General features: G+C 44.6%; 1 protein-coding gene across 3 annotated transcripts; it reads right to left on the reverse strand.

Moving 5' to 3' along the window:
• Positions 1-33261: 33261 nt before the first annotated feature.
• On the reverse strand, positions 33262-49836 carry csnk2a2b (casein kinase 2, alpha prime polypeptide b). 3 transcript variants are annotated; one of them, XM_075470808.1, is made up of 13 exons: positions 49606-49835; positions 48475-48655; positions 48118-48229; positions 44963-45064; positions 42477-42527; positions 42288-42347; positions 42120-42203; positions 40769-40879; positions 40542-40643; positions 40195-40295; positions 37960-38108; positions 37802-37881; positions 33262-33789 (listed from the first exon to the last, which is right to left on the reverse strand). In XM_075470808.1, the coding sequence occupies exons 2-12, from the start codon at positions 48576-48578 to the stop codon at positions 37805-37807; spliced, it is 1053 nt and encodes a 350-aa protein (XP_075326923.1). In that variant the 5' UTR covers positions 48579-48655; positions 49606-49835; the 3' UTR covers positions 33262-33789; positions 37802-37804. The 3 variants fall into 3 exon arrangements, with proteins under 3 accessions (XP_075326923.1, XP_075326921.1, XP_075326922.1); XM_075470806.1 differs by having other exon boundaries at positions 48892-49835; XM_075470807.1 differs by lacking the exon at positions 42477-42527 and having other exon boundaries at positions 48892-49836.
• Between the last annotated feature and the right edge of the window lie 2826 nt (positions 49837-52662).

Here is a 52662-nt window from a genome sequence, read left to right on the forward strand (position 1 = left end):
ACTGCAGAGCTTTGACCCTCCCGTCTTATAGCAACTTCTCTTTGCCTCCTCAGGCCTGTATCACTGGGAAACCTTCAAAATATGAAGAAGAAACAAAAAACAGCAAGAGACAATGAGAGAGAGTACCAGTCCCCGCTGTAATAACGTTACTTAGGATGACATAATATTATATATGGTAGAATAACCAAAGTTATGGTTCAATCTTCCTTGTGAAAGGTAATCCCACGCCATCTGGTATCAATACTGCGCCGGTTATTGCAACCATAAGCTGCACTAAATATGAACATAGCAGCTCGCTCTCCGTCGAATCCAATTGATTCTGGTGCGAGCCCAGAGTGAGGAGACCCAGCCAATATGGCGGCGACGCTGTTACGTTCCAGCACGCCACGATGCGTCTACGTATTTTATGTCTATGAGAATAACGACATATACACTTTTAAAACTTTCCTTTCTGATAAAGCTTATAGTTAGGGATGGCTCAGGTGATCCTGAAACATCCCATAGTTAAGCTGCTATAGGCCCAGACTGCTGGGGGGCCTCATCTGTCACACCTTTCCTCACTTTACTCTCTTTATGTATATGTGATATTATTGTGGTCATTAACTCGTGTTTCCCTGTTCCAACAGATATCCTTTGAATGGTGTTACAGTGTTTGTTGTCCCCCCCTTTCTGTCCTCTCAAACCCCAGCTGGTCGAGGCGGATGGCCACCCTTCCTGAGTCTGGTTCTGCCAGAGGTTTCTTCCTGTTCAAAGGGAGTCGTTTCTCTCCACAGTCGCCTCAGGCACGCTCAGGCCGGGAGATTGGACCGAAAAAGAAAAAGTTTTCAGTGCAATCTGTTGGTTTTCTTAGCTAGGAAATTGTTTTTGAATTGGCTCTATATGAACGAATTGGATTATTTTATGAATTATGATTATTATTAATTAATTGAATTCCAATTGGCTTGAATTGGACTTACTATCTAAGTGCCTTGAGATGACATTTGTTGTATTTGGTGCTATATAAATAAAAATGAATTGAATTGAATTGCTTTAATTCAATAAAAAAAAACATTGAAATGTGGTTTTCTTTTCAAAAATGTGCATTTGTGTGTGTGAAATTTAGCTTTGATAATTAATAAATGAATAAAGAAAACCTTGGGATTCATTTTGCCACTTAGTTGAAGCCCAAACAGGAAGCTTGCTGATATTTTTGAATCAACAAAATTACAAAAATGTTGCCAGAAATCTTTCCAATGAGGACACAACCAGAACAAATGAGTAATGGCCTCAGGGCAAAGGTCACAGAAGGTACGGTTCACATTAATGTTAGAGTTGAACTTCTTTAGGTGGTCTTCAGCAGGGCAGATCCTGTGAATGAGTTTAAAGGACACTTCCTTTACCTTGTTAGTGAGAAGAAAGGGATTTGGGAGCAACCGGGTAAATTTCCAAGAAATATTAATCCGAAAGCGATTCCAAAAAGGCCCGACAGCACGAGGTGTTCGACGTATATTATGGCCGTTTCTTAATGTTTTTAAACTTTATTAACAATTATATACAAAACAAAACTGTTTAGCCAGGGGAATAAAATATATATATATAAAAGTATAAATGTACAAAGAAACGTATAGAAACATCATGCAAATAAACTGCATCACTGTAGAGAAAAAGATATTATTTAAATAAAACTTTTTCCAAAATAAAATGAGTTTTTAACGCCTTGGGCGTTTCTAAACCATTGATGTCGGTGCTGCAGTGTGGTAAGACAGAAATGAAATAAATGAATCCTTTAGTTTTAAAATGAATCTTTTTCTAAGTCTCTCATTTTTTCCACCATGAGGAGTTCTGTCTGAGCAAAGGTAGAACACACTGTGTAAAAGTGGATATAAAATGTCAGCTAAACAAAAGGAAGCTATATTTTTGTTTACTTGTTTGTGTGCTTTTTAATTATTCATGGGGTATTGAAAATTCTAACTGTAACTTAGCAACAGTAAGTGGGCGGGGCTTATAGAACATGATAGGAATGACATCACATGGCAATGCTCACATCCTCTTCTGTGGGCGGGGCTTATAGAACATGATGTCATTGGCTGATGTCTTTGATGTCTGATGTTTTGTGATGTCATATCCTCTATACAGAAGTTAGTTTAGCTCTGTCTTCATTTAGTTAAACAGTTCCCAACTTCTCCAGCGCGCCAACACTCGTGTTCGTGAAAACTCAACCAAGTGACGAAAGGAATATTTACCCAAAGATCCCAACGGCACAGAAACAACAACTACCATGGAAGGAACAAGCACCTCACAGACTGAACAGGACCCGGAGGTTAATTCTGCGTCCGCAGTCCAGCCGCTGGTTGAATCCTGCTTTGGCAGGATGACACGGAACCAGTGGTTGGATCTGATGTCCGGTAACCCCGACGAAGAGACCAGAAACATCGTAAAAGATCTGATTTACCAAATGGTATTACTCATTTCAAAGAGGGTCGGGGAGAGACTCGGAGGCCAGCACAACGTTTCAAAAGAAGAAGTGTCGGCCACCGTACGCGAGTCTATTCCACAGACTTTAGCGGAGGCCATGGACCTTAACGATGACGGCCAACTCCTGGATGCCGGGTCTCTGACGAACTTATTTGTCAAAGAGGTAACGGACGGGTTTCAATCCGGCAGCATCACTGGAGAGTCTGCTTCTCCTGTCGAAAACAGTGAGGAGATGAAAGGCAAAACACGCATGCTGCTCAGGAAACTCTTGTGCACATCACATACACGTGTGAGGCAAAGCAGCGGAGAGGATCTCCTGCTGTCGGACCAGGAAAACCTGGACAAGGACCCAGAGGAAACCACTGACCAGGAAAGCAAAGAAGCCAAAGAATATGATGGAACATCAGCTACAGAGACTGAGCCGGGACCTGTGGCGTCTCTGCAGACTGAAGAGGCTGCAGATGTTACAGGTCTGGGAGAACCAGCTGTTCCCCTCACTGAAGACCAAAAGATCAAAAGAAGCAGGAGGGGCACGAGGGTGTTTCCATGTTGCAGGGACGTTTCCAATGTGGAGTCTCCAATAAAGAAGGACTCTTTGGCTGAGGTGGACTTTGTCTCAGAAGAACAAACATCACAGCTCGCTCCTGTGGAGTCCATCATCATCGAGTTGAAATCGGCTGATTTGGAGCCCGGTTTGAGAGCCGATGAGAAACGTAAACGGGACCAACAAGAAAAAGAAGAACGGTGTAAAATACTGGTGGAAACATTTGTGGAGGATCTAATTCTTCACATTTTCAGAGAGGCACAGATGGCGTGCCCCCACCAAGACATTCAAGATCTGAAACACCGGCTGTTTGAGACCATCTGGCCCCAGGTCGAGAAATTAGACTTTAACATCCCCAAAGAAAAGTTTGAAAATCTTGAAAAGGCAGTTTACAGAGACCTTTGCAGAAGCGTGTCCTTCCCACAACTCATCGCTGAGCTATGTATGAGCTCAAAGATACCGTATGCAGATGGAGTAATCGCCTACTCGTTCAAGAAACACGTCACTGAGAAACCTTCCTTCTTCCAACGATTCTCGTGTAAAAACGCCCCAAAGTTCAGCAAATGCCTTTGCGTGCCTCAGCGGATATCATCCCAAACGTCCACGTTCAGTCAGCTGATGCCTCACAACCAAAGATCTCAGGACCGGGTTTCAGAATCGGTTGTTCAGAGCTCAGAGTTCACCAGCAGCTCAAAGGCTTCCTTAGGATCCCACGAGAAATACGTGCGGATTCGAAGAGCCAGAGAAGAAAGATGCAGACTGTCCATCGAGTTACTTCTGAACACGGTGGTTCTGCATCTCTTCAGAAAAGTAAACATACGGTACAACCCAGAGAGCTTTGAAGCGATCGTCCAGCGGCTGCAGGAAAGAATGATGGCCGAAGCCGAGAAAAAGGACTTTGACATCCCCCCGGAGACCTTTAGACACCTGGATGGTACCATCTGTAAGGAGCTGTGTGAACGCACTGCCTGTCCACACCTGATCACACTGATGTTCCTGGACAAAGAAAAACTACTGTGTGACAAGATCATCATCGACTGTTTCAAAGAGCAAATATCTAAAGGAGCCGCGGCCCGGAGAGGATTCCTCTGGTCTCTGGGCAGCGCCATCATGAAGCCCTTCAGACGTCACAAAGTTCACATTCTGTAGCTCCAACTCTTTCCTGTCACGTACACATTTCTTTCTGTCTTAGAAGTTGTTTTCTCTGGGTTCTCCAGTTCCCCGCAACATTCTTTCGGATTATTTTCACATGTTCAAAATATTTCAATCTGGGAGGACTTCCGGTGGCGCTGAACCTAATGGCTGCCTGAAAATCTCGCTCCCACCCGGTGTGATATAATCCCCTTAGAAAAGCCTCACTGATAAAAAACAACGTACTGATATTAACTATGGAAGGGGAGAAGCAAAAAAACACTAAACTTAAACCAAGCTCAAAACGTGACACAACGGCGACATCCGACGAAACATATGAAGACGAAGACGGCAATGAGGACAATGGCGGCGCTGATAAAGAAGTAGCTAACCCGAACATGCAGGCCATCTGCAACGAGATTCGGGCACTCAGGTCAGATCTAAAAAGTGAAATGAGTGAATTCCGACGCTCTTTTCGCAACGACATGAAGAAGGAGCTGAACGAGTTTAAAGGAGAACTCAACCAGAAACTTGAAGAAGCTACGAGCGAGCTACAGGCTACTGTAGCCAGAGTTGCGGAGGCAGAACAACGTATATCTGATGTTGAAGAAAGGGATGAAGCTGCGAGGGAGGCTCTCATCCAGGCATTAGAGACCCGAGAGGCTTTACAGGCTAAATTAACTGAATTAGAAGCACGCGCACGCCGAAACAACCTTCGTATACACGGAATACGGGAGGAGTCTGAGGGGCCCGATCTGTTAGCGTTCGTGTCCAAGCTAATGAAATCAGTCGGCATGCCGGTAGCGGACATGGACCTCGGCATACAGCGCTGCCACCGGGCACTGGCTCCAAAACCTCCCCAAGCCGCACCGCCAAGATCACTGGTGATGTGCTTCCTCGAGTTCAGAGTGAAAGAGCAGGTGCTGCACACAGCATGGAAGGAAAAAGTCGTTCAATATGAGGGGAAAAGGATCTACTTCGACCAAGATTACCCCCCCGAGATCTTGAAAAAGAGAAAGGCGTATGCGGGAATGCTGAGAGAGCTCAAAGCCAAGGGCATCCGCCTCCAAACGCCACATCAGCTAAGCTGAAGGTGTTTTTTGACAGCGGCACCCGGATCTACGAGAGCGCGGCGGAGGCTGCGAAGGACCTAAAGAAGAGAGGAATAACTCTGGAAAATGAGACGGAGCCAGACCCTACCGTGGAGAAACAACGGAGATTATCAACGTGGGAGAAGGCGGGTGTAAAACGGTCCGGACGGGTGGTGGATCGCGGACGGATAAAGGAGAAACTACGGAGCTTTCAGCGCGCCTCTCCGGGAACATCTGACGCTGCAGAGTGAAGCGTCTGTGGGTGAGCTACTGAGACGCTGACTATCGTTTCTCGAAGAGCTGGACAGGTTAGAACTTTTTACCGATTGTTGGGAGCGGTTTTAAATGTTACCAGTGCAGAGTACCATCTCTGACACAGAGAGGATTTCCTCTCATTTTGAAGCTTTATTTGAACTTCGGACTTGGAAGTCTTTGGTTTCTGCTTTTATAGTTCGTTGTTCACTGTTTGTTGTTCTTGTTGTCATGGGTAATGTCACACAAGTTTACACAGTTTGGAAAAAGATATGCATCGTCAGGAGTATAAAGTAGTCACACTAAACGTCAGTGGGCCGCATAATCCGATAAAAAGGAGTAAAATTATTGCAAAAATGAAGCGAGAAAAGCCGCAGATAATACACTGGCAGGAGACACATCTCTCTTCTTCTGAACATGAAAAATTAAAGAAGCTTGGGTTCCAAAATACCTATTATTCATTTCATAAATCAGGCCGGAGGAGAGGTGTGGCCATACTGATCCCCAATGCAGTAAATTTTGAGTTCATTTCTCAGGTGAAAGATAATGAAGGGAGATTTGTCTTAGTAAAAGGCAAATTAGATAATGAAGCAGTAACTTTATTTAATGCCCCCCCGGGGAGTAACTAATCCTTTTTTAAGAAAATATTCGAATTGATGGTAAAGGAAACACAGGGAATCCTGATTCTTGTTGGTGACTTTAACATCCAACTTCAACCAAAATTAGATACATCTAACCAACGCCAAAAGAAAAGCCCAAATGCCACCTTGGTTCAGCGAACGCTTACAGAACTGGGCCTTATTGATGTGTGGAGAGAGTCCCGTCCCATAGAAAAACAATTTACATATTACTCCCCTTGTCACTCTGTTTCCTCGCGGATTGATTACTTATTTATGTATAAATCAGACTGGCATAGGGTCAGAGATTGTGAGATAGGGATTAGAGACTTATCTGATCATTCAGGCGTATATTTGACCTTATATCTAAACAACCAACGGAAAAATACACTTTGGAGGCTTAATACAAGCATTTTAAATGACTAAGCAGTACGGAAACAGATCCAGCAGGAATTTGAAACACACCTACAGTATAATGATAATGGAGAAGTGTCTCCTAATACTTTGTGGGATGCAGCAAAGGCTGTAATTCGAGGTAAGATAATTGCCCTTACGGCCTCACGTAAAAAAGAAAATCAGAGAAGACTTAACAAACTACAAGAGGAACTTAAGTCACTAGAGATTAGACATACAGGACAAAAAGATCATCAAATATTAATTAGAATAAATAAAATCAAACAAGATATATGATGAAGAAATTGAAAAACAACTTAAATTTACCAAACAAAAGTACTATGAGACAGGATCGAGGGCTATGAAACTCCTTTCTTGGAGGATCCGAAAACAACAGGATAAAAATACAATATATAAAATTAGGAACCCTGTGACAAAAAATATGAGCGGCAATCTAGAAGACATCCAACGCTCGTTTGAACTATACTATAAGGACTTGTATACTCAACCAACCAGAGCCGATACCACAATAATAGAGAAGTTTCTAAGTTCGCTGGACCTACCATCCATAGGAGAAAAACAGAACAAAGAAATTATGGCTGAGATAAAGCTAGAAGAATTGAATAAAGCCATCTCAAGATTGAAAGCTAATAAAGCTCCTGGGGCAGATGGATATTCGTCTGAACTGTACAAAACGTTTAGAACACAAATAACACCCATGCTGCTTACCTGCTTTAACCACACTTTGAGAACAGGAGAAGCCCCGCAGTCATGGAAGGAAGCAGTCATTTCTGTCGTCCCAAAAGAAGGGAAAGATAAAAATGAATGCAGCTCATATAGACCAATATCAGTTCTCAATGTAGACTATAAACTGTTTGCCTCAGTCCTATCTAAAAGGCTGGAAGCTATTATCCCGGAGCTAATAGATTTGGACCAAACAGGCTTTGTACTAAATAGACAGACACAGGATAATTTAAGGAGAACATTACAAGTGATGAGTCATGTTACTTCGACCAAAATTGGTGCAGTGTTGGTCAGTCTAGATGCCGAAAAGGCCTTTGGCTCAGTAGGCTGGGAATATTTGTATAGGGTACTTGCAAGATTTGGCTTTAAGGACTGCTTCATTACATGTATTAAATCGTTATACTCCTCTCCAACAGCCAGGATGAGGATAAATGGACACCTGTCACAAACTATTCACCTAGAAAGAGGGACACGCCAGGGATGTCCCCTGAGTCCGACCTTGTTTGCCTTATTTATTGAACCTTTGGCCCAAGCAATTAGAGAGGACCCTGAGATAAAGGGGACAACTATTAGAGGAGAGGAACATAAAGTTTGTATGTTTGCAGATGATGTCCTGCTCTTTATCACAACCCCTGACTCGAGCATCCCCAGATTGATGAGTCTATTAAAGACTTACAACTCATACTCTGGATACAAGCTAAATATTCAAAAAACTCAAACCCTTACATTTAATTATACTCCCCATCCAGATATAAAAAAGAAGTACAACTTTAAATGGGACTCTCCCACAATAAAATATTTAGGAATAAATCTACCAAAAGATATGTCGAAGCTTTCTGAAATTAATTATGGCCCCATCAACAAAGCGGTAAAATCAGACAGATGGACGATGCTCCCGCTGGATATCAGCAATAGAATAGAAATAATCAAAATGAATCTGTTGCCACGATTTCTTTATCTCTATTATGAAAAGAATGTGCATTTCTGGTGTTGGTGTGAAGATCTGGAATAAACTCCCCAAAGAGCTGAAGCAAAGTCCAAGCATGAGCTATTTTAAGAAAGGTCTCAAAATGCTTATTATTCAAAGGTATAAGGAAGAACAAGGGGGATGATCCTGGCTGGGAATTAAAACTCTATGTATGATTTCAGCAAGTGTGTGCAGGTCTGTGCATGTGTGGGTAAATGTATATAGGTCTGTAAATAGTTGTGTATTATTTTCGTATATAAGCAGACGGGTGTGTATATGGGTGTATAGGTGAACATGTACATATGTATATGTGTGTATGTAGTACTTTCATCTTCTGAGAAACTATAATTATTATTTCATGTTATCAGAAAGGATATTGGAAACTGAAAATAATGTGATAAATTACTACTGGAAAAGGGGTATGATTATATAAGTTATACTTCATCATACTCCTTTTCAGACTCATAATCACCGATGTGATGTGTCTTAAAGAAATTTATTTATAATTTATTATGTACTTTGTGTTTACTTGGCACTGATTGGTGAAATGTTTTGTCTGAAATAAATTACTATCATCATCATCTTCCAGTCCTTACCCCTGGAGATACCACCCAAACAATTGGATGAATGGGACGGGTGGATTTCAAGGTTTATTTGGAACGGTAAAAGGCCGAGGGTACGGTTCATGACACTGCAATTGAAGAAGGAGAGGGGAGGAAGAGCTCTACCATGCTTACAGGACTATTATCATGCTGCACAACTGAAACCCTTAGTATACTGGTGTACACCAAATTATGAATCTAAATGGAAGTCTTTGGAAATTACACAGACAGATACTCCAATACAATCAATATAGGAAACAAAAGCCAAGCAGAAAAGAATTATAACAGCTTGAATCAATGGACCCTATTCTCGGTTAAACTGTGGTTTAAGGTGTTGAGGAAATTGCAGCTAGAGAAACAGGCCAGGGTCTTGAATTGGGTAGCATATGATCCAGAATTTGAACCTGCAAGACTGGACGGGAGCTTTAAACAGTGGATTAGGAGAGGCATCACATCCTTTTGTTCACTCACTTCAAACAGTAAATTTCAGAGTTACAAGGCAATTTCTGACTCATTTGGATTGGAAAAATGCGATTTTTTTAGATACCTACAAGCCAGAGACTACTTTAATAAAATATCACAAATCAAAACGGGGAAAGAATATAACCTGATCTCTATATTCCATGAAGCATATGAAAAAAACAACATTAAAAAACTGATCTCACAAATATATGAAAGTATGCAAACCTCCAAAAATCACTCTACATTATCCATCAAACCAAAATGGGAAAAGGAGAAATATCAGATGAGTCTTGGATGGAGATATGTGAGACACAAGCAACCACTGCAAACTCAAGGTCATTAAGAGAGTTTGGTTGGAAGAATGTTGTGAGGTTTTTTATCACTCCTAAAATAACAGCTTTGCAATCAGGCTCTCAGAGTCCGGGGCTTTGTTGGAGACAATGTGGAGTCGCTATGGCTAATCATTTTCATGTCTTTTGGGCTTGTCAAAGAATTCAACCATATTGGAGGGAAGTAACTAATGAAATATGTAAGATAATGGGAATGGAAATAGACTACTCTTTTACTACTTTGTATCTAGGTAAAATACCAGAATCTGTCCCTCACAAATGCAAATATCTGCTAAAGATTCTCTTGGCATGTGGTAGAAAGGCTATAACCCGAAAATGGCTCCGGACTGACCCCCCAGCATTGCACCAGTGGAGGGAAATAGTGAAAGAAGTTTATTTTATGGAGAGACTGACTTATATTTTAAGATTGGAATTGGAGAAATGTGTTGAATGTTGGGAAAATGGATCATGTATGCACTGTACCTGGAATAGTGTGACACTGTACTTCGATGTATTGAGAAGAATGTGACCCTATACTGTTACACCCATGAGTATGTTGTATGTTTGTTTTTTTCCTTTATTTCTTTCTGTACAAAATCCAAAATAAAAAGTTTACAAAAAAAAAAAAAAATTTCAATCTGCTTTAAGAATTCTAGACTTCAGATTTCAGAGCTTCAGATTTCAGAGCTACAGATTTTAGAGCTACAGATTTCAGAGTTTCAGATTTCAGAACTTCAGATTTGAGAGCTTCAGATTTTAGAATTTTACAAGTTTCATTCAAATTTTACATTTCAATACTTTTACATAAATTTTTAGCATTTTTTTTCTTACATAAATGTTAAATTCGTATTCAAAACATTCTGCAACCTTCATGAAATTTAAATAAAAATACAAAAACTTATCCTTCCCATGAGCTGTCACCTTATCGTGGTGGGGGGGTTTGCGTGCCCCAATGAGTCTGGGAGCTATGTTGTCTGGGGCTTTAAGCCCCTGGTAGGGTCACCCATGGCAAAGAGATCCTAGATGAGGGACCAGACAAAGAACAGCTCATAAAAACCCCTATGATGATGAAGAAAAATGGACACCGTGTTCCTTCGCCCGGACGCGGGTCACCGGGGGCCTCCCCCTGGAGCCAGGCCCAGGGGTGGGGCCCGCCGGCGAGCGCCTGGTGGCCGGGTCTGTGCCCGTGGGGCTCGGTCGGGCACAGCCCGAAGAAATGACACGGGTCCCCCTTCCTACGAGCTCACCACCCGTGGGAGGGGCCATGGGGGTCGGGTGCAGTGTGAGCTGGGCGGCAGCCGAAGGCGGGGACCTTGGCGGTCTGATCCTCGGCTACTGAAGCTGGCTCTTGGGACGTGGAACGTCACCTCTCTGCTGGGGAAGGAGCCTGAGCTGGTGCGCGAGGCTGAGCGGTTCCGGCTAGATACAGTCGTGATTGGGAGGAACGGCCCCCCCGATCTGAATCAGAGTGGTGTTTTGTTGTTGGACTTCTGTGCTCGTCACGGACTGTCCATAACGAACACCATGTTCAGGCATAAGGGTGTCCATATGTGCACCTGGCACCAGGACACCCTGGGCCGCAGCTCGATGATCGACTTTGTGGTCGTATCGTCGGACTTGCGGCCGTATGTCCTGGACACTCGGGTGAAGAGAGGGGCGGAGCTGTCAACTGATCACCACCTGGTGGTGAGTTGGCTCCGCTGGTGGGGGAGGAAGCCGGTCAGACCTGGCAGGCCCAAACGTATTGTGAGGGTCTGTTGGGAACGGCTGGCGGAATCCCCTGAAAGGAGGAATTTCAACTCCCACCTCCGGCAGAGCTTCAACCATGTCCCGGGGGAGGTGGGGGACATTGAGCCCGAATGGGCCATGTTGCCTCCATTGTTGAGGCAGCCGACCGGAGCTGTGGCCGTAAGGTGGTCGGTGCCTGTCGTGGCGGCAATCCCCGAACCCGCTGTTGGACCCCAGTGGTGAGGGAGGCCGTCAAGCTGAAGAAGAAGTCCTATCGGGCCTTTTTGGCCAGTGGGACTCTGGAAGCAGCTGATGGTACCGACAGGCCAAGTGGAACGCAGCCTCGGCGGTTGCTGAGGCAAAAACTCGGGCTTGGGAGGAGTTCGGGGAGGCCATGGAGAACGACTTCCGGACGGCCTCGAGGAGATTCTGGTCCACCATCCGGTGGCTCGGGGGGGGAAGCTGTGCACCGTCAACACCGTGTATGGTGAGGGCGGGGCTCTGCTGACTTCTACTAGGAAGCCTACCGACACGCCTTCCGATGACGAAGCAGAGTTGGGGAGCTCGGACGTGGGGCCTCCCATTTCTGGGGAGACCATGGTCTTCGGCCGGAAAAGAGTGGAATGCCCTCTCCGGGTCGGGAATGAGATCCTTCCCCAAGTGGACGAGTTCAAGTATCTCGGGGTCTTGTTCACGAGTGAGGGACGAATGGAGCAGGAGATGTTGAGGAGAAAAGGAGTCGAATCCGCGTCGGTCAGCCTTTCATTGGGGAAGTTTATTTGAACAAGCCGTCACAGCAAATGTGCGTACAGGATGTTCGGAAATCTCCACCGACCTCATTTTGTGACCTGGCTTTATACTGGTCCTGGATCATAACAAGCGTACGTGGCCAGGCCCCAATCTTCTTTGGAGGCGCCTAGCTTTCGCCATTATCATAAACAAGCTCATTCTAACTATCAACAATATTCATATGAACCGAACAACAAAGCACACGATGTAATCAGGCCATGTCATGACATTTCTCTCCCACATAATCCCCCCTGAAATCACTTAATAACTTAATAAAGAAATAATCTAAAATGAAAGAAAATCATCCCACATAATTAACATAACTAATTAATTAATAATTAATTAACATAATCAACACTAAATTATTCTAATAATTCTACATTCTAAGTCAAAGGGAACATATTGAATAAATGAAAAGGAATATATTTGTACCCGAATCACATTAAATGATACTGAATTCAACAACACTACAAATTTTAACATTGCCATCACACCTGTCCACTGTTCGCAGTGCATAGGAGCGAAAAACCCACCGGCTGCTACTTTCGTAACTCATGTTCTTATCTTGGGAAAACTCTCCTACGGCCCCCCCCACTGGCGACCGACCACTTTACCAAAGGTCGCACTCCGAACAGTTGACTGACACAACTGGCAATGGACATATCAGTGATCAGTTTTGATTGATAATACACATAGAATGAATACACTACCATAATCAAATCAATTAATCACAGTTTTGTACCAAGTACAATACATAAAATTATGGATTATCACACAACAATAGTAATAAAATGCAACGTAATGCAGCTCTTCCAGTCCTGCCATCTCCTGTGCTCTGGTGTCGTCTGCTTCTGGGCGAACATCCGTCCGGCTGGGTCTGGAACTGCTAAGCTAACTCTGGGAGGAGAGGTCGCCAGTACGTCACTCCCAATCAAAGAGATCTTCAGTATCTCTTCTCCCTATCAGAACCTTGGTTCCACCCTCGAGGAAAGAAACTTGTGAACCACCCGTTGGTAACCTTCATTCGTTGACCAGCTCTCCCATGCGTTGGTCCTCAGACCTGGTCTCGCATGGTCATCTGTCTCCAGATTCCTTCCGCTGTTTGTTTGAACATCACTTGCAGCAAACACCTTCTCAGAATGGGTATAATGCAACACACCAATAGGGAAACCATCCTCACTATCAACAATATTGCTATTCCCGCTTTAACTGCTATCGCTCCCCCTTCTCCCAAAATCCCAAACAGACCAGTCCACCACCGTTCACCTCCACCAGCATCACACGCCAGCTCCTCTCTCCGTTCTCTGAACTCCTTCACGGCCGTTGTAAACGTTCTATCAGCTGCAGTGTTCCCGGGTATAAATGTACAACATTTTCCCCAACCATCTGGCACACACCATTTTCCCTTCTAATATCCATTCTAAAACTTGTCTGTTCTACCAAGCCATCATACTCGTCTCATGTAGTTGTTCTCCAAAGCCTGCAAGCCCTTCACTCGTGTAGCTAAGAATTCCCTGTTGGTTGTAGTATATGTAATTAATCCATTCCCCATTTTGTTAATTGTGATCCACGGCAAAATAGACTCAAATCCAGCTGCAATCTCCCTGCGTGCTTTGAACTCAAAAGGAATCCCTCTCGGCTGTCATATTGCATCCAAGTAAACGTGCTTATCCCTGATGTAGTCACACTAGATCTTTAACTCTCCCTTTTTCCACATCCAAACCTCGCATCTCGTTTACCTTGTCATACACTACCACAACCGATGGCTTCCTCCTCAACAGTGCCCAAAGACCTATCCACCTGTTGGGTAACACATTTAACAAAACATCATCTCCACCCATCCAGTAACTCTCAGCTACCGTTTGTGTCTGATCCCCAAAAAGATGTAGCGTTAAAATGATAATTTCTATATTTTCACATTATTGGTCCAAATAAATAAATCCTGATAAATATTGGTTTCATATTTGCGTGTGGAAACCAAGATAAAACCCCTGTGACATTACATTTAACAGTAGTGTTACCTACGTGAGTTCCACTGACATTATTAAATCCCTCACTTATAAAGTATTCAAACTCACCATCGTAATCTGCTCTATAATCAGTGGGAGGCCCATCCTGTGATGCATTATGATTAAATTCCGCACAAGAAGACTCCAATTTGTGGCCCTTCCCTATTTTGAAAACAATTATGTAATTTATTTGGCCCAAACATCAATCTGCACTTAATACCACACATAGGAAACAATAACCATTTATCCTCTTCCGATGTGAACCTACCTTCTCTGCATTCCCGTTGCTGGACCACCGCACAGTCCCTGAAGGTGTGTGGCTCTGGAACAACAACAGGCAATGCTCCTGGAGCGTCTGCGCATATGAGACACTCCGTCGCTGTCAGTCCTCTCGTAGTGTACCATGCCCATCTATACCACATATCCTGTGCTGCCTTAACCCATCTTCCACAGTTACACTGTTTTCCTGTCTCCACCTGTGCATGTACACTCCGTCTGTTCTTGGGTTAACATGATTATTCTGTCCTGTAGTGCTAATGGTATCAAATCCCCCTAGCCTTCCCCAAAAAATGTTTCTATTCTTACAACCATTGTGAACAACTTCTTCTGACCCAATCTGACATGATCTTACCAGATTGCCCCTTTGTTGTGGCGTCCAGAGGCGGTGATTTGGTCGTCTCCTCCACCGGACCCATGATCCACACCTCCTCAAATCCTTTATTCCCACGTACTTAAATTCAAGCTTAACCGATACCTCTTCCCGACCAGCTCTAGTGTGTATTGCTGGCAAAGTTTGTGGCGTGGCATGGTCTGAGTGGGTGTGTATTGTTGCATCATACTCATCTGACCCAGGCTGGCTACTTCCCTGCGGGGTGGCTCCATCACGGGACCCTTCCAGCCTCTCCTGTCTGCGGGATCCCGTCCAACATCTCCAGGCTTCGTTCTCCTGAGCCCATGCTGTCGGCCAACACCCACACCTGGATGCTCACAGTGTCAGAAATCTTAACCTCTTCCTTTTGTTAATCCTTTCCCTCGGACTCAACTCCGTCTGTGTCTTTAGCTCGAACCTTAGTGCAGTGATTCAAATGGTACCATGTGTTGCTACCTTCCACTTGAACTGCTGTTGACGTTGCTCGCACCATTGTGTACGGTCCTTTCCGTCTTGGCTCAAGCCACTTCCTCCGGAACACTTCGATGTGCACCTGGTCGCCTGGCACCACTGGTCTTTCAACCAGCTGTTCGAGACTCAAGTCTCTGAACTCCTCCTGTAGATAGATTGTTCTGTGGATTGCAGTTAATTGCTTCATGTAAGCTGTCCACTCTGTTTGCAGCTGCTCGAGTGGGGGCCCTTTAAAGGGACCTCTCGACTGAGGTGCCGGCATGGGTCGACCCGTTAGCATTTTATGCGGTGTTAGTGCGTGACTCTATGAGTCTGCATACGAAAGCTCATTAGTGCAAGCAGCAAAGCATCTAGTTAGTTTAGTTGAAGCACAGATTCAATTCAATTTCACTTTCCAGGTTCCTTTGATCCTCTCAACCATCCCTTGACTCTGTGGATGATAAACGGCCCCACAGCGCTGCTTGATTCGCAGCTGCTGCAGAATGCCTCTTGCACTTTTCTAAACAAACACTTAACCATTATTTGAGCTAATCTCTGATGGAATGATAAACAGATGAATCACTTCTCTTATCAAAAATTTTACGACTGTCCATCCAATATGTATGACCAATACCCTTGTGGTGGCGCGACCTCTGGCTCCAGTGACACCATTGGTGCCAAAACAGCAAGCTGGCCTCTTGATGCTACTTTCGCTGCTTCATCTGCCGCATTATTACCTTTACCGACCATTTCGTTACCTTTACGATTATTTGACACTTTATCACTGCCAATTTCGCGAGGAGCATCATGGCTGCAATCAGCTCCTTCATTTGGATCTCATGTCGCACTGGACTTCCGCCTGACCTCCTGAACCCTCTCTGCTTCCAAACTGCTTCAAATTAGGGATGTTAACCGATGACCGTATGACCGATCGTTGACCGAATCAACGTCGTCCGGTTAGAATTTTTCTGCCTTTGGTTTAAAAAAAAAAAAAAAAAACTCACTATATCTTTAGAAATGTTATGTGAGCATGAGCCATCCCACGATGGAAGAACAACCGCAGCAGAGCGCACGTAGCGCCCTCCTCAGAGGTCCTCTCTTACACCGGTTGCAACTTGTGCGCCGTACATGACGGGTCCGTCTGCGCAGTTAAAAAAAAATCGCCACTATTAACCTAAATAAAGCCAATGTGGCTGCGTGGGGACTACGACATAATGATAATTGTAACATTGTAATGGTAAAAGACACAAGACTAACTTAGCCTACTTGTTGTGATATATTCATATGTACTTAAATAGCATGACGACAGGAACTTATTGCAAAGGATTTTGTGCAGCATAGGCTACGCCACAGAGGCTGTTGGCATTCGGTAAGTTTTTTTTTTTTAACGAAGTCATTGGTTAACCTACTTTCCTGTAACACCGCCAAATGCACCGTTCTCTGTTTGTGACTTTGTAACGGGGGCTTTTAACAGCCCGAGTTCGGTGCCGTATTTGATTCGTGTTTAAAAAGTACCGTGACTGGAAGGGCGCCATTGGGGTAATGTGTGGCTGTGCGTGTCTGCGCAGGCACAGCAATTATTTTTCTACCCAAAACCCTTATTCCTCTACAAGTACGCCTGGAACTAGTGGTCAATGATTGGGGAAAATGTATCATACCAAGGGCACGAACTAACATTGATTGTGTGATGGGAGCCTAACCAGTCTAAAATGGGGGCATAACTGGTTCCACGCGGCAGAGAAAGACGCGCGACAGGACACGGATATCATAAATGGCACTTAAAGAATTTTCGGTGACCGACTTTAATCGACTAATGAGACTCAGTGGTCGGTTAAGACTTTTTTTTTATTTCGACATTCCTACTTCAAACAAATAGCCAGGGCTCTCAAGTTTTCAAGTTTGCTTGGAGTGAGATTCGGGCGGGGCAGGGGCCGGCCGTGTGCACGGGGGGTTTCTTTCGGGTTTTTTTGGTGGGGGGGGGGTCCCTTGCAGTATCCCATCGCCATAAACTAGCTACTTAAAGAACAAAGAAATTGTTTTATTTATACCAAAATCACAAATCTTCACTTTACACTAAATTCTGCTATATTTTAAAATAAACTGTTTTAGGTATGCAAAGTCTTAACAAACAAAAAACAGACAAATTAAATTAAGAAAAACAAACATAACCCCGAATGGGCCCCTTGAGCAGTCCCTCTCTGTGTGTGTTTGTTTATGAGTGTTGTTGTAAGTGTTTGTGGCAGATGTTGATGCTTGATGACTGATATTGGGGGCTCCCATTTAAAGCACTGTGGCTCAATGTCAGCCATTTTCAGTCATGATGGATGACAGAGTTCCATTCAGAGCCAAAGTGTTCCTGGTCTTGGTTTTATTGAGCCCCACCATGGAAAAAACCCTCTCTGCATCAGCATTTCAGTGTGGCAGAACTAATACCAGTTTGGCAATTGTAGATAGCCTTATTGGGAATCTGTTCATACCAGTCACCTTTGAAAAAAATGAACCACGGAAGCCTAATTACACTCCTACATATTTTTCATTTTTCATTAAGTTGCTCATGTCAAAGGGTGTGTGCTGAATATTTAGGTCTACTACTCCAACATAAGTGACATCAGCCTGCACCAGTGGAGTTGCTCCTAAGTCAGGTCTCAGTTTAATGTATCTCACAGCTTCTGCCACACGCTCATGTGGTTCTCCTTCAAACTCACGTGGAATGACATCTGCAGGATCCGATGTAGTACACTTCTGTATTCTCACATCTGGACGTGTCAAAAGATGCACAACCTGCAAACATCCTGTCCGAGTCACAACATACCTACTCTGATTTATTAGTTCTGAAATCTTATGGTGTCGATTGGAGACATATAAGAAAAATGGCTTCTCATAGACTAATGTTGCCCGTTTTGGATGACTTTTGCAAATTTTGTTTCAAACTTCCAAAGGCTAACTTAGCCTCTCCAGTTGTGCTTTCAACCTTTGACCTTTGGATTTTTCATGATTCCTTCCAGAGGAAGCGCATTTTATTGCATAATCCTCCCAAAAAAGATCATACTTGTTTTATTTTTAATTTTATTTATTTATACATTTATTTATTTTGGACATGGAGCTTTTCTTACTCCCTCCACGTGGGATGGAGAGATATCAGTAATTCCCTGTGGGCTAAATAGATACTCTAATTTAGGCTAACAATGCTAAAATTGATATTCAGTTAACTTCCTACAAACGTAGCCGACCTTTGTGGCGGTTTAATTCTCTCTTACTGGCAGATGAGGAATTTTGTGACTTTATTTCTAATGCCATTGATGAGTTTCTGGTGTTTAATAAGAATGACTCCACTTCTCATTCGTTGTTATGGGAGACAGTTAAGGCCTATCTCAGAGGACAAATAATTTACTATACATCTCGCTCTAATAAAATACATAACTCAAGGCTTACTGCATTGGCAACAACCTTTGCTAAGCTTGATCAAAAATATGCCATAAGTCCCTCACCAGAATTATTTAAAGAGTGTATGGGTATTCAATCAGAGATTGATTTAATTTCTACCAAAGAAGCTGAACGCTTACTTTTACATAGTAAAGGTTCATATTATGAATACGGCGACAAAGCTGGTCGTTTATTGGCACATCAGTTACGGCGTCAGGTCAACTCTCGTATAATACCTTGTATTCAAAATACCCAACGGGTAGTTACGACGGACCCCACCGAAATTAATGACACTTTTAAATTATTTTATTCTTCTTTATATTCATCAGAATTTCCCACAGACAATGATAAAATGGAAGAATTTCTTCAAAGTCTTTTCATTCCTACTATTGATATGGATACGGTCAGAAGCATGGATTCTTCACTCAGTCTTGTGGAAGTGATAAATTCAATAAAAGCGCTGCAGCCTAACAAAGCTCCTGGCCCTGATGGGTTTCCCATCGAATTCTATAAAAAGTTTATAGTAAAATTGGCACCACTATTATTGGCCATGTTTAACGAATCTTTAGAATGTAAGACTTTACCTCCAACATTGACACAGGCTACTATAGTTTTACTTCACAAAAAGGACAAAGACCCGACCTCATGCGGTTCTTACAGACCGCTGTCCTTGTTAAATGCAGATGCAAAGGTGCTAGCCAAGGTGGTTGCTATTCGTTTGGAGAAAGCCCTCCCCTTGGTTATATCTGAGGAGCTAAATGGCTTTGTCAAGGGACGTCACTTATTCTTTAATACGCGCACCCTCTTTAATATAATCTATTCAAAGCATTCTTCTGATATACCCGAAATGGTCACTTCCCTTGACGCTGAAAAAGCATTTGACAGGGTGGAGTGGGATGACCTGTTTGCGGTTTTGAAGAAGTTTGGTTTCGGTGATACATTTGTTTCTTGGATTCGTCTCCTCTATGCATCTCCCAAAGCCAGTGTCCATACTGATGATATATACTCAGATTATTTCTCTCTTGGGCGGGGAACACGTCAAGGCTGCCCGTTGTCGCCTTTGCTTTTCACCATTGCAATTGAGCCTTTGTCTATCGCCTTGCGCGCTTCCCCCTCATTTACAGGGATTTCTCGAAATGGGACAGAGTATAAAGTGTCCTTATATGCGGACGACCTGTTGTTATATGTATCTAAGCCCGCTACTTCTGTCCCCACTGTCTTGCATATCTTAAACAACTTCAGCTCCTTTTCAGGCCACAAATTGAATTTGGAAAAGAGTGAATGCTTTCCTACAAACACTACTGCTTGCAGTCTTCAACATTCAGACTTTCCATTCAAACTCAGTCTCACAGGATTTAAATACCTTGGTATAAATGGGACGCGTTCTTTATCTGGCCTTGCTTCTGCTAACTTTTCGCCTCTTGTTACAAAAACTACATCTGACTTCCAGAGTTGGCGTAATCTTCCTCTCTGCCTTTTGGGTCGGATCAATGTTGTCAAGATGAATATCTTACCTAAATTCCTTTTTTTTTTCAGTCTATTGCTCTGGGGCATCTGGTTAGGATGCCTCCTGGGGCATCTGGTTAGGATGCCTCCTGGGGCATCTGGTTAGGATGCCTCCTGGGGCATCTGGTTAGGATGCTCCTGGGGCATCTGGTTAGGATGCCTCCTGGGGCATCTGGTTAGGATGCCTCCTGGGGCATCTGGTTAGGACGCCTCCTGGGGCATCTGGTTAGGACGCCTCCTGGGGCATCTGGTTAGGACGCCTCCTGGGGCATCTGGTTGGGATGCCTCCTGGGGCATTTGGTTAGGATGCCTCCTGGGGCATCTGGTTAGGATGCCTCCTGGGGCATCTGGTTGGGATGCCTCCTGGGGCATTTGGTTAGGATGCCTCCTGGGGCATCTGGTTAGGATGCCTCCTGGGGCATCTGGTTAGGATGCCTCCTGGGGCATCTGGTTAGGACGCCTCCTGGGGCATCTGGTTAGGACGCCTCCTGGGGCATCTGGTTAGGATGCCTCCTGGGGCATCTGGTTAGGATGCCTCCTGGGGCATCTGGTTGGGATGCTTCCTGGGGCATCTGGTTAGGATGCCTCCTGGACGCCTCCCCGGTGAGGTGTTCCGGGCCCGTCCCACTGGGAGGAGGCCCCGGGGGAGACCCAGGACACGTTGGAGAGACTATGTTTCTCGGCTGGCCTGGGAACGCCTCGGGGTCCCCCCAGAAGAGCTGGAGGAAGTGGCCGGGGACAGGGACGTCTGGGTCTCTTTGCTCAAGCTGCTGCCCCGCGACCCGACCCCCGGACCAGCGGAAGATGATGGATGGATGGATGGACAAAAACTTATATTTGAATGTCCGTTTCAGTCATTTGTTGTTTCACTTCATGGAAATGTGAAATGTCATCTTAATTATTTTAAATACTGTGTTATTATACAGCTCTTATTTATCTTAAAATGTCTAAAGATGGTTTAATCACTCAGCTGAATCATTTTATTCTTTGTCCCGTATCGTGGTTTTATTTGTAAAAAGTTCCTCTAATAAAGAATAAATGGCTGTCGTCACACAGTACCGAATCTTTGGGTTATTGGGTTTATGCGCCACACTAAATACAAGGCTCACGCTTTCACACACACACTGTAAGAATCACCTTTAAAGACACGGTTCACTTCGTGTCTTCTCAACATAACTATGTGATCAACTTATTTTTGTGCTGCAAGTTTAAAATAAAAAGGTTTCTCCAAAGTTTCAGTTTAAACCAAAGCTGTGTCCCGCTCTCTCTGTGTTAACATTACTAATCAGCATGTTTCAGATAAAGCTGCAGGTCAATGTAAGTGCAGTTATTTCATAAGATTAATGTTTTAACCTGTAATAAATGCTACGCACACATTAGAACTTCTCCAAGGGGGGTCAGGCTGTGCTGAAGGATAAAGCTGCTCAGACTTTCAAACTTTTTAGAGGTGTACAAACTCTGTATTTGCCTTATATTCTGCGTTTACATTTATATCTGCCTGTTACAAGCATTCAAAGTACCTGCTTCCTTTACTCTCTGGTAATATATAAAGAAATGACGAGTGTCTCAAGACTATTACACAGTTGTGTAAACTAGAAATAAAACTAGAATACCATCAGTTCTATTTAGCTGTGCATATGACACCTGACAGTATTTTATCTGCACTCTTCACTTTTAAATAAATCAATTAATGATTATTTTTAATGTTTTTTTTTATTTTTTAAAATTTTTATTATTATTTTCTTTTTTTTTCTTTTTTTTTCTTTTTAATGATTTTATTGCCTTCTTGTGATTTTATGTCGCTGTGAAGCACTTTGAGTTGCCTTGTGGACGAATTGTGCTCAAAAATAAAATTGCCTCTCCTTGCCATTTAAAAATGTTTAAAAAAAAAGCTTCACCAAAAATATTCCACAACACACCAAACAAGTAGAGTGAGGTTTCAGAAAGTTATTTTGGCTGATTTTCAGGGTTTTACTCTGTAGCTGTTTACGTGCTTTCATGTTCTCACCGAGGTCAAAAACTCAGCTCAGCTTTGACTCTATGATACTTTGCAAACAAAAATGCAACTCAAAGTGCTTTTTAGAGCAAAACTAACATTTAACAAAAGAACAACTCATCGAATCAAGTGAAAAAAGTGGTAAGATATCGAGATAAATGTCAATAAAAGTGAAAGAATTCAAACAAAATGCTTAAGTGTGAAGTGAGTAAATAGAAGTCGGTAATAAGAAGACATCCAGAGCTGGTTCTGAACTAAAATAAATAAAACGAGTCATTCAGGGTCCTGAATCCAATGAGAAGGATTTCTAAATCTATCTGAAACCTTCTCAGGAGCCGTCTGGGCCCCCGGCTGAAAGGGCTTCGCTGGAGTCCAGCTCGATGTTCTGAAAACACGAGTTGTTCAGCGTCTGACAGAGACGGGATTCTTCTTATTTCACCGAATGAACGAAGGTTCCTCTCGTAGTTTAACACGTGAACTGAGAGATAAACGGACTCCAGGGTCCCTCATAGTGCCACTGGAAGCCAATTAAATGCCCAGTAAAATGAGATTATTCTTATTTCTTATTTCAACAGGAAGTGGCTCTATCAGCAACAGCTGGAATGGGTACAGCGCCTCCTATCACACCGGGGTATGACACGCTTTGTGCCTCCGATCCCATTCATTCACCGCCACATATCCGAGGTTAATTACCCTCGTTCAGCTCCGTCTGATTGTAATTTAGCCAATAATCTGATCCGTTCAGGCCATGTGACCCCACCCGCTGATCACATATCTCATTATCTCACTTCCCGTCAGCAGCATTGTGCTGAGTGACGGTCCGGTGCGTCGCTTTGTTCCGGCGACAGATCTGAAGTCAACTATCAATCTTCAGATTGTTTCCTAAACTGTCTTTGTTTCATAAATTGTCTTCCCATGTGTCTCAGCACCTAACTTACTGTTCTTACTCTGCACTGGTTCTGCTCTGAGCTGTTTGGTTTTGGAAGGAAATGCACTTCTGGTTTCTTGTCAGCTGAAGTTCTTTTGCCTCCCGATGTGGAACGCACTTATTGTGAGTCGCTTTGGATAAAAGCATCTGCAGAATGCCCGTAATGTGATGTCTCTTCTCTCCTTCTTCGGTCGGCCATCGCTCCAGTTTTGCCCTTCCTCCACCTTTTCCTCTCCTCATCTCGCCGCCCTGTTTGTTCCCGTTCTTCTCAGAATTACAGCTGCTTCTAAATATACCGGCTCAACAATAGAGAGCTGGATAGCAGAGCTGGATAACAGGCCGTGTGGGTGTCGGTGTAACCTGAATCCGCAGGTGTGGGCGGAGGAACAGCAGTTTCTGAGGAGCGGTTGGTCCACCTCAGAGCGTATATAAGGGTCACAGGCCACCCGGTGGGGAGGACTTCCTCCCAGAACAGCACCGACACTGATCCATGGCCACCGTCGTCCCTGTGAGTATCTGAGTGTGTTTCTGAGTGTCAGAGCCGACAGGATGTGTGTTCAGCTTCATGCTGAAGCGTTTAAATAAACCGTCTCCGTCCTTCAAACTGGATCCTTTTTCTGCTTAAATGTGACACAAACTGGAACGGATCTAAAAGTGTGGGTGAAGCAGGGAGGGTGTGATCGGGTATCAGCTGAGCGTGTCAGAACAGCAGCTCGTGCACTAATTAAAAGGCTGAATGGCAGTTAACACTTTTACCCATGATGCATCAGTTGTAAAATTATGTTTTTAGTAGGGCTGGGCAACGATTAACATGTTTAATCTGATTAATCACATGATTTCCCTGATTAATCACGATTAATCGCATTTGTACGCAGAATCCAAAAATGAATCCAAAAGTAGCGTATAGCTTTTAGCATTTAGCTTTATTTTAAATGTGCTGCCATATGAATGAAAGTGCCATAACATTTGTTGTGCAAACACACTTTTAACATCAGCATCTTTCTGTAGTTTTTATGTAGAAGCCTCGCTCCACTGTCTGTTTCCTTGAATGACTTGCTGCTATCAGTTGTGTGTTTTGCCTTTAAGTGATATTTTAGACTGGAACTACTACGCTGAGAAGACAATTCAACTTGGCAGTGTTTACAGATGACTTTGGTTCTGTCGACTCCGCCGTCTGGAAGAACTTTAACATGAAAATGGCCGAGTAAAAGTTCCGTACCCTTCTCCATGTTTGGTGGATCCGCCGATTACTTTCTTTTCCTGTTCCACAGCAGACAGCAACAGACTTTTACAAAATAAAAGCCTGTGAGCAACAGAAAAAAAAATTGTTTTAATTAAAAAAAAAACAAATTTGAAAAAACCCTGTGTTAATGATAAAATATTTATCGGCGTTAAATATTTAACGAGTTAACTCGCCCAGCCCTAGTTTTTAAGTGTTTTCAGAGTGTAAAATATTTACATTTTCACAGTAAAACAAAAACAAAGCAGAATATTTTTTATATGAGACGATCCTTCAGGTAAAAACACTGAGATACCGTCTCAGATTTCAGTGTTTGTGTCCCAGAATGATGAGATGTGACGTCAGAAATGAAAATCATTCAAATCTGAGTCACCAAGAGAGAATTTTAAGATGCTTTCTGATTACTTTCACAGTCAGAACGCTCGCTATGATCCCTTTAACGCTGTGTACAGGCAAACTTTTTAAACTTTCTCATTTTCTGAAGCTTTAAGTCAAAAATTGAACCCCCCCCCCCCCCAAAAAAAAAATCTGAATTTTGAGATTCTAATTGATCATTTTTAGATGTGATTGTTTTAGGTTTTAGGTTTAGGTTATTTTTCCTTTAAGGAAACTCATTACGGTGCGTTTTATTCTAAATCACTAATTTACTGCTATAACAAACTAAATTGAGGTGTGGAATATAGAGGGGTTTATAGGGCTCACAGTGCTGTTGGTAAACTGGTTTAAAAAGATAAAACTGGTTTTATAAAGGTTACTTTATGGTAGAAATAAGTCACCAACAGCTCCCCGTCTCCCAGTTTGCTTCCTGCTATGCCAGCGCTCCGCCCCTGCAGCTGTTCGGGAGGGGACCCGGAGGGGGCAACTACTACCTGTCGCTCATCGCATACCGCGGCCCTCGATGCGTCCCCCGGCCCCGCCTGGCGTGCCACGCACCCAAGATGACCCTGAGACAGATCTGTCGCATGCTGAAGGTGATGAAACAGGTCAGGAACCGAGAAGCTGCGGCTGCAGCCAGGTGAGCAACGGTCAATATAACCTTCATGTAGTCATACTCAGAAAGTCTTCAGCCAACCCTCATTTCTGTATATATCTGCAGGAAAATAGGAAAAATTCATTTAAACATGTTCCAACATGAACATAAACCCAGAATCTGAGTCAGAACCAGAGTCAGTTCAGTTCTGAGCAGCTTTAAGGTGAATATCTGCAGATGTTTCCATGGTAACAGCTGCAGAGATTCACTGAAACATGTTCCAACATGAACATAAACCCAGAATCTGAGTCAGAAGCAGAGTTAGTTCAGTTCTGAGCAGCTTTAAAGTGAATATCTGCAGATGTTTCCATGGTAACAGTTGGCTCCGCTGGTGGGGGAGGAAGCCGGTCAGACCTGGCAGGCCCAAACGTATTGTGAGGGTCTGTTGGGAACGGCTGGCGGAATCCCCTGTAAGGAGGAGTTTCAACTCCCACCTCCGGCAGAGCTTCAACCATGTCCCGGGGGAGGTGGGGGACATTGAGCCCGAATGGGCCATGTTCCGTGCCTCCATTGTTGAGGCGGCCGACCGGAGCTGTGGCCGTAAGGTGGTCGGTGCCTGTCGTGGCGGCAATCCCCGAACCCGCTGGTGGACCCCAGTGGTGAGGGAAGCCGTCAAGCTGAAGAAGGAGTCCTATCGGGCCTTTTTGGCCAGTGGGACTCTGGAAGCAGCTGATGGGTACCGACAGGCCAAGCGGAACGCAGCCTCGGCGGTTGCTGAGGCAAAAACTCGGGCTTGGGAGGAGTTCGGGGAGGCCATGGAGAACGACTTCCGGACGGCCTCGAGGAGATTCTGGTCCGCCATCTGGCGGCTCAGGGGGGGGAGCGGTGCACCGTCAACACCGTGTATGGTGAGGGCGGGGCTCTGCTGACCTCAACTAGGAACGTCGTGAGTCGGTGGGGGGAATACTTCGAGGGCCTCCTCAATCCTACCGACACGCCTTCCGATGAGGAAGCAGAGTTGGGGGGCTCGGACGTGGGACCTCCCATTTCTGGGGCTGAGGTTGCCGAGGTGGTCAAAAAACTCCTCGGTGGCCCCGGGGGTGGATGAGGTCCGTCCTGAGTTCCTCAAGGCTCTGGATGTTGTGGGGCTGTCTTGGTTGACACGCCTCTGCAGCATCGCGTGGACATCGGGGGCAGTTGGACTGGCAGATCGGGGTGGTGGTCCCCCTCTTTAAAAAGGGGGACCGGAGGGTGTGTTCCAACTATAGGGGGATCACACTCCTCAGCCTCCCTGGTAAGGTCTTTTCGGGGGTACTGGAGAGGAGGATCCGCCGGATAGTCGAATCTCGGATTCAGGAGGTGCAGTGTGGTTTTCGTCCTGGCCGTGGAACAGTGGACCAGCTCTATACCCTCCGCAGGATCCTGGAGGGAGCATGGGAGTTCGCCCAACCGGTCTACATGTGTTTTGTGGACTTGGAGAAGGCGTTCGACCGTGTCCCTCGGGGACTCTTGTGGGGGGTGCTCCGGGAGTATGGAGTGCTGGACTCCTTGATATGGGCTGTTCGGTCCCTGTATGACCTGTGTCAGAGTTTGGTCCGCATTGCCGGCAGTAAGTCGGACATGTTTCCTGTGAGGGTTGGACTCCGTCAGGGCTGCCCTTTGTCACCGATTCTGTTCATAATTTTTATGGACAGAGTTTCTAGGCGCAGCCAGGGCGTTGAGGGGGTCCGGTTTGGCGACCTCAGAATCGGGTCTCTGCTCTTTGCGGATGATGCGGTTCTGAACTCAGAACCCTGACCCTGTGATCACTGCAGAGCGGCTAACCGCAGCAGCTCTGCCGTTAATAATTCAGCCGCCGTGTCCCGGCCACAACAAGCCCTCGCTTCCTCCTCTCATTTCTCTGGCCGTGTCCGCTTTCTCTGCACAGGAAGCAGGGCCCCGTGGGGCCCGCGGCTCCGGCCCCGGTGTCGCCCGGCATCAAGCCGGACAGGAAATGCACCCCGAGCTGCCTGAGGCACAGGCGCAATATAAAACGCATCAGCTGACCCACAAGCTGAGCGCAGCCAGCGGAAAGGCGTCCATCACCGGCCAGGAGGGTTGGAGCAACGTGGGGTCATCTTCATCTTAATCATCATCATCATCATCATCATCATGGAATGATGCAAATATAAATGGAAGAACTTGTGAAACATTTTTGGTTTTCAAATGGATGGTTTCTAAAGCAATGTTTCAGGGCTACAAGTATTTATAATTAGTGAAGGATTTTGTGTTTATTTATGGTTTTTGCTTCATTATTCTTCTATTTTTTGTCTTCTCTCTTTTTACTATTATTTTTCTTCTTACTTTAGTATTTGTAAGAATATAGGTTGATGGGAAGCTTCATTTTGTTAAATATAAGCATTACGCTTCAGCCTTTCAGGCACTTACAAAATGCTGTGATTGTACTGAACACGTTTGTTGTTTACTGTGTGACTGAATAAAACAAACAAACAATCATCAGTCAGATGGATTTGATTTGGGCAGTGAGCTGTGTGACCGAGGATGTTGGGGGGGGGGTTCCATCCCTCTGCGAGGCTGCAGCGCCTCCACCTGTTTCTGTGTTTCATAGATTATCAGTCAATTAAAAAAATACATTTATTTGCTTATCGGAGGCAAAATGATGAAAAAGATCCCCGTTTGGCCCGTGTTCCTTCATCATTCCCCATCAACTCTGACCCGCCTGTGCTTTGCATGCAGTGCTGTGTTTGTGCAATAAAGCTTTAAGGAATGAGACTGAGTCTGTGCGTCCATCTGTGTCCAAATCAAACTGCACACATGCTGCACCTCTTCAGTCTGAAAGCTTTGAAACTTTCTTTTTACAGTAAATAAATCAAATCACATTTATTTATATAGCACATTTCATGTACAAAACAGTTCAAAGTGCTTCACATAAAATAAAAGCATGGCAGCAGGGAGTGGAAGAAGCATTAAAAATACATAAAAGAATATAAAGAGAAACAAATAAAATCATTTAAATGAATTTAAAAACCAGCAACAGTCCAGATAAGTTCAAAGATATCGTGCAGATTTCATGCATAGACACATGAGAACAGAAATGTTTTTAACCTGGATTTAAAAATGTCTCCATTTGGTGAAAGTTTAATCTCCACTGGCAGTTTGTTCCACAGTCTTTATGGGGACGTACCGGGGGGGTTTGGTGAGGTTTCTGCAAGAAAAGGCAGGCTACAAGAGAAGTTATAGCCTGGAAATCTTCAGACAACTTGTTCCCTTATGGACTCCGAAAGCATTTCATTCTCACGTCGGCCATCAAAAAGATAAACGTGTTAAATCACATGAGTCTGCTTTTCACGTCTTTCATCACATGTACAGGCTGAAGTGATGCTGCCGCTGTAACACGCTCAGAAACATTAAAGGGACATTCCCTTTGTGGGGGTGGGACGGTCGACCTCTGACCTGCAGCCAGAGCGCCAGCATCAAGGCAAAGGTTTGTTAGGGTGAGGAAGGCGTTTATTCAGCCCAACCACACCGGGGGTGTTGGGGGGCACAGGGCTCGATTTACAAATCCCCAATGCAGATGGATCTCACAAAAAAATAAATAAATAAATAAAACGTAAAAAATAAAATAAATAAAAATACATAAATTTTAAAAATAAATATATTTAAAAATAAAAATACATAAATTAAAAAAATAAAATCAATTTTTTAAAAAAGATTTAAAAAAAAAAAAGGTTATATTACATGTCAAAATATCCACTGTGATGTCACAAATGCTCCCACTTTTTTTTCATGTGTACGTTCACCTCAGTCGTGCCACATTGTGACTTTAGGGTCACCTAACCCTAACCCCAACCCACCCTAACCCTAACCCTAACCCTACTCTAACCCATACCCACCCTAACTCCAACCCACACTGTAAACCCGGAATTTGTTTTCAATTAAACGTTTTAGTGTTCATTACTTATTCTATTATGTTTTGTAAAAATCTATGTAATTACTAAATCAAATTAGTTCTTTGGATTAGAAATGTGAAAATATACACTGCAATGATCATGTTAAGCAGAGATTACATATAAAGTTATGTTCTGTGAGGGAGGGGCGGAGCCTATTTGAAGTTCAACTGAGAGTCAAGACCTGTCCTGTGTGAGAGCGTGACCTGCTCGATTTTTGGAGAAAACTGAATTGTGTATTTAAAAATAAACTGTGGATGTTTTAAAGTAGTTTTAACGGCACTAAGTAGACGGAAGAGTGTGTAAAGCAATTATTAAGATCGGTCTGGTTGCTAAACGTTTGCTAAAGGTTAGCTTAGGACTGCACCAGTCTTAATTCATTATTGCTGCAGTGAATTATTTGTGTTAATTTTTATTTGTTAATTTCAGTGTTTTCTGAAATAAAATAACTTGAACAATTTAAAAGTATTTTTTAATTTCTTCCTTCCCATTCAAATTTCTTTTTAAACAATATATTGTGGCGTGCTTTGGGTGTGTTGCCGCATTGCATTATGGGTGCTCTCTGTTCCCCGTTTATGTGCTGTATTTAGTGCTGTGGTAGAGTTTGTATGGGTTTATGTTTATGTTCTGTACGCAGTGACGGTGTAGTACAAGGTTTTTGTTCGTGTTGCATTTGAACTAAATCTGCACCATAACTGAAAGTGGTGAGATAGAAAGTTACCACCACTTGTTCGAATACATGTGGGTTGGTTGAAATTCACTATTGTTCCTGTGAATTGTCTGTCAAGATAAAAGTGCTTACTGCAGGTGGAAGTCTGGACTAAGCCTTTTCTTGCCTCCACCTCTACCATTGCTACAATGGTATATACAAACTCTAAATCAAAACAGTATAAGTCATTAATTAAAATTTGAAGACAATACATTACTTATATCAACAAATGATGTTAAGTAATGCTTTTATATATATTTATGTGCATTTGACCTAAAATGGTTGGCTAGACCTCAGAAAAGAGATGAGTTATGTGAACTAATGGTTTTGAGTAAAGATTACTAATGTAAACTTGAATATGTCTAAGTTATCTATGCCAATACAACTTAAAAGGTTTAGTTTCATGTTTTGTAAAAACTTAAACGGGATAAGGCAACGGGTTTCCACGCGATTTTCTAGTAAACTCAACTAGTTCGGGTTAAGAGTGCACCCTAACCCTAACTCCAACCCTAACCCCAACCCCAACCCTAACTCCAACCCTAACCCTAACCCCAACCCACCCCAACCCTAACCCACCCTAACCCCAACTCCAACCCTAAGCCCAACTCCAACCCCAACCCTAACCCACACCCACCCTAACCCCAACCCACCCTAACTCCAACCCCAACCCACCCTAACCCTAACTCCAACCCTAACCCCAACCCACCCTAACTCCAACCCCAACCCACCCTAACCCTAACTCCAACCCTAACCCCAACCCACCCTAACCCCAACCCTAACTCCAACCCCAACCCACCCTAACCCCAACCCACCCTAACCCTAACTCCAACCCTAACCCCAACCCACCCTAACCCCAACCCTAACTCCAACCCCAACCCACCCTAACTCCAACTCCAACCCTAACCCTAACTCCAACCCCAACCCACCCTAACCCTAACTCCAACCCCAACCCCAACCCCAACCCACCCTAACCCTAACTCCAACCCTAACCCCAACCCACCCTAACCCCAACCCCAACCCTAACTCCAACCCTAACCCACCCTAACCCCAACCCACCCTAACCCTAACCCACCCTAACCCCAACCCCAACCCTAACCCACACCCACCCTAACCCCAACCAACCCTAACCCCAACCCTAACCCACCCTAAACCCAACCCTAACCCACCCTAACTCCAACCCCAACCCACCCTAACCCTAACCCCAACCCACCCTAACTCTAAGTTTGAAGAAATGGAAACCATCTGGATCTTTTCATGCTGTAAAAACATTTCCAGCCCTTCAGTCTCATGTCTTTGACCCCACTCTGATTTTATTATCAGTTCCAATCTGTACTTTATTAGGAGTTCACTGATTTTAAGCTGCTGCAGGATAAAAACTGTGAACACGGCATCATAGAGCTTAATTGTCCCTCGTTAATTTACTATTTTTTTGCAACTTTTCCATCCTAACGAAGTCCTGAAAGCTTAAAGGCTGACTTAATGTTAATAAAGATATAAATCCTGTTAGTTTCAGAGCTAATATGTTGGGGTTTACAGGTGTTTTATGGCTGATTAAGAACTCCTCTTAGGTTAATCATGGACTCCTTTTACATCTTTAAATGAGGTCAGACTCTCTGGTTACGGATGCTGTGCGTTGGGTTTGTATCGGTCGCTCTGCGAGCCGTCAACAGCCTCCGGTGGGTTTCAGCTTTCAGGAGGGCGGCGGGACATTCAGTCTGAAGGTTACAGGGTTCAGCAGTGGAAGGTTTTCCTTCAGTGACTGTTGGAACCCACAGGGAGCAACTCGTGCTTTACACCATGTTTTAATCTTTTTTTTTTTAGTTTATTTCTTTCATCATTTCCAGAAAAGAAATTCTTTCCACTGATCAACTTCAGTGTATTTAGAGAACAAAGCTCCCACACTCTGTGTAAAGCCGGAGTTACAGTTCCCGCGTCTGTCACGGCGGCATCGCACCGTGACGTCAAAATGGCGTTTCAGGCCTGGCGCTTCCCTTGAAAAGACGGCGCAGCGCGTTGTCGTGCACCAGTCAATTTTTGTAACTTGGCGGCGCCGAGCACAACGAACCGGATGGACCGATGTGAGACCGGCTCAGTGAGGAGGTGCGTTTGTCCAGGCAGCTGTACGAAACTGCAGTGAAACAGCACAGGGAGCACGTAAACTCCCCAAACTGGTGCACAGAGATGGGCAGAACTTTGGGGAAAGAGGGAGAGTTCTGTAAGAATGTGTGGAAGAAGCTACGGGACAGATACGTGAAGGCAAAGAAGAGGGCAGAGACTCTGTTGATGCCGGGGGCTTCAGACCTTCACCTCTATTAACTGAATTAAAATGATCCGAAAACTGCAGCAGTATCATTAATTACAGTATTCTTGCTCTTGCTCAGCGGCATTGTTTTCTTCTCCACTTTCGTGGTTGTAGAGTAGCGGTAACCTTCACGTAGCAGCGCCACCTCTGTGACGGAGAAAATTGCAACTACTGGCGCGCAACGACTTGCGCCACTATATAGGGTCCTATGGCGGGCACGAACTCATGACGTCATCAACACCGCTCGTGCTAGCAGACGCGGCAACCAGGCTAGAGGCTTAAGTCCTGCAGAATCATCCTGCAGAATCAGGCCTGGTTCTCCTCTTCATGAAGCTCCAACATGTTCAGGAGGAGGCAGATGTGGGCAGATGTGGGCAGATGTGGACAGATGTGGGCAGATGTGGGCAGCCTGGATGCTCTTTCCTGGCAGTTTGTCCCAGAAGCAGCTGAAAGGTGGACTCATGTGCCCACAGAACACGTGTCCACTGTCTTTGTGTCCATCTGAGACCAGCTGGTGTCCAGAGAACTGGGCCGTGTTCCAGAAACTCAAAGAAAACTCCAGAAACTTTTGCTGATTTTCTTTCCTGATCTCTTCCTGAGAAACCTTTGCTGAACTTACTGATGCTTCTCTGATGGAGTTTGGCCCAAAGCGGTGAGCCCCGACCCGTCCGTGTTGGAGAGGCTGAACCTTTGGTGGAAGCTGCTGTTACACCCGATCCTGGCAGCAGGTAACCTGCTGGCTGGAGCAGCTTCCAGAACGCTGTTCCTGCAGATTCTGGAAACTTTCTGTCTTCCTGGGACTCTCCCAACTTCTCTTTCTTTAGTTTTTTGCCTAAAACCTAAAACTTGCTTCTGTAAGTTGGTGAAGACATTTCTGTTTACTTCCGTCTCTTAGATAAAAAAAAAGTCAAACTTAGTAACAGATTACCAAAGTTTTTACAGCAACTTTCCCGGCTTCTCTGTAAACCCAGAACAATCCCACATGAGATGCAGCTGAAAGGTAAAATAAATCCAGTCACACGGCGGACGTTCATCTAAATAAAAATCATTTATTTCTCATTGATATTATAATTATCATCATCATTCTATCTAGAGAGTCCACCATGCCACTTTCAGGTCTGGAGTGGTGCTAAGATGCCTGTTATCTGATGGGGTGGGAGGGGGGGGTCGGGGGTCGTACAGGCTCACACTCCTGTTCATTCTCCATGCTGATGCAACCAAGGGGGGGGGGGGGCAGATATAAAGGTTTGTCTTCGTTGGGGGGGCAGAGACCAGTCGAGAGGGGCAGGGGGGAGCAGCTTCAAGCTCACTGGTCAGGCTGTTGGACAGGGAACCAGAACGAGCCAATCACAGAGGAGGAGTGTGTGTGTGTGTGTGTGTGTGTGTGTGTGTGTGTGTGTGTGTGTGTGTGTGCACGTATCTGTGAGTGTGTAACTGGTCACTTTGATCCATTGTCACTGTACACTTGTCAGAGTTACTGTCACAACTGGGTACAAAGTTGAGGTAACAAACATCCTTCTTCTTCTTCTTCTTCTTCTTCTTCTTCTTCGTCGTCTTCTGTGAAAACAGAGAAGAGACCCGAGTTAGATCCCAGCAGGAGGTCTGGTGCTACCACATGTTCCCCAGCGTTTTATTAAAGGCCTCCGTATGCTGCTCCGTAGCCATCGGCCGATCCGACTCCGTGGTCACGCAGAGGCCGTTAACCCTCCCAGAGACGCTCTCCGTCAATGGCATGCGCCAGCCAAAGTTCCTAACTATCCGTCAAAGTTCCTAACTGTCCGCCAAAGTTCCTATCTGTCCGTCAAAGTTCCTAACTGTCCGCCAAAGTTCCTAACTGTCCGCCAAAGTTCCTATCTGTCCGTCAAAGTTCCTAACTGTCCGCCAAAGTTCCTATCTGTCCGTCAAAGTTCCTAACTGTCCGCCAAAGTTCCTATCTGTCCGTCAAAGTTCCTAACTGTCCGCCAAAGTTCCTATCTGTCCGCCAAAGTTCCTAACTGTCCGCCAAAGTTCCTATCTGTCCGTCAAAGTTCCTAACTGTCCGCCAAAGTTCCTAACTGTCCGCCAAAGTTCCTAACTGTCCGCCAAAGTTCCTAACTATCCGTCAAAGTTCCTATCTATCCGCCAAAGTTCCTAACTATCCGTCAAAGTTCCTAACTATCCGTCAAAGTTCCTAACTATCCGTCAAAGTTCCTAACTATCCGTCAAAGTTCCTATCTATCCGCCAAAGTTCCTAACTATCCGTCAAAGTTCCTATCTATCCGTCAAAGTTCCTAACTATCCGTCAAAGTTCCTATCTATCCGCCAAAGTTCCTATCTATCCGTCAAAGTTCCTAACTATCCGTCAAAGTTCCTATCTATCCGTCAAAGTTCCTATCTGTCCGTCAAAGTTCCTATCTGTCCGTCAAAGTTCCCATCTATCCGCCAAAGTTCCCAACTATCCGCCAAAGTTCCTATCTATCCGCCAAAGTTCCTAACTATCCGTCAAAGTTCCTAACTATCCGTCAAAGTTCCTATCTATCCGCCAAAGTTCCTAACTATCCGTCAAAGTTCCTATCTATCCGTCAAAGTTCCTATCTATCCGTCAAAGTTCCTAACTATCCGTCAAAGTTCCTATCTATCCGCCAAAGTTCCTAACTATCCGTCAAAGTTCCTATCTATCCGTCAAAGTTCCTAACTATCCGCCAAAGTTCCTAACTGTCCGCCAAAGTTCCTAACTATCCGTCAAAGTTCCTATCTATCCGTCAAAGTTCCTAACTATCCGCCAAAGTTCCTATCTATCCGTCAAAGTTCCTAACTATCCGCCAAAGTTCCTATCTATCCGTCAAAGTTCCTATCTATCCGCCAAAGTTCCTATCTATCCGTCAAAGTTCCTAACTATCCGTCAAAGTTCCTATCTATCCGCCAAAGTTCCTAACTATCCGTCAAAGTTCCTATCTATCCGTCAAAGTTCCTAACTATCCGTCAAAGTTCCTATCTATCCGTCAAAGTTCCTAACTATCCGTCAAAGTTCCTATCTATCCGTCAAAGTTCCTAACTATCCGCCAAAGTTCCTAACTATCCGTCAAAGTTCCTAACTATCCGTCAAAGTTCCTATCTATCCGCCAAAGTTCCTAACTATCCGTCAAAGTTCCTTACTATCCGTCAAAGTTCCTAACTATCCGTCAAAGTTCCTATCTATCCGCCAAAGTTCCTAACTATCCGTCAAAGTTCCTATCTATCCGTCAAAGTTCCTAACTATCCGCCAAAGTTCCTAACTATCCGTCAAAGTTCCTAACTATCCGTCAAAGTTCCTATCTATCCGCCAAAGTTCCTAACTATCCGTCAAAGTTCCTAACTATCCGTCAAATTTCCCATCTATCCGCCAAAGTTCCTAACTATCCGTCAAAGTTCCTATCTATCCCCCAAAGTTCCTAACTATCCGTCAAAGTTCCTAACTATCCGTCAAAGTTCCTAACTATCCGTCAAAGTTCCTATCTATCCGCCAAAGTTCCTAACTATCCGTCAAAGTTCCTAACTATCCGTCAAATTTCCCATCTATCCGCCAAAGTTCCTAACTATCCGTCAAAGTTCCTATCTATCCCCCAAAGTTCCTAACTATCCGTCAAAGTTCCTAACTATCCGTCAAAGTTCCTAACTATCCGTCAAAGTTCCTATCTATCCCCCAAAGTTCCTATCTATCCGTCAAAGTTCCTAACTATCCGTCAAAGTTCCTATCTATCTGCCAAAGTTCCTATCTATCCGCCAAAGTTCCTATCTATCCGTCAAAGTTCCTAACTATCCGCCAAAGTTCCTAACTATCCGTCAAAGTTCCTAACTATCCGTCAAAGTTCCTATCTATCCGTCAAAGTTCCTATCTATCCGCCAAAGTTCCTAACTATCCGTCAAAGTTCCTAACTATCCGTCAAAGTTCCTATCTATCCGCCAAAGTTCCTAACTATCCGTCAAAGTTCCTAACTATCCGTCAAATTTCCTATCTATCCGCCAAAGTTCCTAACTATCCGTCAAAGTTCCTATCTATCCGCCAAAGTTCCTAACTATCCGTCAAAGTTCCTATCTATCCGTCAAAGTTCCTAACTATCCGCCAAAGTTCCTAACTATCCGTCAAAGTTCCTAACTATCCGTCAAAGTTCCTAACTATCCGTCAAATTTCCTATCTATCCGCCAAAGTTCCTATCTATCCGTCAAAGTTCCTAACTATCCGTCAAAGTTCCTAACTATCCGTCAAAGTTCCTATCTATCCGCCAAAGTTCCTATCTATCCGCCAAAGTTCCTAACTATCCGTCAAAGTTCCTATCTATCCGTCAAAGTTCCTAACTATCCGTCAAAGTTCCTAACTATCCGCCAAAGTTCCTAACTATCCGCCAAAGTTCCTAACTATCCGCCAAAGTTCCTATCTATCCGTCAAAGTTCCTAACTATCCGTCAAAGTTCCTAACTATCCGCCAAAGTTCCTATCTATCCGTCAAAGTTCCTAACTATCCGCCAAAGTTCCTATCTATCCGTCAAAGTTCCTATCTATCCGTCAAAGTTCCTAACTATCCGTCAAAGTTCCTAACTATCCGCCAAAGTTCCTAACTATCCGTCAAAGTTCCTATCTATCCGTCAAAGTTCCTTATCTATCCGTCAAAGTTCCTAACTATCCGCCAAAGTTCCTAACTATCCGTCAAAGTTCCTAACTATCCGTCAAAGTTCCTAACTATCCGCCAAAGTTCCTAACTATCCGCCAAAGTTCCTAACTGTCCGCCAAAGTTCCTAACTATCCGTCAAAGTGCAAAGGAGCAAATCGAGGAATGACGCTATGTGACGCTCAAATGAACAACAATTCTTGGTGAGAGATTGGCCGGAAGGTGACCAATCAATCAACGACTTTCACCATAGACGTGGCTAGATTGGGTCGTCTAACGTAGCGCCGCCTGCTGATCGGGAGGTGAACTGCCTTGGGTATCCGACAGCCCGACGGAGAACTTCCAAAGGTTTAAAGCCTCTGCGTGACCACGGAGTCGGATTGGCCGACAGCGACGGAGAAGCATACCGAGGCCTTAATCAGGCTTCACCCTGTTCAAAGGGACAAAACCAGCAGAGCTTTCAGAGCGTTGAAGAACGAAGCTGCAGACCGAGGAGGCGGAGCCACGACCGGTAACTGCCCTGGACTCCCAGCTGACAGGAAGAACTCAGACCCGCTTCGCTTTTTCATTCCCTCAAAAACCTTTAAGCTCCAACTTCTTTTATGTTACTTCCCTCCAACCGAGCCGAGCGGGGATGAACCGGGGTTCACCGCACCGCGGTTGGGGGGAACCTTCCCAAAGGAAGCGGACCATCGGAGGAGTCCAACTCTGGTCCGTTCAAAGCGGATGGAACAGCTCTGGAGTTAAAGCGACCTTAAACTAAAACCACTCGAGTCCAGAAAGGATTTTAAAACACGCATGTCTTCGGTTTTTAAATGATTTTTTAAAAAAGTTGATAAAAGGTCAAATAAAACTAAAAGCTGTCTTTTCCCTGCTGATGATGTTGGAGTTGTTACGATAATGGAAACCAGTTCCTGAAGGATGGAGGGAGCCTTGAGTCGTTACCTTTCACCGCGCTGTGGTGTTGCCGCTGGAAACCATGTTATTGTCAGAGTTGGACAGAGACTGCTCCTTCACCACGGGGTCTGCGGGGTGGAGAAGACCACATTAAGGCTTCTGTTTCAGCCTCCTGACCGTGGTGTGCTGCAGTGTGTGCTGCTTACAGAAGTAGGGGTGCTCCATGGCCTCCGTGGCCGTCAGCCTCTGTTGGTGGTCGTAGCGCAGCAGCTTGTCCAGCAGGTCCAGAGCTTCGGGACTCACCAGGTGCTGGTTCTCCGTCTGCACAAACTGCTCCCAGCGCTTCCTGCTCTGCCTGCAGAGACGGAAACAGTTTCACATCTAAACCCAACGGATCCCAAACAGTTTCACATCTAAACCCAACGGATCCCAAACAGTTTCACATCTAAACCCAACGGATCCGAAACAGTTTCACATCTAAACCCAACGGATCCCAAACAGTTTCACATCTAAACCCAACGGATCCGAAACAGTTTCACATCTAAACCCAACGGATCCCAAACAGTTTCACATCTAAACCCAACGGATCCCAAACAGTTTCACATCGAAACCCAACGGATCCGAAACAGTTTCACATCTAAACCCAACGGATCCCAAACAGTTTCACATCTAAACCCAACGGATCCCAAACAGTGTCACATCTAAACCCAACGGATCCCAAACAGTTTCACATCTAAACCCAACGGATCCCAAACAGTTTCACATCTAAACCCAACGGATCCCAAACAGTTTCGCATCTAAACCCAACGGATCCCAAACAGTTTCGCATCTAAACCCAACGGATCCCAAACAGTTTCGCATCTAAACCCAACGGATCCCAAACAGTTTCGCATCTAAACCCAACGGATCCCAAACAGTTTCGCATCTAAACCCAACGGATCCGAAACAGTTTCACATCTAAACCCAACGGATCCAAAACAGTTTCACATCTAAACCCAACGGATCCCAAACAGTTTCACATCTAAACCCAACGGATCCCAAACAGTTTCACATCTAAACCCAACGGATCCCAAACAGTTTCGCATCTAAACCCAACGGATCCAAAACAGTTTCACATCTAAACCCAACGGATCCAAAACAGTTTCACATCTAAACCCAACGGATCCCAAACAGTTTCACATCTAAACCCAACGGATCCCAAACAGTTTCGCATCTAAACCCAACGGATCCCAAACAGTTTCGCATCTAAACCCAACGGATCCCAAACAGTTTCGCATCTAAACCCAACGGATCCCAAACAGTTTCGCATCTAAACCCAACAGATCTCAAACAGTTTCACATCTAAACCCAACGGATCCCAAACAGTTTCGCATCTAAACCCAACGGATCCCAAACAGTTTCACATCTAAACCCAACGGATCCCAAACAGTTTCACATCTAAACCCAACGGATCCCAAACAGTTTCGCATCTAAACCCAACGGATCCCAAACAGTTTCACATCTAAACCCAACGGATCCCAAACAGTTTCACATCTAAACCCAACGGATCCCAAACAGTTTCGCATCTAAACCCAACGGATCCCAAACAGTTTCGCATCTAAACCCAACGGATCCCAAACAGTTTCACATCTAAACCCAACGGATCCCAAACAGTTTCACATCTAAACCCAACGGACCCAAAACAGTTTCACATCTAAACCCAACGGATCCGAAACAGTTTCACATCTAAACCCAACGGACCCAAAACAGTTTCACATCTAAACCCAACGGATCCGAAACAGTTTCGCATCTAAACCCAACGGATCCCAAACAGTTTCACATCTAAACCCAACGGATCCGAAACAGTTTCACATCTAAACCCAACGGACCCAAAACAGTTTCACATCTAAACCCAACGGATCCGAAACAGTTTCACATCTAAACCCAACGGATCCGAAACAGTTTCACATCTAAACCCAACGGATCCCAAACAGTTTCGCATCTAAACCCAACGGACCCAAAACAGTTTCACATCTAATAGGAGCTTTTACTTTCAGAAGCTGACGGATTATTCCAGCTGTGGGTCCGTTTCATCTCCTCTGACCTGCTGTGCTTCCAGGAAGTCGACATTTACTCAAAATACGTCCAGGAAAGACATTTCTGTGAGGTTTTAAGTGTTTTTATTTGTCCCTGAAAGTTTCTATAAGCTGATAGTTTTTGTGTTTTTACCAAAACAGGAGCTCACATGGACATCACAGGACTGGGAGCTAAAAAACACAGAAACCATCAGCCTATGATGAGTTTATGGAAGAAACCAACAATATTACAGAACTATTTAAGGTTTGACCCGAGTCTGATGTTCTATTTATCACAGCTTCTGTCCTCATGTTGAACAGCTACAGAAACAAGCCGAGGTATTCCTGACTCTGACCTGACTCAGAGCCGGGTCAGAGGTCACTTACTGTCCGAGCAGGTCTTTGAAACGTGGGTCCAGCTCGATGTGATATTTCCGCAGGTACCCAAACAGCTCGTCTGTCCCCAGGACTTTGGCAATTCTCACCAGCTGGAAAACAACAAGCTTTAATTCAGACCAGCAGAAACTGTTAAAACTGTTAAAAGTGTTAACAGTTTTAATAGTTTTAACACTTTTAACCGTTTCCAGCAGAAACTGAAGCATCTGGTTCTGGTTTGGGACTCTGTGTCAAACAGAGAAACGAGATGCTGCCAGCAGCTCTGCGTGGCGTTCAGAACGCATTAATCAGCAATCAATAAGCTTTATTGATCGGCCCGGTCTGACAGAAACAGGTACCTGGTCGTAGTTGTCCTGTCCGTGGAAGAAGGGCTCCTTCTGAAAGATCATGCTGGCCAGCATGCAGCCCAGGCTCCACATGTCCAGGCTGTAATCGTACATCTGCAACACAAAGTCATCAAACAGCGCTGCCGATGATGAGAACAGAGGCGCCGTAATTACCCACGGGTGGCAACAGTCGGGGGGGTAATGAGGTGAAAGTGCCTGGGTTCAGGTGAGTGTTTTACCTGGTAGTCCACCAGCAGCTCGGGGCCTTTGAAGTACCGCGAGGCCACTCTGACGTTGTACTCCTGGGACGGGTGGTAGAACTCTGCCAGACCCCAGTCTATAAGGCGTAGCTATGGAAACACACAGAGAGTCCATCATGTGACCACTGCACCCCATCAGACTCTTCTTTCTGGGACATCTGCAGCGCTCCCAGGTCGCCTGTGTTCACCTGCTGCCCCCTGCTGGACAAACTGTGTAACTGCCTCAGTAGATTTTCACCTCTTCTCTGATTTTATTTAACGATTTATGCGTTTAAGATCAGATTTTTCCACATGGGTGGGAGGAATAAGGGCACGATCAGACGTCTGATAATGAAAAAGTTTGGATATGCAGACGAGGCGTGAAAATGGAAAAGTCACTTCCAGGAGTTGTTTCTTTTAAAATAAACTCAAACAAAGACGAATCATTTTTATGGTGTTAAAACTAATTATTAAACAACCCAGTTTATGGTATTTATCCGGAGAAATTCATCTACATAATCCAACATCTGTGGCATGTTTTGGAGACGAGCTTTCTGTCCTTTCTTTAAGGAGTCTTCAGGAACAGTTCCAGTCTTAAAACATGAACATAAACCCAGAATCTGAGGCAGAACCAGAGTTAGTTCAGTTCTGAGCAGCTTTAAAGTGAATATCTGCAGATGTTTCCATGGTAACAGCTGCAGAGATTCACTGAAACATGTTCCAACATGAACATAAACCCAGAATCTGAGGCAGAACCAGAGTTAGTTCAGTTCTGAGCAGCTTTAAAGTGAATATCTGCAGATGTTTCCATGGTAACAGCTGCAGAGATTCACTGAAACATGTTCCAACATGAACATAAACCCAGAATCTGAGGCAGAACCAGAGTTAGTTCAGTTCTGAGCAGCTTTAAAGTGAATATCTGCAGATGTTTCCATGGTAACAGCTGCAGAGATTCACTGAAACATGTTCCAACATGAACATAAACCCAGAATCTGAGGCAGAACCAGAGTTAGTTCAGTTCTGAGCAGCTTTAAAGTGAATATCACTTTTTTACTCTCACTCAAGTAATTATTTGGATGAATACTTTTTACTTTTACTTGAGTCATATTATTCTGAAGTAACAGTACTTTTACTCGAGTACAGTTTCTGGCTGCTCTGCCCACCTCTGATGCACTCACATGAGAACAAAGCGTGGATAAAAGCTGATGCAACACCAGCTCCTTTTCAAAATGGGAATAAAATCCAGAGAGAAAATCAGCAGTGAGACGAGGGGGGCTGAAACAGCACGATGAGATGTTCAGTGTGTGGGTGTGCGAGAGCAACAAAGACGACTAAATACGGCGCCGCCTACCTTTCTTAACTGGTGGTCGATCATCACATTGTGAGGCTTGACGTCACGGTGCATGATTCCCATACTGTGACAGTAGTCCAGAGCCTGGCGCACAAACACAGCATCACAAATATCAGCCTGGAGCTCCCAGGAAATCAGCCCGAGGAGCGTAACGGAGGCGGCTCTCACCTTCAGTAGTTCATACATGTAGAAACGGATGTCGTAATCTGTCAACTTCTGGTACAACTCCTGCAGAGGTGAAAGAAATCTGCATCAGAGCCCTTCCTGCGTCCCACTGAGCGCAGCCGGAGCAGAAAGAGTAAAGAGGAAGGGGGGGCGGCAGCAGCAATCATGCAGAGGAGAGGCGGCGATTTGTACCTTAAAGTCTGTGTTATTGATGCATTCAAAGACGAGCGCTGGAGTTCTGGACTGCGCAGCCACCACAGAGACACAGAGAGTCAGAATCAAGTCAGGAAAAACAAATCAAAGCGGCTCCTTTCACATTCAAGCAGTTGACTGACGGCGCCGCTGCGAGGTCATAACCTTTGACCTCACCGAGTCACGACTCAGACAGGCAAAGTGTCCAAAAGCTGTGACAGCGCTGACACATATCTGCCCCCCCGCAGCGTCTGAAGAACGCCCAACTCTCACGGGACAGGCATTTCATGTGGCGTCGAGATTCCTCACGAGCTCTCCAGGACAAAAATCTGGACCCAGACAGCTCGGAGGCCGCGGGAGCCCGAAGCCTGCGAGCCAAAGTAATCCCAAACTGCCTGAAGTGAAGCTGCGAACGAGAGAAATCAGGACGGATTCACTCCATCCTGACGGGGGGAAGACTTCAGCCCCACAAACACCTGATGGGGCGGTTAAACATCTTTATTATCCCTTCTGCCGTAACATCCACTTTATTCATCCCAATAATCTAAATAATGTTCACCGTCTTCCAAATGAAGCTGTTTCTGTTCATTTCCCCCAAAATCACCAACACGGCTGACAGAGAACGCGTTTCTTTTAGGGCTGGGCAACAATTAACATGTTTAATCTAATTAATCACATGATTTCCCTGATTAATCACGATTAATCGCATTTGTACGCAGAATCCAACACCGATCCGACACCGATCCGACACCGATCCGACACCGATCCGACACCGATCCAACACCGATCCGACACCGATCCAACACCGATCCAACACCTGATCCGACACCGATCCAACACCGATCCAACACCTGATCCGACACCTGATCCGACACCTGATCCGACACCGATCCGACACCGATCCAACACCGATCCAACACCGATCCAACACCGATCCAACACCTGATCCAACACCGATCCGACACCGATCCAACACCTGATCCGACACCGATCCGACACCGATCCAACACCGATCCAACACCGATCCAACACCTGATCCAACACTGATCCAACACTGATCCGACACCGATCCGACACCGATCCAACACCGATCCGACACCGATCCAACACTGATCCAACACTGATCCAACACTGATCCAACACCGATCCAACACCTGATCCGACACCTGATCCGACACCGATCCGACACCGATCCAACACCGATCCAACACCGATCCAACACCTGATCCAACACTGATCCAACACTGATCCGACACCGATCCGACACCGATCCAACACCGATCCGACACCGATCCAACACCGATCCAACATTGATCCAACACAGATCCAACATTTACCGGCACCAGAACATTTCCTAAAGCCACATGCGACCCGTCAATCTAACATCGATGAAAATCAGAAGGTAGAAGCTTTAGAAGCCACAACCGACCTCTGGAGAATCAAAGTGGCTCATTAACGTGTTTAAATAAAGTTCATTTGGTTCCACATAACAGAACTTTGAATGAACTAATAATGAAAATAAAAAGCATCCCAACTGGATGCCTGCTGGTACGGTTTGGTAGTTACTCATAAAACATGCCGTCTGCACCACGCTCTGCAGGAGCTCCATCATGGAAGCACATATCTGGGCATCTAAAGTCCTTTCAGACCAACAAGCTGAAAACACAACCCTGGCATTTGGTTTCTGGGCCACATATATCTGAAAATGTGTCATTCAGTGAGCCGTTCTTAAAACTATTTTATTAATCTTATAATTAGTATTAAAGTTCACTAAACTGAAGAAGTAAATGATGCTAATGATGCTCTACCAGAGCTTTGTTTAATGTTTAATACAGAATTAATCACAATTGTAAAATAAAGTAATTTTAAATACATCAAACACCCCATTAAACGTGTTCCAGTTCCTCCTGGAATATTCAAGGCATTCCCAGGAAAAGTAGGTAAGATGGAGTCCCTCTTCATCGAGGTCTCCTCCCAAGTGAAGTTTCGGAGGAGGAGCATCTCTGGAAGCTCACCACCGTGGTTGAGTATTCAGAATCAGAATAACTTTATTAATCCCTTGCGGGAAATTCTTATGTTGCAGTGCTCTCATTACAGGAAAAGAAGATTAATAAGAATAAGATAGGGAAAAAATAAAAATAAAAATAAGAATATCAATATGTACAAAAATACAATAAACAGTATTTACAATGCTACTCAGTAGCTAATTAGATCTGTAGATCAATTTGTAACTCAAAAACGTTTTGCCCTGTGGTTGATGAGCAACAATCGACCAGATCCCGGATCAAACGCCCTCACATGGCTCTCAGACACGTCCCGACTCATTCTGCAGCTCTGAGGGGATTCTACGCATTAAACAAGGTTTCAGTTCAGGTTCAGGTGTTAGAATCACACCAGGAGTCATTACGGCGCCACTAAAACACCGAGAAACGGGTCGTTTTTCACCAGAGAAACAGATGAATAAGATGAATAAAGAACAAGCCTACCACCGGGTCTTTGACCGTGTCCACCAGTCGGATTATGTTGGTCCCTCCTCGCAGGTTTTCCAGAATCTTGATTTCTCGCTTGATCTTCTTCTTCTTCACCGGCTTCGAAAACAAAGCGACACAAGCACAGAAAGATTTAACAGCGAGCTCTCAAATTAGAGGCCAAGAAGAAGAAAACAAATTTTACGAAGACGCTAAGCTGATCCTGATGATTCGAGCCGCCGCACCCCTCAGCCTCAGCTGCGACACCTCGATTCCTCTCAGGTTCGGCTTGAACCAGGAACCTTCTGGCTGTGAGGGAACACCAGTTTCTCTACGTATGTGGAGAGAAATTAGGGCTGCAACGAATGATTATTTCCATTATTGATGTGAATATTGATCATCTGACTGCCCTCTGCTTCATTTCACCGCTGGGATTTATGGTTTCTGATGCCTGATTCGTACTCTTTGTTCTCAGCCTTCTGACATAAAATAGCTTAAACACAAAGAACAATTTGGGTTCTCACCGTCATGTGAGAAAAAAGTAAAAACCGCTCCGAAACCTTCCTTTGTGTTCAGAAGATTAATCAATAAACGTCTGATCAGCCTTGGGCTGTGTTCCAAACCGCATCCTTCTCCTACTACTCATACTAACTTTCTGAGTTAGTATGCGAGAAGTTCCCAGATGCATACTAGATTCTCTGAAATGTTGGGTATGCATCATGAGGTTACTACTCATACTCAAACTACCCAAGATGCAACGTAACGTGACGTCGCCGATCGTCATTTCTAAACGACTACTTTCTCGCCTGAAAATGTTTCAAATGTTGCTAAAGTTTACAGAGTTTAGAGCTTAAGAGAAAACAGCTTCAGGCCGGCTGATTTCGGAGTATGCGGTATGTAGTATGTAATATGAAAGTATGTAGTATGTAATATGAAAGTATGTAGTATGTAATATGAAAGTATGTAGAATGCGGTATGTAGTATGTAATATGAAAGTATGTAGTATGTAATATGAAAGTATGTAGTATGTAATATGAAAGTATGTAGAATGCGGTATGTAGTATGTAATATGAAAGTATGTAGTATGTAATATGAAAGTATGTAGTATGTAATATGAAAGTATGTAGTATGTAATATGAAAGTATGTAGTATGTAATATGAAAGTATGTAGTATGTAATATGAAAGTATGTAGAATGCGGTATGTAGTATGTAATATGAAAGTATGTAGTATGCGGTATGCAGTATGTAGTATGCAGTATGTAATATGAAAGTATGTAGTATGTAATATGCAGTATGCAGTATGCGGTATGTAGTATGCGGTATGTGGTATGCGGTATGCAGTATGCGGTATGTAGTATGCGGTATGCGGTATGCAGTATGCAGTATATAGTATGCGGTATGTAGTATGCAGTATGCAGTATGCGGTATGCAGTATGCAGTATGTAGTATGCGGTATGTAGTATGAAGTATGCAGTATGCGGTATGCAGTATGCAGTATGTAGTATGCGGTATGTAGTATGAAGTATGCAGTATGTAGTATGTAATATGAAAGTATGTAGTATGCGGTATGTAATATGAAAGTATGTAGTATGCGGTATGCAGTATGCGGTATGCGGTATGCAGTATGCGGTATGTAGTATGCGGTATGTAGTATGCGGTATGCGGTATGCAGTATGCGGTATGTAGTATGCGGTATGTAGTATGCGGTATGCGGTATGCAGTATGCGGTATGTAGTATGCAGTATGCGGTATGCAGTATGTAGTATGCGGTATGTAGTATGAAGTATGCAGTATGCGGTATGCAGTATGCAGTATGTAGTATGCGGTATGTAGTATGAAGTATGCAGTATGTAGTATGTAATATGAAAGTATGTAGTATGCGGTATGTAATATGAAAGTATGTAGTATGCGGTATGCAGTATGCAGTATGTAGTATGCGGTATGTAGTATGCAGTATGTAGTATGCGGTATGTAGTATGTAATATGAAAGTATGCAGTATGCGGTATGTAGTATGCGGTATGTAGTATGCGGTATGCGGTATGCAGTATGCGGTATGTAGTATGCGGTATGCGGTATGCAGTATGCAGTATATAGTATGCGGTATGTAGTATGCAGTATGCAGTATGCGGTATGCAGTATGCAGTATGTAGTATGCGGTATGTAGTATGAAGTATGCAGTATGTAGTATGTAATATGAAAGTATGTAGTATGCGGTATGTAATATGAAAGTATGTAGTATGCGGTATGCAGTATGCAGTATGTAGTATGCGGTATGCAGTATGCAGTATGTAGTATGCGGTATGTAGTATGTAATATGAAAGTATGTAGTATGCGGTATGTAATATGAAAGTATGTAGTATGCGGTATGTAATATGAAAGTATGCAGTATGTAGTATGCGGTATGCAGTATGCAGTATGTAGTATGCGGTATGCAGTATGTAGTATGCAGTATGCAGTATGTAGTATGTAATATGAAAGTATGTAGTATGCGGTATGTAATATGAAAGTATGTAGTATGCGGTATGTAATATGAAAGTATGCAGTATGTAGTATGCGGTATGCAGTATGCAGTATGTAGTATGCGGTATGCAGTATGCGGTATATAGTATGCAGTATGCAGTATGCGGTATATAGTATGCGGTATGTAGTATGCGGTATGCAGTATGCAGTATGCGGTATGCAGTATGCGGTATGCAGTATATAGTATGCGGTATGTAGTATGCAGTATGCAGTATGCGGTATGTAGTATGCAGTATGTAGTATGCGGTATGTAGTATGCGGTATGTAGTATGAAGTATGCAGTATGTAGTATGCAGTATGTAGTATGCAGTATGTAGTATGCAGTATGTAGTATGCGGTATGTAGTATGTAGTATGCAGTTTGCAGTATGCGGTATGTAGTATGCGGTATGTGGTATGCGGTATGTGGTATGCAGTATGCGGTATGTAGTATGCGGTATGTAGTATGTAGTATGAAGTATGCAGTATGTGGTATGCGGTATGCAGTCTGCGGTATGTAGTATGAAGTATGCAGTATGTAGTATGCGGTATGCGGTATGCAGTCTGCGGTATGTAGTATGAAGTATGTAGTATGAAGTATGCGGTATGCAGTTTCGAACACAGGACCAGGACCAGGACCCCCCCCTAAGACTGACACCCTTTGCCTGCTCACCTTCAGGATCTTGACCACCACCTTCTCGTTGTTGGTGATGTTGATCGCCTCGAACACCTCGCTGTACTTCCCGCGGCCCAGCTTTCGCACCAGCTGGTAGTCCTCCTGGTTGCTATGGAGACAGACAGAAAAACAGTGCAGTTTAGTCATCTGTTGCTCAGAGTCCTGCTGGCTGGGAGCCGAGCTGTTTCTGTTTGGGAGACATTCAGGGCGAGCGTGGAGGCGGCAGACAGCGGGCTGCCATCACACCCTCACACCTCCAGGGGCAATAATAGAAACCCCATCTGCCCCGCGCCCCTCCGCCTCCACTCATCAGCACATTCATGCAAATTCAAGGAAACTGGAAAATGTCCTCACTTCCAGTTGGGCACGTGGGCCTCGTAGTCCCAGTACTCTCGGCTCTTCAGCGTGTTGACGTCGGCGTACACCCGGGACTTGCTGCCGGCCACCGGACCCGGCATGGCTCGGACGCCGCGGGGCGGGTTGTCACGGAGATCTGCTGGGGGTGCGGATGGGATGGCGGGCCGACTGGAGAAAGCTGGAAGGGAAAACGAGGGAGGGTAGCTTTTGTTGTGGGAGGGAAGTGGAACAGGCCAGCCAGCTGGCTTTGAAGGCAGGCAGACAAGGCAAGAGAAGCGGGGAGAAACGAGAGAAAGAGCGCCGCCGTCAGCGGTCCTCAGTCGGACTGTGAGAGGCAGAGCAGCCGCTGGAGCTCAAAGCGTGATGAAAAGAGTTGGAGGGGGGGGGGGGAATAGTGCTGTTGAGATTACACACCGGGACGTGGAGGCATCGGGATGTTGAGGTAGAAGAAACGAACCCCTTGAAGGCAACCAGGGGCGATGCTAGGGTATTTTTAGTGGTGCCAAGGCACCCACTGGCTCAGCACATTTTTAAAATATTATATTATGCAAAAAACACATTTTTTTTTGCTCAAGGATGCATTATTTTAGTGACCATTTTATTTATTTTCTAGCATTTGTTTTTTGTTTTAACTCTTTTTGTTTTATCTTCAATATTTGTCTCAGGCTCTTTTAAATTAATTAATTTATAAATTATTAATAAATTAATAATATTATATTATTTCTCACTAATTAATAAATCAATTAGTGAGAAATAATGTGCCTCTGTGAGCACTGGGCACCCCTAAACACCAGATCCTAAAACCGCCCCTGGAAGGCAACAGAGGAGCAGGAAAAGTGCGCTGCTGAGCTAAATCAGGGCTTTAGCTAACGATGCTAACGGCCCCAAATTAGAGTAAAAACGGGGGGTTTTAGAGCTAACTGAACGATGGGGAGGGGGGGTGGGGTCCACGGTGGTCAGGGGCTTGCTTATCAATCAACTGTCGGTCGGTAGCGGGGTCGACCGGCGGCAGAAGGGGGGTGGAGCAGCCACAGAGATCGATGTTGTTAGCTAACGGTAGCCGGCGGTGCTATGTTGTTAGCTAACGTTAGCCGGCGGTGCTACTTCGGCTCCTCGGAGATGTCGCACCGACTGGGAGCGCTCGGCTCCGCGCACCACCATCGGCGGAGCCCGCGTCATGTGCGGGGAAGCGGCTCCTCGGTGGCCCGGTGCCAGTCACTGACGGTGGGCCCGGGGATTCCGGAGTTTTGTTCGGAGCAGCCGCGGACCTCCCCGGTCAAGAGCACAGGGAAGGGAGGCGGATTGCGATTGTAGCGGAGCAAGAAGAGCCGCCCGGATGTAAAAGCCGCTGGCTGCCGGGGTGAGGATGTGAAGCGCAGGTTTGGGTCGTCAGCTGGGCGACGGCGCCCCCTGGTGGCGAGGAAGTGAAGGCGCTGTCAAATGTTTTTAAATGTAATAAAACAGGAAAATGCTTTAAGTTACATAATTTAATTTGATTCCTGCCCTCATTTTTACTTAATTTATTTATGTTTCTTAATAAATTAAGAATTAATTAATTTGTGTAAATGCGTTTCTTTGGTGCCAATTTAATAAAAAAAAAAGATTTTTAGGGGAAAATGAGTTTAAAGGGTTTCTCCTGACTGCGTTTGTACTTTTAAATATTCAAAAGACTCAGTTTGTAGCCACAATATCTGCATTTAGATTTAAGGTGCTTTGTGAATAAGTTAATTAAAATTAAAATGTTTAATTTAAGATTTCTTTTAGATATTTCTAAGTAATGTCCAAAAAAGGAAAAGGAAATTTACTCCTTATTATGAATTACATTTTCATAAACCAGGTGGAAACTAGTTGGAAACCAGGTGGAAATCAGTTGGAAACCAGCTGGAAACCAGTTGGAAACCAGCTGGAAACCAGCTGGAAACCAGTTGGAAACTAGTTGGAAACTAGTTGGAAACTAGTTGGAAACCAGTTGGAAACCAGTTGGAAACCAGGTGGAAACCAGCTGGAAACTAGTTGGAAACCAGGTGGAAACCAGTTAGAAACCAGCTGGAAACTAGTTGGAAACCAGCTGGAAATTAGTTGGAAACCAGTTGGAAACCAGCTGGAAACCAGCTGGAAACCAGTTGGAAACTAGTTGGAAACCAGTTAGAAACCAGCTGGAAACTAGTTAGAAACCAGCTGGAAACTAGTTGGAAACCAGCTGGAAATTAGTTGGAAACCAGCTGGAAACCAGTTGGAAACCAGTTGGAAACTAGTTGGAAACCAGTTAGAAACCAGTTGGAAACCAGGTGGAAACCAGCTGGAAACTAGTTGGAAACTAGTTGGAAACCAGTTGGAAACCAGGTGGAAACCAGTTGGAAACCAGTTAGAAACCAGCTGGAAACTAGTTAGAAACCAGCTGGAAATTAGTTGGAAACCAGTTGGAAACCAGCTGGAAACCAGCTGGAAACCAGCTGGAAACCAGTTGAAAACCAGCTGGAAACCAGGTGGAAACCAGCTGGAAACCAGCTGGAAACCAGTTGGAAACCAGCTGGAAACTAGTTGGAAACCAGCTGGAAACTAGTTGGAAACTAGTTGGAAACCAGCTGGAAACCAGGTGGAAACCAGGTGGAAACCAGCTGGAAACTAGTTGGAAACCAGCTGGAAACCAGGTGGAAACCAGCTGGAAACTAGTTGGAAACCAGCTGGAAACTAGTTGGAAACCAGGTGGAAACCAGCTGGAAGAGTTGGAAACCAGCTGGAAACTAGTTGGAAACCAGCTGGAAACCAGGTGGAAACCAGGTGGAAACCAGCTGGAAATTAGTTGGAAACCAGGTGGAAACCAGCTGGAAACCAGGTGGAAACCAGTTGGAAACCAGTTAGAAACCAGCTGGAAACTAGTTAGAAACCAGGTGGAAACCAGGTGGAAACCAGTTAGAAACCAGCTGGAAATTAGTTGGAAACCAGTTGGAAACCAGCTGGAAACCAGTTGGAAACCAGCTGGAAACCAGTTAGAAACCAGCTGGAAACCAGTTGGAAACCAGCTGGAAACCAGGTGGAAACCAGTTAGAAACCAGCTGGAAATTAGTTGGAAACCAGCTGGAAACCAGGTGGAAACCAGTTGGAAACCAGCTGGAAACTAGTTAGAAACCAGCTGGAAACTAGTTAGAAACCAGCTGGAAACTAGTTGGAAACCAGCTGGAAACCAGTTAGAAACCAGCTGGAAACCAGTTAGAAACCAGCTGGAAACCAGGTGGAAACCAGCTGGAAACTAGTTGGAAACTAGTTGGAAACCAGGTGGAAACCAGCTGGAAACTAGTTGGAAACTAGTTGGAAACCAGGTGGAAATCAGCTGGAAATCAGCTGGAAACCAGGTGGAAACCAGTTAGAAACCAGCTGGAAACCAGTTGGAAACCAGCTGGAAACCAGGTGGAAACCAGCTGGAAATCAGCTGGAAACCAGCTGGAAACCAGTTAGAAACCAGCTGGAAATTAGTTGGAAACCAGGTGGAAACCAGCTGGAAACCAGGTGGAAACCAGGTGGAAACCAGTTAGAAACCAGCTGGAAACTAGTTAGAAACCAGCTGGAAACTAGTTAGAAACCAGCTGGAAACTAGTTGGAAACCAGCTGGAAACCAGTTAGAAACCAGTTAGAAACCAGCTGGAAACTAGTTAGAAACCAGCTGGAAACCAGTTAGAAACCAGCTGGAAACTAGTTGGAAACTAGTTGGAAACCAGGTGGAAACCAGCTGGAAACTAGTTGGAAACTAGTTGGAAACCAGGTGGAAATCAGCTGGAAACCAGTTAGAAACCAGCTGGAAACCAGTTGGAAACCAGCTGGAAACCAGGTGGAAACCAGTTGGAAACCAGCTGGAAATTAGTTGGAAACCAGGTGGAAACCAGCTGGAAACCAGGTGGAAACCAGTTAGAAACCAGCTGGAAACTAGTTAGAAACCAGCTGGAAACTAGTTGGAAACCAGTTAGAAACCAGCTGGAAACTAGTTGGAAACCAGCTGGAAACTAGTTAGAAACCAGCTGGAAACTAGTTGGAAACCAGCTGGAAACTAGTTGGAAACCAGTTAGAAACCAGCTGGAAACTAGTTGGAAACCAGTTAGAAACCAGCTGGAAACTAGTTGGAAACCAGCTGGAAACCAGGTGGAAACCAGCTAGAAACCAGCTGGAAACCAGTTGGAAACCAGCTGGAAA

The sequence above is a fragment of the Odontesthes bonariensis genome, chromosome 7 (genome assembly GCF_027942865.1).
Source record: "Odontesthes bonariensis isolate fOdoBon6 chromosome 7, fOdoBon6.hap1, whole genome shotgun sequence".
NCBI classification, from domain to species: Eukaryota; Metazoa; Chordata; class Actinopteri; order Atheriniformes; family Atherinopsidae; genus Odontesthes; species Odontesthes bonariensis.

Coding starts and splice junctions, on each gene's coding strand:
- csnk2a2b (XM_075470806.1), bottom strand. Junction 40,296..40,541: donor GACAGGACAACTACGACCAG/GTACCTGTTTCT, acceptor GTTGTTTTCCAG/CTGGTGAGAATTGCCAAAGT. Junction 38,109..40,194: donor TTCAAAGACCTGCTCGGACA/GTAAGTGACCTC, acceptor CCGTCTCTGCAG/GCAGAGCAGGAAGCGCTGGG.